This window comes from Xenopus laevis, chromosome 1L (assembly GCF_017654675.1).
Source record: "Xenopus laevis strain J_2021 chromosome 1L, Xenopus_laevis_v10.1, whole genome shotgun sequence".
NCBI lineage: Eukaryota > Metazoa > Chordata > Amphibia > Anura > Pipidae > Xenopus > Xenopus laevis.
In genome coordinates this window covers 232,628,740-232,700,828 of record NC_054371.1, presented here as the reverse complement: position 1 = coordinate 232,700,828, position 72,089 = coordinate 232,628,740, and the positions used below count along the sequence as shown (strand labels likewise).

The 72,089-nt window shown below is 46.6% G+C and overlaps 1 protein-coding gene across 3 annotated transcripts; it reads right to left on the bottom strand.

The window, feature by feature from the left end:
* Positions 1-11,793: 11,793 nt before the first annotated feature.
* Positions 11,794-67,930, bottom strand: LOC108719209 (AT-rich interactive domain-containing protein 3A). Of its 3 annotated transcripts, none has more exons than XM_018267929.2 (8): positions 67,616-67,930; positions 59,990-60,682; positions 33,137-33,209; positions 17,599-17,782; positions 17,028-17,272; positions 16,457-16,726; positions 16,043-16,132; positions 11,794-15,215 (listed from the first exon to the last, which is right to left on the bottom strand). In XM_018267929.2, the coding sequence occupies exons 1-8, from the start codon at positions 67,652-67,654 to the stop codon at positions 15,067-15,069; spliced, it is 1,743 nt and encodes a 580-aa protein (XP_018123418.1). In that variant the 5' UTR covers positions 67,655-67,930; the 3' UTR covers positions 11,794-15,066. The 3 variants fall into 3 exon arrangements, with proteins under 3 accessions (XP_018123418.1, XP_018123427.1, XP_018123410.1); XM_018267938.2 differs by having other exon boundaries at positions 59,990-60,642; XM_018267921.2 differs by having other exon boundaries at positions 59,990-60,685; positions 67,616-67,929.
* Positions 67,931-72,089: the final 4,159 nt, after the last annotated feature.

Sequence of the window (72,089 nt, the reverse complement as noted above, 5' to 3'; positions counted from 1 at the left end):
TGACACAGCGCTATCTCCCCCACAAATCTTCTCTCCCACTAATTAAGCTGCTCTCTGGCTTTTAATTAAGTCATTTGTTCAGCTTTCCCTTCGTGCCCCTTAATGGTGCCGGAGCTCCCACCTCTATAATGAGCCTCATTGATGGAACGTTTCCTTATTAAAAGCAGAGTTTGTCCTGATTCCCCTTAACCCTCTCAATGCCAAAGTGATATGGGGGGATCATTTCTCAGCCCCGGGGCACTGACTTTAACCTCCTCACTGGGGCCACACACAGCCTATTCCTCTGTGTATATAGGGCCAATGGATTACTCTGTGCTACTCTAGTCTGGATCCTCCAGTGGCTTTACTTTGGGGTTGTATTTCCCCCACAGAATCCCATCAGCCATGACTCTTCCTCAGCTGAAGGTCTTTTTCCACCTCTCAAGGGCCAAGCCTTCACGTTGTCTCCACCCTCTGTCTCTACCAGGGCAGTTATATTCTTTTTTACCTCATCTGTCATACTGGATTGGATTTGCCCCAATCAGAGCCAGAGCAATGGGTGGTAGAGCTGTATATATATATATATATATATATATATATATATATATATATATATATATATATATATATAAGCTGTGCTGGGGTTACTTGCCTCTAGAGCTGGGGCAGAAAGACTATAGGGCAGAATTACAATGCCCCGCACAGGGGGTATTGTGCCATTTTGGGGTACAGTGACCCACAGACTAAATCTGGTGGGTTGTGCATTAGGCCATGCTGCATCCAAAAGTGTCAGGGGAGGTAAATAAGTAAATAGACACCCACCTCCTGCCCCCCTACCATTCTGAGGTGCAAATTGGAGTAGCACAACGACTACATCACCTTCTCTAGGGAGCTCTGGTGCCCCTTAGTCCCCCCCCAGACACATAAATGACCCCTCACAACTGGGAACAGTACACATTGCAGATGTGAATCTGATTGGAGGAGGCTCCTGCATAAGTAATTAGCTGCTGGCCCATTAGCGCCAGGCATAGGGAACTTAGTAAATACAATATAAACAGGGGCGATCCTGGCCCCTCCGCCGCCTGAGGCAGCAGCAGTTGCTGACGCCCCCCTCCCCCGTGCGCTTACCTTTTTGTGCCGGAGAGGGTCCAGGACGGCAGAGAGGGCCCGTACGCCTAACTGCGCTCTCTGCGGTAGAAGAACCCAATTTCCAGTTTGAAAACTGGAAATTCGGCTCTTAAAGTAACAAGAGCGGCACTTTAGCCGCCCCTGGTTCCTAGTGGGGCGCTCAGCTCGCCTCATTTACAAAGCGGCCCTGAGTATAAATGATATATAATGTTATTTGTAATTATAAGAATAGTGTGGGTTTAATATTTGCCATGGGTAGAAGTGAAGGTCCCCGGGGTCCCAGCTGTCCCTATAAATCTACCATTTGTCTGTTTTCTCTTCCTCACTTATTAGTTCCGCTATGGAATGAGCCCAGGGAGCAATAGGTGTAAAGTGCCCAGTGTGCTAATCACACAGCTGCCTGCTCTCCTCCCGCATCCTAATCATATCCTTATAAACACATATCGACCCCGGGGCCCCACTCAATAGCAGGATTTATCAGCCTAAGAGCTTTCTATTGAGCGCCAGTCCTGCTTTGGTTAATCACAAGCCATCCTCGTCAATACCAGGCCTGATATTGACTCACTAACAGAAATTAGCTGCGGATTACAGGCCTAGTCTGTGTCGGCCCTCAACTCCGGCGTCCAAAGTGGAATTTAAGGGTCGAAATGTAGTTGTTACAGGGATGGGAGGGAGGGAGGGAGGGGGCTTTAACCTCTTCTCTTCATACAGCCAATATGGATCACATCACTAATTCTACCTCTAACCAGACAGCTGGGGTATGGCTCATGGCTGCAATGTGTACCCCAAAACTTCCCAGCTGGAATTGTTGTCCTGCATCTGGACTGTTCCCAATCACCAACTAAAATGCTCAGATTCTTGGGTGGAAGGTGAAAAAAAATGAATGATTTTAGCATCCAATCTTTACAGAGTCCTTGGATTAATAGAGTTACCAGTAACCCTGTATTTTATTCTTCGCTAAATAGGCATACGACTCTTCCTTGTACCCGTCTACTGTATCTGCCAGTACAACTGATTCAGGGAGAGAATCCCACAGCTTCCCAGCTCTCACTGTAACACCTTTTCTGAATCGGGTTTAAGAGACAGTAGGGCAACATGGAGACAGTAGGAACAGATGGAAACAGTAGGACAAGATGGAGACAGCAGGGCAAGATGGAGACAGTAGAAAAAGATGGAAACGGTAGAACAAGATGGAGACAGAAGGACAAGATACAGACAATAGAATAAGATGGAGGCAGTAGGACAAGATAGAGACAGTAGGGCAAGATGGAGTCAATAGAATTAGATGGAGCCAGTAGGACAAGATGGAGACAGCAGAGCAACATGGAGACGGCAAGACAAGATGGAGACAGTAGGACAAGATGTAGACAGTAGGACAAGATAGAGACAGTAAGACAAGATGGAGGCAGTAGGACAAGATGGAGACATTAGGACAAGATGGGAGACAGTAGGGTAAAATGGAGACAGTAGGACAGGATGGAAACAGCAGAGCAAGATGGAGACGGCAAGACAAGATGGAGACAGTAGGACAGGATGGAGACAGTAGGAGAAGGTGGAGACAGTAGGACAAGATGGAGACAGTAGAGCAAGATAGAGACAGTAGGACAAGATGGAGACAGTAGGACAAGATGGAGACAGTAGGACAAGATGGAGACAGTAGGACAAGATGGAGACAGTAGGACAAGATGGAGGCAGTAGGACAAGATGGAGACAGTAGGACAGGATGGAGACAGTAGGAGAAGGTGAAGACAGTAGGAGAAGGTGGAGACAGTAGGACAGGATGGAGACATTAGGACAAGATGAAGATAATGGGTCCATATTTAGTCATTGGGGGATCAGGAATTGTGGACAGACAAATTCTCCATTAACGGTCTGGTGAAGTTCTCCACTAGGAGTTGTTCCCATTCCCTACTGTGGGGGGAGGAGATACAAGGTTAGATGTTTGTATTGATACTGGTACTGTAACAGTTGGTACCAGGTAATACCCCAGTCACTTGCAGTGAGTACTTTTTTGTGGTAAATAAACAATCAGGAGATGAACATCAGCTTAATGATGAACCAATCAGATTGATTATTTCAGTTCCCTGACCCCATGTGACACAATCTGCCCCTGCATAGGGAGCAGCCTTAGAAAGTGCAAGGCCAGAATGATGATGATGATGATGAAGAATTGGTCTGTATACTTTGTAGCTTATCTCTTGCTCACAGAATGCAGAAAGTAGCAGTTCCACTACAACAGGCATTGTAGCCTTTGGCCAAATGGGTAAATATAAATAAATCTGAATAACTGAATGAACTTAATAGAAAGATGAGGACATTGTTCTGCTCCAGACAGTGATTTGGGCTGAGTTATACTGATGGGCACACGGGGGCCAACATTCCAATTGGAATCCAGTCTGAATTGAACAAGGGGCAACTTCTGTACAGTTATACCTCCAGGCCTCCTTAATAAATGGGCAAATAGGGCATCTACCCAGGACCCATTGTGCCATGGTTTATTAACCTTTTCACTCCCTCATCCTGTCTCCACTGATTCTCTCCACTGTGCTCCATGCTTGCCCATGATCTTAGTGAGTTAATGGAGCACTTATTGGACATTTCTGTAGTGATTATACTGGCACAGCTGGGGTTAGTAATCTGATTATCCATTTTATGTAGTAAGTATACTGGTACATGTAGGATTAATATGTGTTATCTATTATTTTAAATAATAAAAATGTATTGGCATGTCTGGAGTTAATATGCTCATTTTCCATAGTAATTATAATGGCATGTGTGGGGTTAAAGGAGAACTAAAGCCTAACTAAAGAAGTAGGTAGAAATGTTGTACATGATGTTTTGTGCTTCTGTGCCAGCCCAAGGCAACCACAGCCCTTTAGCAGTAAAGATCTGTGTCTCCAAAGATGCCCCAGTAGCTCCCCATCTTCTTTTCTGCTGATTCACATGCTCTGTGCTGCTGTCACTTACTGAGCTTAGGGAGCCACTCACAATATACAGTACACATAGAATAGAAATGTCACAATATAAGGCTGATTAGTAATTAATACACATAATTACTACATGGCAGCACAGAAACCAGTGCAATTAGCATCAGAATTGAATAATCAGCAAACCTGTAGCATCAGCTTATATTACAGCCAGGGAAGCTCATTTTCTGCTGGATAATTAGTGACGAGCCCTAAGCTTAGCTTCTCAACAGCCAATCAGAGCCCACTGAGCATGTGAGTGTCACAGACACTTTCCAAGATGGTGACCCCCTGTGACAAGTTTGAAGTCCTGGATCATTGCTGCTATTGACAAGCTCAAACTTTAGCCTCGTGCAATGAGTTCACTATATAAAATAGAACATTTTTAGCCACATTCATTTTAGGGTTTAGTTTTCCTTTAATATGTTCATTATTCATTTTTTTGTAGTGATTACACTGGCATGTCTGGGTTAATATGCTCATTTTCCATTTCTGTAGTAATTATAATGGCACATTTGTGGTTAACATGCTTAGTATCCATTGTAAGTACACTGGCATGTCTGGGGTTAATATGCTCATTATTTTATTTTCTGTAGTAATTATACTGGCATGTCTGGGTAATGTTTTGGGTGTGTATTTAGTAGTGCGGCTTAAAAGTGAACATGGTCAAAAATGTTTGGATAAATGGGGTCCACCAATTGGATCTTTACTCAGGGCCCATCAAGATCCTAAAGTGGCTCTGTATACCTCCCAGTCTGGGGTCCTAGAGCTGCAGTTCTATCATATTGTACCAGGGGACCGACTATATCCCAATATATCTGCCTGTATGTTCTCCCTGTTATATTGGGGTCCATCTGCATTGAGTCTGTATCTGCTGCCTGTGTGGGGGGCTTGTGGTTCATTGTGCCCAGTAGAGAGCGGGGGGAATAGATGCCATACAGAAGCCCCAGCAGTAGGTACAGTGGGGAGCTGCTGAATACCAGGGGGGACTACTGGGGGTGCAGGGGGTGTGTCCCTCAGGGCCCGTCAGTCACTTGTGCAAAGCTGCTAGAAAAATAGAGAGACACGGGGTGCAGGAATGTCTCACACAATGGGGTTCCCAGAAAGTACAGCGATTTGTTTTCATTCTGACTCACCAACACATCCCCATTGTTTGTTTATTGTGTGAAATGGGCAGGTGAGTGTAACAGAATCTCCCTCCCCACCAATCTGTCTCTGATCTCCAGTACATACCTGCTGCAGGTGAGAGTAACAGAATCTCCCTCCCCACCCATCTCTCTCTCTCTCTGATCTCCAGTACATACCTGCTGCAGGTGAGTGTAACAGAATCTCCCTCCCCACCCATCTCTCTCTGATCTCCAGTACATACCTGCTGCAGGTGAGTGTAACAGAATCTCCCTCCCCACCCATCTGTCTCTGATCTCCAGTTCATACCTGCTGCAGGTGAGTGTAACAGAATCTCCCTCCCCACCCATCTCTCTCTCTCTGATCTCCAGTACATACCTGCTGCAGGTGAGTGTAACAGAATCTCCCTCCCCACCCATCTGTCTCTGATCTCCAGTACATACCTGCTGCAGGTGAGAGTAACAGAATCTCCCTCCCCACCAATCTGTCTCTGATCTCCAGTACATACCTGCTGCAGGTGAGTGTAACAGAATTTCCCTCCCCACCCATCTCTCTCTGATCTCCAGTACATACCTGCTGCAGGTGAGTGTAACAGAATTTCCCTCCCCACCCATCTGTCTCTGATCTCCAGTACATACCTGCTGCAGGTGAGAGTAACAGAATCTCCCTCCTCACCCATCTGTCTTTGATCTCCAGTTCATACCTGCTGCAGGTGAGTGTAACAGAATTTCCTTCCCCACCCATCTCTCTCTCTCTCTGATCTCCAGTTCATGCCTGCTGCAGGTGAGTGTAACAGAATCTCCCTCCCCACCCATCTCTCTCTGATCTCCAGTTCATACCTGCTGCAGGTGAGTCTAACAGACTCTCCCTCTGATCTCCAGTACATACCTGCTGCAGGTGAGTCTAACAGAATCTCCCTCTGATCTCCAGTACATACCTGCTGCAGGTGAGTGTAACAGAATCTCCCTCCCCACCCATCTCTCTCTCTCCACCCATCTCTCTCTCTGATCTCCAGTTCATGCCTGCTGCAGGTGAGTGTAACAGAATCGCCCTCCCCACCCATCTCTCTCTGATCTCCAGTTCATACCTGCTGCAGGTGAGTCTAACAGAATCTCCCTCTGATCTCCAGTACATACCTGCTGCAGGTGAGTGTAACAGAATCTCCCTCCCCACCCATCTCTCTCTCTCTCTGATCTCCAGTACATACCTGCTGCAGGTGAGTGTAACAGAATCTCCCTCCCCACCCATCTCTCTCTGATCTCCAGTACATACCTGCTGCAGGTGAGTGTAACAGAATCTCCCTCCCCACCCATCTGTCTCTGATCTCCAGTTCATACCTGCTGCAGGTGAGTGTAACAGAATCTCCCTCCCCACCCATCTCTCTCTCTCTGATCTCCAGTACATACCTGCTGCAGGTGAGAGTAACAGAATCTCCCTCCCCACCAATCTGTCTCTGATCTCCAGTACATACCTGCTGCAGGTGAGTGTAACAGAATTTCCCTCCCCACCCATCTCTCTCTGATCTCCAGTACATACCTGCTGCAGGTGAGTGTAACAGAATTTCCCTCCCCACCCATCTGTCTCTGATCTCCAGTACATACCTGCTGCAGGTGAGAGTAACAGAATCTCCCTCCTCACCCATCTGTCTTTGATCTCCAGTTCATACCTGCTGCAGGTGAGTGTAACAGAATTTCCTTCCCCACCCATCTCTCTCTCTCTCTGATCTCCAGTTCATGCCTGCTGCAGGTGAGTGTAACAGAATCTCCCTCCCCACCCATCTCTCTCTGATCTCCAGTTCATACCTGCTGCAGGTGAGTCTAACAGACTCTCCCTCTGATCTCCAGTACATACCTGCTGCAGGTGAGTCTAACAGAATCTCCCTCTGATCTCCAGTACATACCTGCTGCAGGTGAGTGTAACAGAATCTCCCTCCCCACCCATCTCTCTCTCTCCACCCATCTCTCTCTCTGATCTCCAGTTCATGCCTGCTGCAGGTGAGTGTAACAGAATCGCCCTCCCCACCCATCTCTCTCTGATCTCCAGTTCATACCTGCTGCAGGTGAGTCTAACAGACTCTCCCTCTGATCTCCAGTACATACCTGCTGCAGGTGAGTGTAACAGAATCTCCCTCCCCACCCATCTGTCTCTGATCTCCAGTACATACCTGCTGCAGGTGAGTGTAACAGAATCTCCCTCCCCACCCATCTGTCTCTGATCTCCAGTACATACCTGCTGCAGGTGAGAGTAACATAATCTCTCTCCCCACCCATCTGTCTCTGATCTCCAGTACATACCTGCTGCAGGTGAGTGTAACAGAATCTCCCTCCCCACCCATCTGTCCTCTGATCTCCAGTACATACCTGCTGCAGGTGAGAGTAACATAATCTCTCTCCCCACCCATCTGTCTGTGATCTCCAGTACATACCTGATGCAGGTGAGTGTAACAGAATCTCCCTCCCCACCCATCTGTCTCTGATCTCCAGTACATACCTGCTGCAGGTGAGTGTAACAGAATCTCCCTCCCCACCCATCTGTCTCTGATCTCCAGTACATACCTGCTGCAGGTGAGAGTAACATAATCTCTCTCCCCACCCATCTGTCTCTGATCTCCAGTACATACCTGCTGCAGGTGAGTGTAACAGAATCTCCCTCCCCACCCATCTGTCTCTGATCTCCAGTACATACCTGCTGCAGGTGAGAGTAACAGAATCTCTCTCCCCACCCATCTGTCTCTGATCTCCAGTACAAACCTGATGCAGGTGAGTGTAACAATCTCTCTCCGATCTCCAGTACATACCTGCTGCAGGTGAGTGTAACAGAATCTCCCTCCCCACCCATCTCTCTCTCTCTACCCATCTCTCTCTCTCTCTGATCTCCAGTACATACCTGCTGCAGGTGAGTGTAACAGAATCTCTCTCCACACCTATCTGTCTCTGATCTGCAGTTCATACCTGCTGCAGGTGAGTGTAAAATAATCCCCCTCCGATCTCCAGTACATACCTGCTACAGGTGAGTATAACAGAATCTCCCTCCCCACCCATCTCTCTCTGATCTCCAGTACATACCTGCTGCAGGTGAGAGTAACAGAATCTCCCTCCCCACCCATCTCTCTCTGATCTCCAGTACATACCTGCTGCAGGTGAGAGTAACATAATCTCTCTCCCCACCCATCTGTCTCTGATCTCCAGTACATACCTGCTGCAGGTGAGAGTAACAGAATCTCTCTCCCCACCCATCTGTCTCTGATCTCCAGTACAAACCTGATGCAGGTGAGTGTAACAATCTCTCTCCGATCTCCAGTACATACCTGATGCAGGTGAGTGTAACAGAATCTCCCTCCCCACCCATCTCTCTCTCTGATCTCCAGTTCATGCCTGCTGCAGGTGAGTGTAACAGAATCTCCCTCCCCACCCATCTCTCTCTGATCTCCAGTACATACCTGCTGCAGGTGAGTCTAACAGAATCTCCCTCTGATCTCCAGTACATACCTGCTGCAGGTGAGTGTAACAGAATCTCCCTCCCCACCCATCTCTCTCTCTCCACCCATCTCTCTCTCTGATCTCCAGTTCATGCCTGCTGCAGGTGAGTGTAACAGAATCGCCCTCCCCACCCATCTCTCTCTGATCTCCAGTTCATACCTGCTGCAGGTGAGTCTAACAGACTCTCCCTCTGATCTCCAGTACATACCTGCTGCAGGTGAGTGTAACATAATCTCCCTCCCCACCCATCTCTCTCTGATCTCCAGTACATACCTGCTGCAGGTGAGAGTAACATAATCTCTCTCCCCACCCATCTGTCTCTGATCTCCAGTACATACCTGCTGCAGGTGAGTGTAACAGAATCTCCCTCCCCACCCATCTGTCTCTGATCTCCAGTACATACCTGCTGCAGGTGAGAGTAACATAATCTCTCTCCCCACCCATCTGTCTCTGATCTCCAGTACATACCTGATGCAGGTGAGTGTAACAGAATCTCCCTCCCCACCCATCTGTCTCTGATCTCCAGTACATACCTGCTGCAGGTGAGTGTAACAGAATCTCCCTCCCCACCCATCTGTCTCTGATCTCCAGTACATACCTGCTGCAGGTGAGAGTAACATAATCTCTCTCCCCACCCATCTGTCTCTGATCTCCAGTACATACCTGCTGCAGGTGAGTGTAACAGAATCTCCCTCCCCACCCATCTGTCTCTGATCTCCAGTACATACCTGCTGCAGGTGAGAGTAACAGAATCTCTCTCCCCACCCATCTGTCTCTGATCTCCAGTACAAACCTGATGCAGGTGAGTGTAACAATCTCTCTCCGATCTCCAGTACATACCTGCTGCAGGTGAGTGTAACAGAATCTCCCTCCCCACCCATCTCTCTCTCTCTACCCATCTCTCTCTCTCTCTGATCTCCAGTACATACCTGCTGCAGGTGAGTGTAACAGAATCTCTCTCCACACCTATCTGTCTCTGATCTGCAGTTCATACCTGCTGCAGGTGAGTGTAAAATAATCCCCCTCCGATCTCCAGTACATACCTGCTACAGGTGAGTATAACAGAATCTCCCTCCCCACCCATCTCTCTCTGATCTCCAGTACATACCTGCTGCAGGTGAGTGTAACAGAATCTCTCTCTCCACCCATCTCTCTCTGATCTGCAGGTCATAACTGCTGCAGGTGAGTGTAATAGAATCTCCCTCCCCACCCATCTGTCTCTGATCTCTAATACATACCTGCTGCAGGTGAGTTTTACAGAATCTCCCTCCCCACCCATCTCTCTCTGATTGCTTGTTCATATCTGCTGCAGGTGAGTGTAACAGAATCTCCTTCCCCCCCCATCTATCTCTGATCTCCAGTTCATACCTGCTGCAGGTGAGTGTTACAGAATCTCCCTCCCCACCCATCTCTGTCTGATCTTCAGTTCATACCTGCTGCAGGTGAGCATAACAGAATCTCCCTCCCCACCCATCTCTGTCTGATCTTCAGTTCATACATGCTGCAGGTGAGTGTAACAGAATCTCCCTCCCCACCCATCTAACCACCCCACCCATCTTTCACTGATCTCGTTCATACCTGCTGCAGGTGAATCTAACACTTTGCATCATGCTGGCGAGAGGATAAATGAGTCTTTATTCGAATTGCTGCATCCGGCACAACCTACGGGGGGCAACTATCAACTGTACCCCTGCCCGTGCCTACTGGTCCCACATGGGAAGAGTTCTGGTGAGGCAAATTCTACTGGTCCCACATGGGAAGAGTTCTGATGGGCAAATTCTACTGGTCCCACATGGGAAGAGTTCTGATGGGCAAATTCTACCGGTTCCACATGGGAAGAATTGTGATGGGCAAATTCTACCGGTTCCACATGGGAAGAGTTCTGATGGGCAAATTCTACCGGTTCCACATGGGAAGAGTTCTGATGGGTAAATTCTACCGGTTCCACATGGGAAAAGTTCTGATGGGCAAATTCTACTGGTCCCACATGGGAAGAATTCTGATCGGTAAATTCTACTGGTCCCACATGGGAAGAGTTCTGATGGGCAAATTCTACTGGTCTCACATGTGAAGAGTACTGATGGGCACATTCAACTGGTCCCACATGGGAAGCGTTCTGATGAGGCAAATTCTACTGGTCCCACATGGGAAGAGTTCTGATGAGACAAATTCTACTGGTTCCACATGGGAAGAGTTCTGATGGGCAAATTCTACCAGTTCCACATGGGAAGAGTTCTGATGGGAAAATTCTACCGGTTCCACATGGGAAGACTTCTGATGGGTAAATTCTAACGGTTCCACATGGCAAAAGTTCTGATGGGCAAATTCTACTGGTCCCACATGGGAAGAGTTCTGATGAGGCAAATTCTACTGGTCCCACATGGGAAGAGTTCTGATGAGGCAAATTCTAATGGTACCACATGGGAAAAGTTGTGATGGGCAAATTCTACTGGTCCCACATGGGAAGAATTCTGATCGGTAAATTCTACTGGTCCCACATGGGAAGAGTTCTGATGGGCAAATTCTACTGGTTCTACATGGGAAGAGTTCTGATGAGGCAAATTCTATTGGTCCCACATGGGAAGAGTTCTGATGAGACAAATTCTACTGGTTCCACATGGGAAGAGTTCTGATGGGCAAATTCTACTGGTCTCACATGGGAAGAGTACTGATGGGCACATTCAACTGGTCCCACATGGGAAGCGTTCTGATGAGGCAAATTCTACTGGTCCCACATGGGAAGAGTTCTGATGAGACAAATTCTACTGGTTCCACATGGGAAGCGTTCTGATGGGCAAATTCTACTGGTCCCACATGGGAAGAGTTATGATGGGCAAATTCTACTGGTCCCACATGGGAAGAGTTCTGATGAGGCAAATTCTACTGGTCCGACATGGGAAGAGTTATGATGGGCAAATTCTACTGGTCCCACATGGGAAGAGTTCTGATGAGGCAAATTCTACTGGTCCCACATGGGAAGAGTTCTGATGGGCAAATTATGGGTTTGAGTGTGCAAGAAAATCCCACTCAGCATTGCTAGTAACCCACACAATTGTGCTCATCATGATAGCTGGCACTGCCCATGATGCCCCCACAACTCACACACACAACAATCATAGACACAAGTGTTTCACCATTTTTATTCTTAATTTCTCTCTTTGGTTTGGATTCCCCTGAGCACCACGTCCAGCGCCGGCACCAAAAGCACTGGATTCATTGGAAAGGTTAAAGGAAAAAGGGTGGGACCACATTGCAGGTTTTCTCTTAATATTCTGAACTTTAGGAAAATCCTCTTACTGCCAGACCTACTAATTATTGGGAGGAGCCTGATGTACCTGGAAGTCTCCACCAAACAGGAGGCCAATAGGAATCAGCTGTAGGGGGAGGATCTATCTTGTGCCATACAGGGAGGAGACATGTTGTGCCATAGAGGGAGGATCTATCTTGTGCCATACAGGGAGGAGCTATGTTGTTCCATACATGGAGGAGACATGTCATGCCATACAGGGAAGAGATATGTTTTGCCATAGAGGAAGGAGCCTGATGTTCAAGATAGAGTCTTCAGAAGAAACCATTAAGATTAGATGGGGGCATCACATATATTTTTATCTCTAGCGGGAGCAGGGGGGAAATATTTGGGATTGATGGTGAAACCTGCAATGCGGTTGGACTAGAAGCTTCTACAGATACGGAGCAAAGCCAAGAAGGACAGTAAAGGCTACAAGCAAAGTCGGGCCAACGGAACAGCCCAATACACAGTAAAAAAAATAATACAAATAATAATTAATTACATCATTTGTTAAGTCTTTCCCCCCAAAACTGGATGTGGAACCAAGTGAGAATGAGCAGCGTTGTTCTTTGGTAGAAAGCACGTCCCTCTTAGTGAGCCCAGCCTGGTGGCACCATTTTGCCCGGCTGGTCCCAGAGTTCTGCCACTAGAGGATGAAGAGCTGTGATAGGCTGGCTTCAAGTTCTTGTGAACAAGTGAAGGTTCAGGAGGAGGTACTAAAGAATTACACTGGCTTGGGCACACACTCACTGGTCCCCGGCATGGGCAAGAGCTGGCACTGCAAAGACCTGTACGGGCACAACCACCAAAGCCCAGAAAAGATTCTGAGAGACAAAAGTCCATAAGGGAGAATCAGAAACCTCAGCCTGTCTGATACACTTACTGTACATAGGAGGAACTGGACCCTAACAGATACTTTTTGGGCACCCCATTATACACACGTGTGTCTCCCTAACAGAATCCGTGTGCTGATCTGTACAAAACCAGGAACCAACAATGGCTTTGGTCAATCTTGATCCAACTCATCTCTTATTCTGTGACATGAGCCTGGAAGATTAGGACCCCCCTTACACCAGACTGGAAACCTTAGATTCCCTGTAGGACTTTATATAATAGCCCCTAGTAGCAATGCTGACTTGGAGAGGCGGATTTGGTGACTGTAACTGCTAAATATGAGCCACTCACTATAAAGGCAACATTAACCAAAGCCATAGAAACTCACTGTATATTAAGGCCTAAAAGCCAGTGAAATGAATGGGAAGCCAAAGTAGGTGCCAGTCAGTGCCAGTACCCTGGGATTCCCTTTGGCTGTGGAAATAAAGGGGAAATAACTGAATTTAGGACCCAGTTCTTCTCAGAACACGAGGCCTTGGCTATGGGGAGGGTTCCCAATGATTCATATGGATTTCCCACTGGTCAGACCCCAAATTCCCCCTTGTTCTTATACCAACCTCCCCTTATTCATGAAACATTGTTCCCATTGGGAGGAGAGACATTCCTAGGAGCCCCTCGGGCCCCGGATATATTACATCTGTGTATATATACTGCATCCGACTATAAATAGATACACGCATGAGGTAGACATGACTCCCCAATTCCCTTCTTTGGTACAATGAGAAATCCAGTGACTCCTGTAACGAGAGCGTCGGAAGGAGAGGGAACCAATCGGGTGAGGTACGAGGAGCCAATCCTAAGGCTGAAATTGCAAGGGTTGGGGGCAAGATCCGCTGGGAGGGAAGAATTAGAAAATGAACTGATCTGTGGGGGGCACACGCGTGACTGGATCGTAGCCCTATCAGTGCCCTACTGCCTGGCTAGTAACCTGGGCAGACTCACTTACACCTATGTCTCACCATTGTCCCATTGGTCAGTGACTGGCAGCACTTGTTACAAGCAGAAATATACGAGGGGGAGGGGTTAGCAAGATAAGCCACGCCCGTCTCCTTTTCTCTCCAGTTATTAAGGGCTGGAGACCAGGCACATTGTCAGGAGCATTGATTTTCCCTTTATAGGGCAGTGACAGGTCAGTAGCCACAAGCCAGACCCCCCAGGCTGTTCTAAAGGGAATGAACTGGTTAATGTTGTTTCCTTTAACCCTTCCCATCTGGTCATTCATTACTGGGGGGATTCAGGGGTGTAACTTGCAGCCCCAGTAGTTGAATGAGAGCAGGTTGGTGGTCCCTGACTCTATATACTGACACACTACAATGAATTCTATGGGTGAGACTGAGGTTGTGGCATTTTCTGGCCAATCGAAGGGCACGGATCTTTCCCAGATAAACTGACACAACCTCTTTAACAAGTTGTGTTGCCCATTTCACCCAGTCTAGTCCCATGATTGGCATTAGTCTGAAAGATCTGTCTCGCTCTGTTATTGTCATGGAGACTGTCGCTAAGCAACACTGGGATGTATTTCTGCATCGCCCCCCACAGGAGAAGAAGCCCCAGTGGAATAGGATCAGCTGGTACCTTAGTGCCCCCTCCCAGGGCATCTGCTCCCAAGCAAAGCAACGTCTCTGCCCAGACCCCTCGTGTATAAACTCCAGCTCCTTCCAACGATACATTTCATTTGCAGCTACAGATTGTGACACAACAACAACACAACACACGTCTAATCTACTCCATATGTCACCACTGAATAAATTAACTCTTTGGTAGAAGCTACAGGTCAGTTCCATCTCTGCTGTGTGTGGGGGTAGAACAAGGAACCTCAAGTCTTCTCCATGGTCCCCCACAGCTGCAGATGATTGATGTGTGACCCCCACATCTGGCGAGGAGAATTGGGCACAATATTCAGCTGGAGGTCTCATGCCAGGTGGGTTAGAGGTAGGGAAGTCCATGAGGGTGATATGAACCTGTGAATGATGGGCATCTGGGCACATCTTTGGGTACAAGCAGGTGGCTCAGCCTCATCCTGGGCAAGATTGATCCCTCTTTCCCAAATATTGTGCCACAACAGAAGAAGTTCTATTACCAGTCTCACCGGGTTTCTACTTGTCCAATGAAAAGCCACCAGAAAGGGTGCCCAGTCCAACTGCTGAGAATCCTCAAGCACCAGGGTGCAATGTGTTGGCTTTAGGGTGATGGAGGCAGGTGGAGGTCAAGGGGAAGGGCCGGGTGGTGTGTGGCCTTGAGATGAAGATGGGGGTGGCTGGATTAGGACTGGGGTTGGACTGGAGTGGCCTTGGTTGCTGCTGGCGCCTGCATTAGTCACTGCTGGTGCCACTGGTCTGCGGGCAAATAGCACCCCTGTGAATAAGATAACACAACAGTGAGACCATGGCACATGCATAGTACAACCCCAACACTGTCAGACCCAAGCCAAGGGGAATACCACGTGCCAATGAAAATGCCAGTTCTCATTGTACAGGGCAAACTGCCCAAAATACCTAATATAGAACCTTTCATTCTGCAAACCCCTCATTGTCATGCACCTTATTCTCAAAAACAACCCAGACCTGAGGCAGGTTGAACATCCCACACCCATTCCACTCACCCGCACCCATTCCACTCTCACCCTACACCCATTCCACTCCCACCCTACACCCATTCCACTCACCCTACACCCATTCCACTCACCCCACACCCATTCCACTAACACCCGCACCCATTCCACTCACCCTACACCCATTCCACTCACCCCCACACATTCCATCTGAATTCTTAGTTCCTCCAATTTCTCTCTAGATTCCCGACTTCCTGAATGCTGGAAATTGCAGTTCAACTGCCAAAAAGGCCACTGATTGGATCTGAACATAAATGTGCCCCTGAGAGGAAAGTGTCTGGAGGGTAAGAACTCAGTTTATTACCCAGGTGCCCCAGCTGCCCCCCATGGCCTCCCGGGCAGTACTACAGGGAAATGTTGTTATCACTGTGGGGGGAACAAAGCATGCGGCCGAGCAATAGTGTCAGCAGTAAAAGGGTTAATGCTCATCTAGTGCTATTCCTCCCTCACTTCATTACAATGGATTTTCAAGTAAAGCCGTCAAAGCAGGGGAAGTGCGTCCACTTGGGCCTGACTGTAATTTATTGGATTCCCTGCAATGAGCGGCCGAGAGAGCGACTCTCCTATCTACCTGCGTAGACAACTCCATTAATTTCAATCGACATGTTGATGCTGCTAATGCTTGTGGCAGACACGTTCATCTGAGCCTCTTGTCTGTCATCTGCAAGAGAGAAAGTCTTGTAAATATCAACAACTTACCTGCTCAACTACATCTCTCTCTCTCTTTCAGGACACACAGGCACATTTGGCGAGATTAGTTGCCTGGCGACAGATTCTTCGGGCGACTAATCTCCCCATACTGCCTCCCCTGCCTTTCCGCTGACTAAAATGTAAATTGCCGGCGGGATGGCGAGATTCGTTTTCTGAAGTTGCCTCATGAGGAAACTTTGGGCGACTTCGGAAAACGAATCTATTTATGTACTGAAAGATCTCCGACTTATTCCCCCCACCCCCGGGCACTGGTCCAGTTGGGGCAGGTCGGTACCTGGGCTGTTGATTTTGATGTTCATGGGTAACTGGGCGGCCATGGCTAGTAAGTTCTGCTGAATGGCACGCTGCATAATCCTTTGTTGCTCCTCCGCCATCAGCGCCATCTTTTTTTCGGGGGGTTCTCCAGACTCGAGTTTTTCGCGCAGTTGCTCCAGGGCCGCCGCCTGCATAACCTGCACAGCTTGGGCTGCTGCTCCGTGATGACTGGGCAAAGTAATGGGGATCCCTAGACGATGAGGGGCCCCCGGAGTGTGGACTCCATCTTCTGTAATGGCAGAGAAGAGACAAGAATCAAGGATCCGTCTCAGGGACCCCCAACCTGTGTGTTTCATGCTACTCAACTGCACCCCCAGCACCCCAACTAAGGTTGCCACCTACCTGGTATTTTACTGGCCTGGCTGGTAAAAATGATGCCAATGTTATTAATAGGGAAAAAACTGCAACAATATGAGACCCCAACATGTCTATATTCAGTCATGGTCTTGAGTTCTCTGACCCCCCCACCCAAATGTCTCTCCTACTGAATTATGGGTAAGTATATGCCCCCTGCATTACATGGAACTTACCCTTTTTGATTGGGGTGAGATGGCTGATGTGGCCCCCATTGTGGGCTGAGACAGACAGAGAGGTCATGTTGATCTTCGGGGAGGTCAAGACATTGGGGGTTCCCGCTGGGGAGTAGCTGAAGAGTCCTGAGCCAAAGCTCTGCCTGCGCCCCTCTCTCCTATTGCTGTCGATGGCCACTTGTAACTCCCCCGGGGAACTGAGCCCCCTCTTGTCACATTCGTAGGGGTACAGGTACTTCATGTATCTGACAGAAAGGGACAATTAATGGATCAACACAATGACTTTAACCCTTTGCTAAATGCCTACTCCCTATTGGCCTCGGGGGGGGGGGGAATAAGAATATCTGTGTTACCCCTATGTTACCCCCATCCCTGCCAATGTGGGGTCCAACACAAGCCAACTGGGAGGTACAACTGAGGCACTTGAGGGGCACAAGCTTTGCACCAGGAGGGGCAATAGGATAATGTTGTGCCCAGAAACCTTTCCTCAAGGCCAAGTTAAAAAAAGAAGTTGTTGGAGATAATGTGCCCCACGGGGGGGGGGGTATTTGGTGCAGCCCGGGGGACTCACTGGGTTCGGAGGGTGAAGGCGGCGCTGGTGATGGAGGTGGGGAGACTCAGGCCTTTAGTGATCTCCCTCCAGATCTTCTTGTTTATCACTTCCACCAGCCCCCCCTTGTCGGTGACCAGTCTGTAGAGCGAGTAGAGGTCCAGCACCTGTTTGGCCATGATGGGAATGCGATTCACTGGGGTCCCTGCAACACAACGGGGGGGGTTAGTAACGGGACAGCTATTCCCCCAATTGCCACTTACCCCCATATACAGCTTTATTTATACTTTATATTCTGAGACACCCAAACTCATTGTCAGCCCAGTCATGTGGCCCCAAGGAGATGTGTGGCCCCCGAGAATGTGAGGAGCCCCCGTGTCTGACCCAACGTCATTAACCCATTATGTCGGGGGCTTTTATGTTCCGTCTGCTCAATATCTGCAACATTTACTCTGCTGGGGGCTCATCCATCTCCCGGCCCCCAGGAGCTGACAGCTACAATTGGCCGTTACTGCTATTTATTGACCTTCTGCTGCTGTAGCCTGATGAGCCCCCCCCAGACACTCGGGGGTCCCTGACACCAACAGAGTGAGGGGGGGAACTCATTCATGCAGCAGCCCCCCAGCTTGTTATTTGGGGAGTGTAAGGCAAAGTTAACCTTGAAATGAAACATGGGTCTATAATCCTGTACAATAGAGAGGTGGGGGTGCACTGACTGATATGGGGGGACAGGGGCCCCTGCTCTTGTTCTACAGAACCACGAGCCTTCCAGGGCCTCAGTGCCAGTCTGGGGGGGCATAAGATGATACTGGGGGGCAGGCAGACCCCCACCCCAAGCCAAGGATCTAATAAGCAGATAAGGGGGGATTTCACAAGTGAGAAATGTCGCAGGTCCCGTCTAAGTCCCAATAAACTGGGGGGGGCACATTCCCAGGGAGCAGGGAGTTGTTATGAGCTCATGGGAGTCGCACACTTTCTTTTCCCGTCTAACGTGACTGCGGTTACTTGTCTGCGAGTGATGTCACGGGGGGGGGGGACTAATAAAGCCCCCAGTCTATAGGCAGCTGTCCTATTATCCTGTTTACTGGAAGACGGCCCATAGTATCCCAGTGAGTCAGACGTGGGGGGGGATTCTCAGAAATAGTAAAACATTCCGGGGGCCCCGTGGCTGTGCTACTGGGGGGCAGGAATGTTACAGACTTTAGGCACATCCTGCAATAGAGACACTGGGGGCAGTTAAAGTCACACACACACTATATATTTATATAATGGGCCCCAGGGACAGTTACGGGTTCCAGTCAGTGAGCAGAGGGGCCCCTGGGGCCCAGTTGGTACAAAGAGATTTAAGGTGGAAACAACCTGTTCTCTCTATCTTACAGGGACACCAGGGGGCCACACGCAGCATGGGGGGGGGGGTGCAAAGTACAACAATAGGGCAATGTCACATTTATCCTGCACTTTACACCCTCACTTGATCATTTGACACAGGAACTTGCACTCTGTATCGGAACATCTGCGTATGGAAGGAGGTGTGGACAGGGCTGGCATTTACCTGCTAGTGTATATGAGTATGAATGAGGGAACAGTATATATGAGTATGAATGAGGGAACAGTATATAAGAGTATGAATGAGGGAGAAGTATTTATGAGTATGAATGAGGGAACAGTGTATACGAGTATGAATGAGGGAACAGTGTATATGAGTATGAATGAGGGAGCAGTATATATGAGTATGAATGAGGGAACAGTATATATGAGTATGAATGAGGGAACAGTATATATGAGTATGAATGAGGGAGCAGTATATATGAGTATGAATGAGGGAACAGTATATAAGAGTATGAATGAGGGAGAAGTATTTATGAGTATGAATGAGGGAACAGTGTATACGAGTATGAATGAGGGAACAGTGTATATGAGTATGAATGAGGGAACAGTATATATGAGTATGAATGAGGGAGATGTGTATATGAGTATGAATGAGGGAACAGTATATATGAGTATGAATGAGGGAGATGTGTATATGAGTATGAATGAGGGAACAGTATATATGAGTATGAATGAGGAGTAGTATATATGAGTATGAATGAGGGAACAGTATATATGAGTATGAATGAGGGAACAGTGTATATGAGTATGAATGAGGGAGATGTGTATATGAGTATGAATGAGGGAACAGTATATATGAGTATGAATGAGGGAACAGTATATATGAGTATGAATGAGGGAGATGTGTATATGAGTATGAATGAGGGAACAGTATATACGAGTATGAATGAGGGAACAGTATATACGAGTATGAATGAGGGAACAGTATATACGAGTATGAATGAGGGAACAGTATATACGAGTATGAATGAGGGAACAGTATATATGAGTATGAATGAGGGAACAGTATATACGAGTATGAATGAGGGAACAGTATATATGAGTATGAATGAGGGAGATGTGTATATGAATGAGTTACAGTTAGTGTCAGGGTTTATAGGGGTCAGTGATGGAGAGAAGGGGATTATGTGAGAGAAGAAGGGGTTAAAAGGTGCACATTACACACACGGGGTATTGAGGATAAATCCTTAGTATTTGTACAGTTGGCTCAGACCCCATTGTTCCCTTATATATTTATTCTCCTGAGGGGGCCACACTCTGTCCTGACTTGTTCCCTCACATTGGGGCCCATTACTGCAGAGACTTCCCATGATGCTCAGAGACAACACGGGCCCAGTCAGGACATTGGGGGGAGCCCAGATCCCTAATATTGTGTCTCTATAAATCAGGAGGAGAATGGGGGTCCTGATGTGTCTGACCCTTTGCCCCTGTGTTTGTCCCTCTTGTTCTCTGTGACCCACAACAGCCCCCGGGTGCCACCAGTGTAAGATTAATGTGCCCCTCATACAAAGGGCCGGGGTCTTATCTTTACTTAATCTACTGATTGGGCTCCATTAATCCTGCCCCCCCCCGGGTAGGAAAGTGTCAGGCAGTGAGGGGGGACAATAGAGACTGTCGGGCCCCAAGAGTAACGACACCAGAGTCTCCTCCTCACTAATCTCCCCAAATCTCTATTCAGACAAATGCCCATTGTCTCCTCTCAATTAGTCTGATTAATGAGGGGCCCTTATCTCTCCCCATTACTCCCCCCCCCACCGATCCATTAGCCCCTAATCCTATAGGAATCAATTCCACGATAAACCCAGTGAGAAAGAGGAATGAATGGATATTGGGAAGTTGTATCAGGAGTCAGAAGCAGCAGTGCAGAGAAGAGAAAGGGACAGACACAATGACAGTTACACAGAACTATAAACCCAGTGAGAATGAGGAATGAATGGATATTGGGAAGTTGTATCAGGAGTCAGAAGCAGCAGTGCAGAGAAGAGAAAGGGACAGACACAATGACAGTTACACAGAACTATAAACCCAGTGAGAATGAGGAATGAATGGATATTGGGAAGTTGTATCAGGAGTCAGAAGCAGCAGTGCAGAGAAAGGGACAGACACAATGACAGTTACACAGAACTATAAACCCAGTGAGAATGAGGAATGAATGGATATTGGGAAGTTGTATCAGGAGTCAGAAGCAGCAGTGCAGAGAAAGGGACAGACACAATGACAGTTACACAGAACTATAAACCCAGTGAGAATGAGGAATGAATGGATATTGGGAAGTTGTATCAGGAGTCAGAAGCAGCAGTGCAGAGAAGAGAAAGGGACAGACACAATGACAGTTACACAGAACTATAAACCCAGTGAGAATGAGGAATGAATGGATATTGGGAAGTTGTATCAGGAGTCAGAAGCAGCAGTGCAGAGAAGAGAAAGGGACAGACACAATGACAGTTACACAGAACTATAAACCCAGTGAGAATGAGTAATTAATGGATATTGGGAAGTTGTATCAGGAGTCAGAGGCAGCAGTGCAGAGAAAGGGACAGACACAATGACAGTTACACAGAACTATAAACCCAGTGAGAATGAGGAATGAATGGATATTGGGAAGTTGTATCAGGAGTCAGAAGCAGCAGTGCAGAGAAGAGAAAGGGACAGACACAATGACAGTTACACAGAACTATAAACCCAGTGAGAATGAGGAATGAATGGATATTGGGAAGTTGTATCAGGAGTCAGAGGCAGCAGTGCAGAGAAGAGAAAGGGACAGACACAATGACAGTTACACAGAACTATAAACCCAGTGAGAATGAGGAATGAATGGATATTGGGAAGTTGTATCAGGAGTCAGAAGCAGCAGTGCAGAGAAAGGGACAGACACAATGACAGTTACACAGAACTATAAACCCAGTGAGAATGAGGAATGAATGGATATTGGGAAGTTGTATCAGGAGTCAGAAGCAGCAGTGCAGAGAACGAGAATGTTCTGTAACCAATCACAGGCTCCCACAGGTCTCGGCTCCTCCAATAAAATCCTGAATGAGAATCATATGAAAAAGGCGAGTGTGAGCCGAAGGTTCTGTCCCTGACAACTTGTGATTAATGAGGCCAGAGGTCGGGGGTCAGGGCTTGGGTGTCTGACCCCTTCTCTCCTTCCAGTCCCTGTTGGGCTCCTGTGGCTCCGGGGCACCGATCCATTTACACAAACACTTCCCTTCCTGGAACAGAAGTTCATTGGCTATTTAACCCCTCATAAGCAGGAATGTGTCATTTGGTCCTGTGGCCCCTGATAGTACCACTGCTCTGGGAACAGGGACTTATTGGCTAAATGCAGAGCAGGCCCTGAACTCACAATATAATCGTATTCTATGACAAAGAACAGCAAGCAACATGGCAGCACAGGCCCTGGTACAATTCAGTGAGATGGGGCGTGGCATTGGGCAGACAGATGGGGCGGGGCATTGGGCAGACAGATGGGGCGGGGCATTGGGCAGACAGATGGGGCGGGGCATTGGGCAGACAGATGGGGCGGAGCATTGGGCAGACAGATGGGGCGGAGCATTGGGCAGACAGATGGGGCGGAGCATTGGGCAGACAGATGGGGCGTGGCATTGGGCAGACAGATGGGGCGGAGCATTGGGCAGACAGATGGGGCGGGGCATTGGGCAGACAGATGGGGAGGGGCATTGGGCAGACACATGGGGCGGGGCATTGGGCAGACAGAGGGAGAGTTCTGGCAGTTGTGACTCTAATACAAACTGTCGGTTCCAGAAGGAACAGCAACACAAGTACAAAAGGTCCTTTATATGGCGAGTTCCAGCTTTGACATAATGTAGGAAATAGAATGATGTATTTGGCCCTATCATATACACTGGGGCCAGACCCTAAACCACTAAACCACATTGTCCCCCCTTTGCGCTGAGGCCCTGATTGGTCGCGGTTGTGCCCCCCCTCACCAGGGATTCTCGCTACGTGGCATGTGATGTGTGCACCATCTGTTCCCACTGCATCTCCCCGAGTGAGACAAGACAAGTCTGTTGTTATACGGGACCCTTGGGCTTATAGGAATGTATCACTCAGGTGCAGCCTAAGCCGGAATACAGTAAAGCCATGCAGACATAATGCCCATAATGAGCCTCCACCTCTGCTGCTTCCTGAGAGGAAACTGCTGCTGACACTCACACATTCCTGGGGTCTCGGGGGGCTGTACAACTGCAATAATAATGGGGAGTCAGTAAGAACAAGTCTATTGTGTGGCCAGTGCCAGTCGTATGGATCAGGGGCCAACCTGTGGCTAATGCCCCAACCTCATTAATGGACCACCCAACAATCATTGGCCATTTTGTTCCCAGTGTCTCCCTAATGCCCCCCAGTATGCCCCCCGGCCGGGCAACATCATATTAGTGCAAATGGCTGCCATGCGCTGGCGCTGTGTAATGATGATGATGACTAGGGCCCACAATTGTGATATGGTGATATAGTTACTGGCAGGAGCAATGCAACAACCAATAAGGAAGCAGAGAAGGTTCCCAGGGGCTCGTTCTACCCACGGCACAAGCTGCTGCACCCCTAACTGGCACCCTCCCCTGGCACAGTATGGCAGCACCCGACTGCAACAAGATACACTATTAGTAAACTGGATTTATTGGCACCCGCTCCAGTTTGGTGCATTAGAGCAATAGTGTCTCCCATCCCGAATAACATGCACCTAATGCACCATCTTCCCAAATTCACACACTTACCCTAAATGTGCCACCTCCTCCTAATGTGACATCCCCTCCCAATGAGACATCCACTCCCAATGAGACATCCACTCCCAATGTGACATCCACTCCCAATGAGACATCCACTCCCAATGTGACATCCACTCCCAATGAGACATCCACTCCCAATGTGACATCCACTCCCAATGAGACATCCACTTCCAATGTGACATCCACTCCCAATGAGACATCCACTTCCAATGTGACATCCCCTCCCAATGTGACATCCACTCCCAATGAGACATCCACTCCCAATGTGACATCCACTCCCAATGAGACATCCACTCCCAATGTGACATCCACTCCCAATGAGACATCCACTCCCAATGTGACATCCACTCCCAATGTGACATCCCCTCCCAATGACACTTCCACTCCCAATGTGACATCCCCTCGAAATGACACATCCACTCCCAATGAGACATCCACTCCCAATGTGACATCCACTCCCAATGAGACATCCACTTCCAATGTGACATCCACTCCCAATGAGACATCCACTTCCAATGTGACATCCCCTCCCAATGTGACATCCACTCCCAATGAGACATCCACTCCCAATGTGACATCCACTCCCAATGAGACATCCACTCCCAATGTGACATCCACTCCCAATGAGACATCCACTCCCAATGTGACATCCACTCCCAATGTGACATCCCCTCCCAATGACATTTCCACTCCCAATGTGACATCCCCTCGAAATGACACATCCACTCCCAATGAGACATCCACTCCCAATGTGACATCCACTCCCAATGAGACATCCACTCCCAATGTGACATCCACTCCCAATGAGACATCCACTTCCAATGTGACATCCACTCCCAATGTGACATCCACTTCCAATGAGACATCCACTCCCAATGTGACATCCACTCCCAATGTGACATCCCCTCCCAATGACACTTCCACTCCCAATGTGACATCCCCTCGAAATGACACATCCACTCCCAATGAGACATCCACTCCCAATGTGACATCCACTCCCAATGAGACATCCACTTCCAATGTGACATCCACTCCCAATGAGACATCCACTTCCAATGTGACATCCCCTCCCAATGTGACATCCACTCCCAATGAGACATCCACTCCCAATGTGACATCCACTCCCAATGAGACATCCACTCCCAATGTGACATCCACTCCCAATGAGACATCCACTCCCAATGTGACATCCACTCCCAATGAGACATCCACTTCCAATGTGACATCCACTCCCAATGAGACATCCACTTCCAATGTGACATCCCCTCCCAATGTGACATCCACTCCCAATGAGACATCCACTCCCAATGTGACATCCACTCCCAATGAGACATCCACTCCCAATGTGACATCCACTACCAATGAGACATCCACTCCCAATGTGACATCCACTCCCAATGTGACATCCCCTCCCAATGACACTTCCACTCCCAATGTGACATCCCCTCGAAATGACACATCCACTCCCAATGAGACATCCACTCCCAATGTGACATCCACTCCCAATGAGACAACCCCTCGAAATGACACATCCCTTCCCAATGTGACATCCACTCCCAATGAGACATCCACTCCCAATGTGACATCCACTCCCAATGAGACATCCACTCCCAATGTGACATCCACTCCCAATGTGACATCCACTCCCAATGAGACAACCCCTCCCAATGACACATCCACTCCCAATGAGACATCCACTCCCAATGTGACATCCACTCCCAATGAGACATCCACTCCCAATGTGACATCCACTCCCAATGAGACATCCACTCCCAATGTGACATCCACTCCCAATGTGACATCCACTCCCAATGAGACAACCCCTCCCAATGACACATCCACTCCCAATGACACATCCACTCCCAATGAGACATCCACTCCCAATGAGACAACCCCTCGTAATGACACATCCACTCCCAATGAGACATCCACTCCCAATGAGACAACCCCTCGAAATGACACATCCCTTCCCAATGTGACATCCACTCCCAATGAGACATCCACTCCCAATGTGACATCCACTCCCAATGAGACATCCACTCCCAATGTGACATCCACTCCCAATGTGACATCCACTCCCAATGAGACAACCCCTCCCAATGACACATCCACTCCCAATGAGACATCCACTCCCAATGTGACATCCCCTCCCAATCTGACATCCCCTCCCAATGTGACATCCCCTCCCAATGACACATCCACTCCCAATGAGACATCCACTCCCAATGTGACATCCACTCCCAATGAGACAACCCCTCAAAATGAGACATCCACTCCCAATGAGACAGCATCTCCCATTGAGACATCCCCTCCCAATGAGACACCCCCTCCCAAGGTGACATGCCCTCCCAATGAGACATCCACTTCCAATGAGACATCCCCTCCCAATGAGACATCACCTCCCAACGAGACAACCCCTCCAAATGAGACATCTACTGCCAATTAGACATCCACCCCCAATAAGACATCCACTCCCAATGTGACATCCCCTCCCAATGACACATCCACTCCCAATGAGACATCCACTCCCAATGTGACATCCACTCCCAATGAGACAACCCCTCAAAATGAGACATCCACTCCCAATGAGACAGCATCTCCCATTGAGACATCCCCTCCCAATGAGACACCCCCTCCCAATGTGACATCCCCTCCCAATGAGACATCCCCTCCCAACAAGACAACCCCTCCAAATGAGACATCTACTACCAATGAGACATCCACTCCCAACGAGACAGCCTCTCCCAATGAGACATCCACTCCCAATGAGACCTCCCCTCCCAATGAGACATCCCCTCACAGACATCCACTTCCAATGAGACATCCCCTCCCAACGAGACAACCCCTCCAAATGAGACATCTACTGCCAATTAGACATCCACTCCCAATGAGACAGCCTCTCCCATTGAGACATCCCCTCCCAATGTGACATCCCCTCCCAATGAGACATCCACTCCCAATGAGACATCCCCTCCCAATGAGACATCCCCTCCCAACAAGACAACCCCTCCAAATGAGACATCTACTACCAATGAGACATCCACTCCCAACGAGACAGCCTCTCCCAATGAGACATCCACTCCCAATGAGACCTCCCCTCCCAATGAGACATCCCCTCACAGACATCCCCTCCCAATGAGACATCCCCTCCCAATGTCACACCCCCTTCCCAATTTGACATCCCACCCCTTTAATATGACACTCTACTCTGAATGTAACACCCCACTGCCAATAAGACGCCAACCTCCCAATGTGACATCCACTCCCAATGTGACATCCACTCCCAATGTGACATCCCCTCCCAATGAGACATCCCACCCCTTTAATATGACTGCCTTTAATGTGACACCCCACTGCCAATAAGACACCCACCTCCCAATGTGACACCCCATTGCCAATGAGACAGCTTTTTTGGCTCTATTGTTCTGAACTTTGGAAACTTAGGTTGATGAACTGAATATTTGTGGGAAGCGGGTGTCAGCTCATGGGTCTCACCTTTTGTCACAGTTTGGCAGATAGGAGACAGGATGAAGGGGATCCGTGTGAGGGGGTGGCAGACTCCCACCCTACTAATGGGGGACATGGAGTAGAGGAGCTGAATAAGGGGAGCAGCTTTATTTTGTTTCTTGTGAATTCATTTTTTATGTATTTTATTTGTTAAAGGGGGTTTTCATCTTAAAATGAGCTTGATGTAGAGAGGGATATTCTGAGACAATTTACAATTGGTTTTCATTTTTTATTATTTGTGGTTTTTGACTTATTTAGTTTTTTATTCAGCAGCTCTCCAGTTTGTAATTTCAGCCATCTGGTTGCTAGGGTCCAAATTCCCCTAGCAACCAGGCATTGTTATAAATAAGAGACTGGAATATGAATAGGAGAGACTGAATAGAAAGAGGAGGAATAGAAAGTAACAATAACAATATATTTGTAGCCTTACAGAGCATTTGTTTTTTAGATGAGGTCAGTGACCCCCATTTGAAAAACTGGAAAGAGTCAGAAGAAGAAGGCAAATAATTCACAAACTACAAGGAACAATGAAGGCCCATTGAAGTTGCTTAGAATGAGCCATTATATAAGATACTAAATGTTAACTTAAAGGTGAACCAACCCTTTAACTTTATAATAAACAACACCCCCTCCCAATGTGCCCGGGAAACAATTCCGGAGGCTTTTAATGGTCTCGCAAGGAGCTGTCACTTTATTCATCTTTAATTCATCCTCCTCCTCCTCCTCCTGCTGGTTTTATGGGGCATGAAGCACATGGACTAGTGGCCACTCACTCACACAAAGGGGCCACTGTCCTACAGCAGCAGCCGCCCTTCCTTATTTATAGCCACGTCCTGGGCGGAGCTACAGCACTAGGGCCACTTCTGCTAAAGGGAAAGTAAACCCTAGAATTATATGTGTATAGTGCAACTGTAACTCCCAGCACCCTTGCACAATGCAGACTGTTCCACCTCAGGCCCAGATCAATGTTATCAGCACAAAGACTGGGTGAATGTGGCCCTATCATTATCTGCTGCTGCCATCGACTCCCTGGGGCCCGGGCTGGGGGAGCTGAGATTTATTTGGTGCAGTGGAGAAAAATGAGACTGTTTGCTTTAATTAGTGCCCTTATCTGCTTGTGCGTGAATGGAGATTGAGTTAATTAGCTCTGGAGAGAGAGAGATAATGAAGTGATCACAAGCGACTCATGAATCCTTCTTCTGCCACACTCTTCCTCCCCCTCCTCCTCTGAGCATTAACCCTCCATTTAGTTCTATCTGTCACCCAACAGCCAGATTTGGGGTACAGTGGGGCGAGGAGGAGAACAATTGTGTCATGTCAATTCTGAGCCATAGAACTAGCACTCTTATATCTACTGTCCTGTATACAGAGGGGAAGAATGAAAGGAAACATAAGGAAGTGATACTTTACAGAAAGGGGGATAGATACAGGGAACAGACTCCCAGCAGGGGTGGTAGGACTAATACAGTAAAGGAATAGGAGGGAGAGTGAAAGGGAACATAAGGAAGTGATACTTTACAGAAAGGGGGATAGATACAGGGAACAGACTCCCAGCAGGGGTGGTGGGACTAATATAGTAAAGGAATAGGAGGAGAGTGAAAGGGGGATAGATACAGGGAACAGACTCCCAGCAGGGGTGGTGAGACTAATACAGTAAAGGAATAGGAGGAGAGTGAAAGGGGGATAGATACAGGGAACAGACTCCCAGCAGGGGCGGTAGGACTAATACAGTAAAGGAATAGGAGGGAGAGTGAAAGGGAACATAAGGAAGTGATACTTTACAGAAAGGGGGATAGATACAGGGAACAGACTCCCAGCAGGGGTGGTGAGACTAATACAGTAAAGGAATAGGAGGAGAGTGAAAGGGGGATAGATACAGGGAACAGACTCTCAGCAGGGGTGGTGGGGTGTAAGTATAGTGCAAATACAGAAGCAAGGTGCTAGTCCTGGAGTAGTGGTCAAACTATAGCAGTAACATGTGACCCCCAGTGCTGTTATGTAAGTGATGTATCTGGGTCTCCCCCTCTCTCACCAGTAAATTGCGGGGGGCACAGGTCCAGACGCAGAGGAGGGAAACAAATAACAGGAGAGATTGGAAATCAATTGGCCATTGATCTTCTTGCAGATGTGATGCAACTGTCACAGGGAAATGATTCCTCTGCCAATCTGTTTCCTACAGCTCAGGTGCCCCTCACACGTGTAACACCGACACCCACGTGACTAATCCGGGCAACTATGTGCCCACTCCCAGCTGCCTGTCTGGTATAAGTCCAAGCACAGTGTCTGGCTACAAGTCATTGTATGAGGGGTGAGAATGTCACCCCTGAGTCACAACATCTGCTGCAGAATCTCACGTCTGTGTCATATAATGTACAGCAACGTCTTAATTACTGTATATCCTTATAATACACAAAAGCCATGAATATCCTGTAAATTATATCCTTATAAACGGTGAGTTCTGATGTCATCAGTTATAAACAGTGAGTTCTGATGTCATTTCTGTCACATGACTCACTGAAATTTGTGTATTATAATAAATAATGTACCCCCAGTTGTAAATAAGAGGATATTAGGATATTGGGATATTAGACGTTACCATTGATATTAGAGGTTCCATGACCTGTATAAAAGCACCCAGCCTTCAGCCTCGTACTTTTATATGGTCATGAAACTCCATATTTTACAAGAGGGGGTACTTTATTCACTATATAATACACAAAAGCCATAAATATCGTATAAACGGTGAGTAGTGATGTCATTTCTGTCACATGACTCACTGAAACTTGTGTATTATAATAAATAAAGTATCCCCTGTTGCATAATATGAGGATATTAGAAGTTACCTCGGAGTTCCATGACTTCGGCCTCATGTTTTTATATGGTCATGAAACTCCTCGGTAACTTATAATATCCTTATATTTTACAAGAGGGGGTACTTTATTCACTATATAAATGCCTTCCAGTGATGTCATCAGCTATAAACACTGCTCAGTGATGTCACTGGTGTATTATATAAAACATGCACCCTTATTCTAAAATATGAGGATACTGTATAACTCAGCCTGCAGCCTTGTGCCTTTATATGGTCACAGAACAACCCCTCAGTGACTTCTAATATCCTTATCATTTACAGTAGGGGGTACATTATCCTTATAATACATGAGTGATACTCAGAGTTCCCTGTATAACTCAGCCTGCAGCCTTGTGCCTTTATATGGTCACAGAACAACCCCTCAGTGACTTCTAATATCCTTATCATTTACAGTAGGGGGTACATTATCCCTTATAATACATGAGTCATACTCAGAGTTCCCTGTATAACTCAGCCTGCAGCCTTGTGCCTTTATATGGTCACAGAACAACCCCTCAGTGACTTCTAATATCCTTATCATTTACAGTAGGGGGTACATTATCCCTTATAATACATGAGTGATACTCAGAGTTCCCTGTATAACTCAGCCTGCAGCCTTGTGCCTTTATATGGTCACAGAACAACCCCTCAGTGACTTCTAATATCCTTATCATTTACAGTAGGGGGTACATTATCCCTTATAATACATGAGTGATACTCAGAGTTCCCTGTATAACTCAGCCTGCAGCCTTGTGTCTTTATATGGTCACAGAACAACCCCTCAGTGACTTCTAATATCCTTATCATTTACAGTAGGGGGTACATTATCCCTTATAATATATGAGTGATACTCAGAGTTCCCTGTATAATGGTCACTTCTAATATCCTTATAATTGTCAGTAGGGGGTACAGTGGCATTTCCATTTTACTGTTAATTAGCAGAACATTAACCCCTGCCTGATATGGTTATCGAGCTGCATGTTCATTAATTCAGACACGGCCGTTAATAAATGGGTGAGCGCATCTCCCGTCTCTCTAATTGTTCCAGGCGGGGGTGGGGGGGAAGCGGAGGCATCGGGGGATGAGGGAGGTCACAGGTTAAATCTTTTATTGACGAGTCTATGGCGCTAATTATTCACCTCGAGCTCGTTACAAAAAGCTGCAGTTGATTTCTGGTCAATAAGTGGCACTGGGAGTATTTCTCATTGGAGCAGCAGCAGATTAAAGGCAAAGCTAATTATCAGGGAGGAAGCGGAGTATTTCTAACAGTGATGTGGAATAAAGATTAGTGTGTTGGGCCCCTGTCTGAGGTAGGGGCCACTATACAGTCACTGACATACACAGCGGAAAGCTCTCTCTCTCTCTATATAGTATATAAGCTCTGCCCTCACACTGCAGTTTTGGGTTTATCTTGGGGTCACCCAATACCTGCCAGACAAACCAGTAAGTGCCATAATTGTGATTGTGTAACCTGGGCAGAAACCATAGCAACCAAGTCCTGGGTTGTGTCCCAGTGCCCAATAAGTCGCCACACTGTACAGACAATAAACACTCTCCTAATAGGCAGGTCCTCTGGCCCCACCCCTCGTATTTGATTGACAGAGAAGCAATTGGCATTCCCCAATGCACGGCATGTGCACCCCAATCTCCCACTCTGCCCTTTACATTGGCACAAATTGGAATATTCTGACACACACACTGGCATATACTGGCACATACAGACACACCATGGAAAAACATGAATAGTTGTACTGACTCTTGCACACAACAAACTGGATTTACTTACACCAACACACTGTGCTTATAACAAGGTTACACATATATAGAAACTTATCACCCTGCTATAGTTCCAGGGGTACCCAGGGTACAAATAATCACTCACCCCAAATCTCCCCCTAACTGACCTTCAGACTGGGCCCCTTAGCTCATAACAAGGTTACAGATATATAGAAACATTGGGGTGTCACCCTGCTATAGTTCCAGGGGTACCCAGGGTACAAATAAGCACTCACCCCAAATCTCCCCCTAATTGACCTTCAGACTGGGCCCCCTTAGCTCATAACAAGGTTACAGATATATAGAAACATTGGGGTAACAGTCACCCTGCTATAGTTCCAGGGGTACCCAGGGCACAAATAAACACTCACCCCAAATCTCCCCCTAACTGGCCTTCAGACTGGGCCCCCTTAGCTCATAACAAGGTTACAGATATATAGAAACATTGGGGTGTCACCCTGCTATAGTTCCAGGGGTACCCAGGGTACAAATAAGCACTTACCCCAAATCTCCCCCTAACTGACCTTTAGACTGGGCCCCCTTAGCTCATAACAAGGTTACAGATATATAGAAACATTGGGGTACAGTCACCCTGCTATAGTTCCAGGGGTACCCAGGGTACAAAAAAGGACTTACCCCAAATCTCCCCCTAACTGACCTTCAGACTGGGCCCCTTAGCTCATAACAAGGTTACAGATATATAGAAACATTGGGGTGTTACCCTGCTATAGTTCCAGGGGTACCCAGGGCACAAATAAACACTCACCCCAAATCTCCCCCTAACTGACCTTCAGACTGGGCCCCCTTAGCTCATAACAAGGTTACAGATATATAGAAACATTGGGGTAACAGTCATATGGTAAATATTGGGTGATGTTACCCCAAGTTCACACCAGGTAAATTCTGACATCATTCCCATGGGTTTGGTACCAGGAGACCCCTAGAAATCCCATTATTATGATGATACAATTGTGCAAGTGCAGAAGAAAATAAATGATACGGCTGCGCCTCACTTAGGAAGGATGTTGGGGTCACAGGCAATCAGTGAGGGGCGACACATGGGGGAGAGGACTGAATAAAATTATTGGTGGGATATTTCCCCTTTTATATCACACAGACACAGTATTGGGGTTCCTATCAATGTGAGGAATGAGCTGTGTGTAACAATAATACAAGTATATTTATATCTGGCAGGTCAAACAGTGGGGGGGGGGGATTAGGAAGTGTCAGACATTCTCAAAGGGCCACAATGAGTCCGTTGGCTCTTTCCCAGGGGCCCGGCACGTACCTCTCTTTTGCATGAAGCTGAACAAATCGTCCAAGAATTCCTTGCGCTTGGGGTCCTCGTCGAGCTCGTAGAGCTGCAGAATAAAGCACACGAGGGGTTAAATGGGTTATTTCCCAGGGGCACCATTAAAACATAATAAAGAAGTGTAATTGTCGCTCCAGCAGTTCAGCGAGGGCTTCAGGGTGGAATAAAGGGGAGCAAAGCGGCATTAGAGGGGCAGGGTATCACCCCAATACTGTAAATAACAACTGTCACATTATGTCTCAGGGAGCCCCTCTTGTGCCAGTGATAGAGACGACACTATATGGGGGTTCTGATTGACTGGCATGGGACATCCACATCACTGGCACATTCACTAAAGGCCACATTAACCCATTGACTGATCTATAGAAGGAGTCTAGTCATGTGTCACAGCTGCAGAAGTGGCCAAATACCCTGCCTGGGAGCAAGTTCTCATTAATACTACTACTACTACTACTACTACTACTAATAATAATAATAATAATAATAATAAGGTTATAAAAGTTTGAACATATTTCTGTGGTTTTTTTCAGTTCTTACAGTTTTGCTAATGAAGGTCAGTTGCCCTTTAAGCTGTGAGTCTCTCTTTTCCCACGGGACCTCCTTATCTAAATTGTTACAATTACTTATTTGCTTATCTAGATACATTTGAATTGTTACAAAAGTATCTTTTCTTCTGTTGTGGCTGTTCTGGTCTCTCTGCCAAAAGCCAATTAAGTTAGAAACGTTGTTTCTTTTTCTGGCTGTTCAGCGCAGAGAAAAACTGGACTTTCCAGTACAAACGAGGGACTGCGGGTTGAGCTGTCAAAAGTGGGACTGACCTGAAAACGGGACAGTTGGGAGGAATTGTGCAGCAGCAGAACCCCTAAATGCCTCATTATCTGACATCCCCGGGGGAGACCATATCCCTAGTGTGTGGGGGGGAGAGCTGTGATGGCAGCAGCACTCGCAGTGCAAATGTCTGTGTAATCCCCGGCTACACCAGCTCTGGCCACTGGGGGCACTGCAAGACCAGAGTGGGATCAGCAAGAAGCAACATGGCAGCCCCACACTGACACATCCTTGAGACTTTAGATAATTAATATACACTAATTAACCATTTCATTACTGTGACAATTCTCTGAGGACCTGCATTGCCCCTGGGTTTCAGCATTAAAGGGCAACTTAGCCGACATTAATGTTCTGTACCACCTCAATAGGGCAAAGTCCCAGCAGGCGGGAGAGACGTTGGGGCCCCCCTACCAACCAAAACAACTGCCCAAGGGCCACACTGGAGGCGGAGTCAATAATCACTTGCCAGTCATTAGCCACGTGCCCAACACACAGAAACAGAGGGGCCAATGGCACGAGGGGCTTCATTAGACAAATAATCACTAATGAGGGGCTCCTGGGGAGGATTGGGGGCCCAGGACATCATATGTGGCCATTGCTTGAGACTGTTCTTTGAATCTCAAAGTGAAATGATGGGAAGTGCCCCCCCCCAGAGAATCAGGTTTATTGGCCCCTCCCCCGCGCCAGGCTCCTAAATGACTAAATGACTGCTCTTATTTAGGGAAATAAAAGAGAATATTTACTGACACTCCTTCCAGCCTTGTTGGGACAGCTGTTAAATTCCTTCCTGGTCTCTCCCCCCCTTCTGTCTCCTGTTCATCCCCCCCCCATCACTGAGACACGTTCCTCTGCCACATTAACCTCACTACATCCATATGATTGGCTGAGAGGGGATGCTGGGAGCTGTAGTTCAGCAACATAAGGGGTGTGTCACCAAGTCTGCCCCTCCCCCCCTGTAAAGCCCCAAAACTCTGGGAAGATGACCCGTACCCCAAACTTATACTGGGCACCCCCAAATCATTTAGAAACCCCTTAAACGGTGGCAATAAGACATATTTACTATATAGTAAAGATCAAGGGGTTATTTATCAAACCTTCAATGTTTCTAGTTGGGCTTTTTGGGGCAAAAACTCACATTTTTCAAGACTCAAAACCCTGATACCCTGTGATGGTCCAGTATTAGTCAATGGGAGAGACACCAATCTCAATGCAAAGTTATCGTCAAGTAGCCCAAAAATCCAACCTTTTTGGACAAAAAACCCCCCTTTCCCTCAATTTTATCGAGTTTTTTTCGCGATCCGATTAAATTGAGTTTTTTTCATTAATAAATAAGATAAATTAGGCATGGGAGTTTCGTAGAGATTTTTTATTAATATTATGAGATAAATTCGGATTTTATTAAATAACCCCCCTCTACATCCTGCGACCCCCCTCTCCAGCGTGTAATAATAACTAGCCAAACAGTAAGAGATGTTTAACCCCTTGTAGGGTGTGGGGAAATCTCACAGCAAAGAGGAAATCTATTGTCTGACTGTGACTGACCTGCACTGCTCAAACACTTCTTCTAGTACTGATAATATGTAGCAGTGAGCAGTGCGGGTGTCACACAGTGAATTCTGTAGGTTCATATTGTGGGTGCCCAAACCTCACACTGGGATGGTGCCCATAAACCCCGAGACACTGGAGAGTGGCACATACCAACACTCTGGTGCCAATTCCACTCCAACCCCAGAAACTCACATGTTCCATTGGCCTCAGTGAGGAATCATCAGATTTATCATTTACAACTGGCACCGGCCTCACTATGTCACTATGTGGGTCAATTCTCTACATGTGACTCGCTGGCCCAGTGGCCCTTCACTGCTTATAACTGTCACCCAATCACAGAGCCCACAGGGTCTTTTCCAATTTCTTCCTCCTGAAGCAGACGTATCGACCAGCACAGAATAGGTTAATCCAAACACAATTCATAATTTATTTGCCTTTGTTATTTTAACAGTCCCCTCCGGCACAAACTCCCCCGGTCTGGCACCAACTACTCCACAAATTGCACCTACTAATTATTTACCCATAGCCGGGAAGTGACTATATGAGAAAGCTCAATGGGATTCCATGTTACACGAATGATTGGCAGGAGAGAGTAGGGATAGTCGCAGAGAAGAAGATGGGATTCCTTGTTACATGTATGGTTGGGGATAGAGAAGAAGTAGAGATAATTGTAGAGAAGATGGTCGGATTCCATGTTACACGTATCATTGGCAGGAGAAGAAATAAAGATAGTCAGAGAGAAGATGGTGGGATTCCATGTAACATGTATGGTTGGCAGGAGAAGAAGTAGGGATAGTTGGAGAGAAGATGGTGGGATTCCATGTAACATGTATGGTTGGCAGGAGAAGAAGTAGGGATAGTTTGAGAGAAGATGGTGGGATTCCATGTTACATGTATGGTTGGCAGGAAAGAGTAGGGATAGTCAGAGAGATGATGGTGGGATTCCATATTACACGTATGGTTGACCGGAGAGGAAATAGAGATAGTCAGAGAGAAGATGGTGGGATTCCATGTAACATGTATGGTTGGCAGGAGAAGAAGTAGGGATAGTTGGAGAGAAGATGGTGGGATTCCATGTTACATGTATGGTTGGCAGGAGAAGAAGTAAGTATAGTTGGAGAGAAGATGGTGGGATTCCATCTTACATGTATGGTTGGCAGGAGAGGGTAGGGATAGTTGTAGAGAAGAAGGTGGGATTCCATGTTACACGTATGGTTGGCAGGAGAAGAAGTAGAGATAGTCGGAGCAGAGAACACTCCGTTATTCCGTGTTATGTAAGAATGACGGAGTGGCTGCCCCAGGACATGGATGTCCCCAGCATGAACCTTGGACGGGCTCCAGAGCTGCTTCTACAAGGTCTTCCCTCCCGTGTTATGGAGAAGATCCAAGAACCACAGACTTGGCAGGTCTCCCTCATACAACAGACACGGAAATGTCTCACAGTGTCGTTGCCTCACAACCAGATCTGTTTCACACCAAGCGGAAACCCCAACTTCATGATTCTGATTAATATGTGGCTTTTATGGTGGTCATGTGACCAGTGAAGTCTGTAATGAATAACAATACAAGACTTATACCCCGCCCCCACGCTCTTCTCTTGCTTCTGATTGGCTGAGATCTTCATTCATTCATTATTTGTGTAGTTCCATTGTGTAACCATTCAGTGTTCCATGTCAACTTCCCCTACTGGGCTCAGTATCACATAATTGCCCCCAAAATTACTTACCCCCACCCCACAGTCATTCTCTTGGTGCCCACAACTCCCACACACCCCGTCCCTTGCAATGTCCCACCTCTAAACATCAACCACCAAACTTCCAGTTTCACTTGGCCCCACCAACTCCCTGTGTATCGTCATCCCCCCCAGGTCCCCCAGAATGACAGTTGCAGGGTGACTTAGACGTATCACATGGTGAGAAAAGAAAGGGGGATAAGTTGTGCCAATAGCCCTATGTTATGCCACAGATAATTGTGCCAGCCAGGAAACCTACCCAGAATTCCTGGAGTGGCACCACCAAACTGTCATTTCCCCCCATCCAACCAACTTGCTTAATAATTATAAATATCAGCTGATGCCTTGTGCCATTGCTTCTGCATCTTTGTGCCAACACCAGCGGGCATCACTTCACCCACTAGTAAAATGCCCACTTGTGTCACCATTGCAGAAATGACATTGTTAATCTGACAGTTGGTACAGAGGAGCCAAGAGATTGATCTGAACTGGTCGTACCCAATCTGAACTGGGCATTGTGTCATATCCTTGGCTGTGCCCACTCCAGGCTGCAGAACCCTGACCTTCTGGGTCCCCAACAAATAGAAAGGTATGTTACATGTTTGATGCCAGTGTAAGTAAGTGAGAAGGCGCCAGCAGGGCTGTTACCCTTAGTTATAATAAGCTGCCCCCAGATACACACACAGGCTGCAGGACTGTGTCACTATACATATCAGCTTTTAGGGACCCCTGCCCCCCTGGTGAGAGGGGGGGAGAGAGACTCCAATGGCTTCTGTGAGAGCGGGGCCACATGTCAAGGGCCCCTCAGAGCAAGTGTTCCATGTAGAGGGGACCCCACTGATTTATCCTGTAATTCTGTGAGTGGCACCCAGCAAGCTCCCGCCTGTTTATCAGGGGACGAGGGGCACCCCGACTTGCAGAGCAGTTCCAGGAATGAGAAGCTACTGGGACTGACAGCTCCATAGACCCAAATCCCACCCAAACCAGAATTCTGCTGCAGTAGGAGCTGACATTCTAAAGGGCAAGTATATAAACTCAGCATGCCATACAAAGTCAGACAACTTTTTGGAGTTTCTTGGCCTATATTTAATCTGGTTGCTAAACCACAGCAACTATAAAACAAATTGATTGTTGGACTAGATGTATTATTTTTATCCTACGGATTTAGCATTTTTTTTTGCCATTATTTAGATGTGACCCCATTTTCTTTGTCATTTGGACTATGGTGTGGTTGCTAGGGTAGGTAGCAACCAGACAGAAGGGACAGGGTGTCTCCCTTTTTCAGCCTGAGCTGCTGCGCAACTACAAATACATGCAGGTCACAGTCTGAATGACACGGTGTTGCTGAACTTGCTCCTCGTCATACTGCACATGAACTGTAGGGTTAACTTCCCCTTTAGAAATGACACAGAGACAGGATCATTCTGCATATCTGTCCCAGGTAATAAACATATAATTATCTCCCTTTAATCTCATGTACGTGGGAGAGTCCTGGGGGCACATTGGCCAATCCTGTCCTCCATCTGCCCCCCCCCCTGTTATTACACGACCTGCTTCTCCTTAATAATTTACTACTTCTACTGCCCCAATTACAATTACAGCCAGTCTGTGCCTTTGTTTGCTGACACTTTATGACTGGGCCCCGAGGCACAGGAGGGGCCACACTGAATGAAAAGGAGTCACATGTCAGGGACAATTCCGGGAGATGAGACTCTGGTGTAAAGGCCGGGGGGGGGTTTATAGCACTTCTAATTGCTACCCCCATATCGAACAACATGAAATCCTTCCTGACTATCAACAATCTGACCAGTATCTTGATCAGTACTGAGTATGACTTGTTATAAAGCATCCGACCCTTCCTTGTATCTCATTGGCTCCCTCCTGTCTGCTGGGAGGAGCTACTGGTGAATAAAGCATCCGACCCTTCCTTGTACCTATCTAATGTATCAGCCTGTACCACTGATTCACTTCCCAGCTCTCCCTGTAACACCCCTTTCCCTCCTCTAATCTCATTGGCTCCCTCCTGTCTGCTGGGAGGAGCTACTGGTGAATAAAGCATCCGACCCTTCCTTGTACCTATCTAATGTATCAGCCTGTACCACTGATTCACTTCCCAGCTCTCCCTGTAACACCCCTTTCCCTCCTCATTGGCTCCCTCCTGTCTGCTGGGAGGAGCTACTGGTGAATAAAGCATCCGACCCTTCCTTATACCTATCTAATGTATCAGCCTGTACCCCTGATTCACTTCCCAGCTCTCCCTGTAACACCCCTTTCCCTCCTCTAATCTCATTGGCTCCCTCCTGTCTGCTGGGAGGAGCTACTGGTGAATAAAGCATCCGACTCTTCCTTGTACCTATCTAATGTATCAGCCTGTACCCCTGATTCACTTCCCAGCTCTCCCTGTAACACCCCTTTCCCTCCTCTAATCTCATTGGCTCCCTCCTGTCTGCTGGGAGGAGCTACTGGTGAATAAAGCATCCGGCCCTTCCTTATACCTATCTAATGTATCAGCCAGTACAGATGCTTCACAGAGCCCATACACTGGCCAATTAAATATCAACTCGGTGTGGAGGGATCAGGTGAGAGGGGCTGCTGTTAGTTGCCAGTCCTGCCCTGAGAATTGAGCTTGGGTTCTCTGTGGGCATCAGAGAAGTGCCAGGTCCTATTTAAATCCCAGTCAGGACATGGCTATTGCCCTGGTGCTTGTGCCCAGCATGAGTGGGTTTGGGCTGAGGAATACGGAAGGGGCACAGCTGGTTCCAACGGACTCAGTTTCTGGTGTAAGAAATATAAAACCGAGTCATTTCCTTCTCTGATTTGTCGTGCGTTGCACAATCGTTTCCTCATCCTCGTGTGTAACACACTGTGACACTGGATCATAAATCATTGGAGACACTGAATTTTGTATGATAGTGGCGCGGGCACGTTGGCTCCAGGGCATCAGTTCAACCGGGTATCAGGTGACATCCCATGGGGAAAGCTGAAACTCACACCTGTGTCGCCCACATTGAGCTTGGGTTTCACCAAAATAACCCCCTGCTTTGGTAAAGATGCACTGTGCAACCCCCTGAGGTGCCCCCTATCCCAAACTGATATACCTGTGCTTGCCCAAACACCTGAGGTGCTCCCCTATCCCAAACTGATATACCTGTGCTTGCCCAAACACCTGTGCCCCCCTATCCCAAACTGATATACCTGTGCTTGCCCAAACACCTGTGCCCCCCTATCCCAAACTGATATACCTGTGCTTGCCCAAACACCTGTGCCCACCCTATACCAAACTGATATACCTGTGCTTGCCCAAACACCTGAGGTGCCCCCCTATCCCAAACCATTAGGGCCATTGAGTGTAACTGCTCACTCTGATGCCCCACTCTGTGCCGGGGGTTAATCCCACTCAAAGAATTAGAGGGATGGCAGGGGTGGGTTTATGGGGTGCCAGTCCTCTTTGGGGTCACTCCTGGGGCCACTCGTGCTTCTTCCTCTTAATGGAGATGAGTCTGTGACTCGTGGCCTTCAGGAGTCTCCTGTGTCCTTGTTAATAAACTGCAGGAAGCGCAGGATCAATAACTTGCGAGTGCTGACGTGTGATATTCATATGGCATCTCCCGCTATTAATGCAACCGCACACTCCCGGGACCCCAGAGACACCCTCCCGTGGATCATTGCACCTCAGCTATAGGCTTTTACTTGTACTTAGCCCACCACAACCTCAACTCCCAGTGTTCCATCAACTCCCAGCATCCCTCAGCTCTGAGTATCACACTACTACTACACTACTACTATATTGTCTATGAGCCGAGTATCTCACTACTCCTCCCATCCTTCAGCTCTGAGTATTGTATTACTGCCAACATTTCTCAACTCCCAATATCCTTCAGCTCTGAGTATTGTACTACTGCCAACATTTCTCAACTCCCAGCATCCTTCAGCTCTGAGTATTGTACTACTGCCAACATTTCTCAACTCCCAATATCCTTCAGCTCTAAATATTGTACTACTGTCAACATTTCTCAACTCCCAGCATCCTTCAGCTCTAAATATTGTACTACTGTCAACATTTCTCAACTCCCAGCATCCTTCAGCTCTGAGTATTGTACTACTGTCAACATTTCTCAACTCCCAGCATCCTTCAGCTCTGAGTATTGTATTACTGCCAACATTTCTCAACTCCCAATATCCTTCAGCTCTAAGTATTGTACTACTTTCAACATTTCTCAACTCCCAGCATCCTTGAGCTCTGAGTATTGTATTACTGCCAACATTTGTCAACTCCCAATATCCTTCAGCTCTAAATATTGTACTACTGTCAACATTTCTCAACTCCCAATATCCTTCAGCTCTGAGTATTGTACTACTGCCAACATTTCTCAACTCCCAGCATCCTTCAGCTCTGAGTATTGTACTACTGCCAACATTTCTCAACTCCCAATATCCTTCAGCTCTAAATATTGTACTACTGTCAACATTTCTCAACTCCCAGCATCCTTCAGCTCTAAATATTGTACTACTGTCAACATTTCTCAACTCCCAGCATCCTTCAGCTCTGAGTATTGTACTACTGTCAACATTTCTCAACTCCCAGCATCCTTCAGCTCTGAGTATTGTACTACTGTCAACATTTCTCAACTCCCAGCATCCTTCAGCTCTGAGTATTGTATTACTGCCAACATTTGTCAACTCCCAATATCCTTCAGCTCTAAATATTGTACTACTGTCAACATTTCTCAACTCTCAGCATCCTTCAGCTCTGAGTATTGTACTACTGTCAACATTTCTCAACTCCCAGCATCCTTCAGCTCTGAGTATTGTACTACTGTCAACATTTCTCAACTCTCAGCATCCTTCAGCTCTAAATATTGTACTACTGTCAACATTTCTCAACTCCCAGCATCCTTCAGCTCTGAGTATTGTACTACTGTCAACATTTCTCAACTCCCAGCATCCTTCAGCTCTGAGTATTGTATTACTGCCAACATTTCTCAACTCCCAGCATCCTTCAGCTCTAAGTATTGTACTACTGTCAACATTTCTCAACTCCCAACATCCTTCAGCTCTGAGTATTGTACTACTGCCAACATTTCTCAACTCCCAACGTCCTTTGGATCTGAGTATTGTACTACTGCCAACATTTCTCAACTCCCAACGTCCTTTGGATCTGAGTATTGTACTACTGCCAACATTTCTCAACTCCCAACATCCTTCAGCTCTGAGTATTGTACTACTGCCAACATTTCTCAACTCCCAACGTCCTTTGGATCTGAGTATTGTACTACTGCCAACATTTCTCAACTCCCAACATCCTTCAGCTCTGAGTATTGTATTACTGCCAACATTTCTCAACTCCCAATATCCTTCAGCTCTAAGTATTGTACTACTTTCAACATTTCTCAACTCCCAGCATCCTTGAGCTCTGAGTATTGTATTACTGCCAACATTTGTCAACTCCCAATATCCTTCAGCTCTAAATATTGTACTACTGTCAACATTTCTCAACTCCCAATATCCTTCAGCTCTGAGTATTGTACTACTGCCAACATTTCTCAACTCCCAGCATCCTTCAGCTCTAAATATTGTACTACTGTCAACATTTCTCAACTCCCAGCATCCTTCAGCTCTAAATATTGTACTACTGTCAACATTTCTCAACTCCCAGCATCCTTCAGCTCTGAGTATTGTACTACTGTCAACATTTCTCAACTCCCAGCATCCTTCAGCTCTGAGTATTGTATTACTGCCAACATTTCTCAACTCCCAGCATCCTTCAGCTCTAAGTATTGTACTACTGTCAACATTTGTCAACTCCCAACATCCTTCAGCTCTGAGTATTGTATTACTGCCAACATTTCTCAACTCCCAGCATCCTTCAGCTCTAAGTATTGTACTACTGTCAACATTTCTCAACTCCCAACATCCTTCAGCTCTGAGTATTGTACTACTGCCAACATTTCTCAACTCCCAACGTCCTTTGGATCTGAGTATTGTACTACAGCCAATACTTCTCAACTCCCTGCATCCTTCGGAGTATCTCAGAAGCAGAATATTTGCTAGATGTTCCCCAGAAGAGGTTGGTACAATACTGGCAGTTGGTCATACAAACAGTCAAACACCCCCTGTCACATACAGAGAAGTCCTGAGTCAGTCAGGCCCCGGGGCCAGTTCACGTTCTGTGACTCTCAGCTACTGGGACCAGTAACAGTCACACAGGCTCAGGGTGCAGGATAATAGGGGGGGGGGGGGGGTGCAGGCTTGACGCATCTGTTTTTGACATTCTTTGACCCCCCCCAGGCTCTGTTCTATTTCTCTCCTATAAACCCAGGAATGTCCCGTTCTCTGGTCTGGAATTAACCCCTGCTTGCCCGGGGCCGCCTCCTTAGCTCAGGGATCTGAGGAACTCTCCACCTTCCAGCACAGAACAGGTTAAAACGCTGATTTTCATTTTGGGGGTGTGGACTGAATGAAACACAAACAGGTGAGAAGGTAAAACTGTGACCCCCCCATTAACCCCTGACCTTACCTACGTGCAGACAGGGTTAAAGGTCACCTTTCAAGTGGGAGACTATGGGGTTGTCTCTTTCTTTTCCCTTGGATCTTCCCACCTACCAGCCCCCCCCCCCCCCCGGGACCCACCTTCTCATTGATCTAAACAGTATCAGGGAATAAATATGTTACTTAGTATTTTGGGCAGAATGAGTGCGGGGGGGGGGCCTCAGTAGAAGCCCCCAGGACTAGACTGCTCTGTGGCCTTTATTCTGGGGGGGCCGTGCTGCAGCCTGTAGTGCAATAAGTATGTGCCAGTGCTACGCTGAGGGAAGGCAACTAAGGGGTTATCCCTGGGGAGGGGTTAAATTGATTGAATGAGTCTCAGACACTTGTCCTCATATCAGCACAGTCAGTGTCCCACCCACGGGTGCCCCCAGCACAATACAGAACAAACAGCAGAGATAAGATTGGGACAGAGAATTCCTTAAAGGGCCAGCAGCAGGTAGAGCAGAATAAAGTCACTGCTAGTAATGTTCCCGTGGCATTAGTATTTGCCCCCCCACCAGTCACACAGCGCCAATAGCCCTGGCACCCCAGGCTAGCACCTGCAAGGGTTAATAATGTCCTATCAATAAATCAATGGGGATTAGTCGAGGTATCTGTCACACATACAAAGGATTAGCACAGTGGCTAGATTGTAAGCTCACTGGGGCAGGGGCTGATGTGTACATGCCAGTGCTATATAATAATAATAATACTCAGGATACAAGGATTGCTGTTGGCACTAACACCCACAGAATAACTAAGTGGGGGGCACTTGCACCCAATCACCCTGTTTGTACCCCGTCATCTGATCAGCAGTGAATGTTTATTCTGGAACATGTGAGGCTCTAGGGCCCAGGGCCACACACTGCGTTGCCTCCTATTATCTTGCTTATAATTTCATTACCTCCCTGGCACCCGTCCCCCTCACCCACATCAGCCCATTGCCACAAGCTGGCGCTGCCCCGGGAGGCAGATTTGGGTCAGTAATGGAGCGAGTGCTGCGGGGAGAAGGGCAAAGTCACCGCTCATATCTGCACCAATTACTAATTCTCACTTTATACAGAACACTATGTACCAGCCCAGGGGCAAAGTCCAACCCCCCAACTGTAATCAGTTCATCAGCTCTATATATATATATATATATATATATATATATATATATATATATATATATATATATATATATATATACTGCATCAACTCCCTGCCTCCACTAACCCTTGCACTGCCACCAACTCCCTGTACCCATGCACTGCCACCAACTCCCTGCACCCATGCACTTACCCTTGCACTGACACCAACTCCCAGTACCCATGCACTAACCCTTGCACTGCCACCAACTCCCTGTACCCATGCACTAACCCTTGCACTGACACCAACTCCCAGTACCCATGCACTAACCCTTGCACTGCCACCAACTCCCTGTACCCATGCACTAACCCTTGCACTGCCACCAACTCCCTGTACCCATGCAATAACCCTTGCACTGACACCAACTCCCTGTACCCATGCACTAACCCTTGCACTGCCACCAACTCCCTGTACCCATGCACTAACCCTTGCACTGCCACCAACTCCCTGTACCCATGCACTAACCCTTGCACTGCCACCAACTCCCTGTACCCATGCACTAACCCTTGCACTGCCACCAACTCCCTGTACCCATGCACTAACCCTTGCACTGCCACCAACTCCCTGTACCCATGCACTTACCCTTGCACTGCCACCAACTCCCTCTACCCATGCACTAACCCTTGCACTGCCACCAACTCCCTGTACCCATGCACTAACCCTTGCACTGCCACCAACTCCCTGTACCCATGCACTTACCCTTGCACTGCCACCAACTCCCTCTACCCATGCACTAACCCTTGCACTGCCACCAACTCCCTGTACCCATGCACTAACCCTTGCACTGCCACCAACTCCCTGTACCCATGCACTAACCCTTGCACTGCCACCAACTCCCTGTACCCATGCACTTACCCTTGCACTGCCACCAACTCCCTCTACCCATGCACTAACCCTTGCACTGCCACCAACTCCCTGTACCCATGCACTAACCCTTGCACTGCCACCAACTCCCTGTACCCATGCACTAACCCTTGCACTGCCACCAACTCCCTGTACCCATGCACTAACCCTTGCACTGCCACCAACTCCCTGTACCCATGCACTTACCCTTGCACTGCCACCAACTCCCTGTACCCATGCACTAACCCTTGCACTGCCACCAACTCCCTGTACCCATGCACTAACCCTTGCACTGCCACCAACTCCCTGTACCCATGCACTAACCCTTGCACTACAGTATATCCACACATCCAGTTTTTATGCCACTAGGCCTGGGTATGTTCATTCCATCCTGCAGTGCAAGGGTTACAGCTCATTAAAATCCTCCTGGGAAAGAATGGCAGGTATCTGGCCCCACCCCCATTGGGGTGACGAGGATCTGACGACCTTGTGTTCTTGTCCTGTAACGTGAGTGTCAGAATTCAGCCCAAACCCATAAACATTTAATGACTGGGAAACCTGATTCTCTAGTTAATAAGTTAATGTTTACATTATCCGCCAGCGCTATTAACTGTCATATAATGAACCCAAAGCCTCCATGAAGGACACGGGCACATGAAGGGCACTGGCTCCTTCCCCAAGGGGGAGTGCAATGGATTGCAAGCTCTGCTGCCAACTACTCCTGCACAGAGGATCACTTTGGCACCATCAGTTTTTGTGGCTTTTGAGTGGGACCCCCAGCTAATTCTACGAGGGGTTCATTGGGTTGGGGAAGTCGCTACTCATTCACTCCCCTGAACTCCTTGTGCCAACGTCTAGCAATCATCAAATTGCCCACAGTGGGTGTGTCTGTGGGCACAGGGTACCTCATTGTAATGGGTAGAAGTGTGTCTGTGGGCACAGTGCTTGTAGCAGGGAGCACCCCTTTCATTATAAAGCAAATTGGTAATTACTAAAAGTCTCCCTAATAATGGCAATGTGGGTGCAAGTGATTATTGGAAGGAGGGGCCCATTTGTTCCCTCAAAACATTCGCTACTAAATAAAACTCCTCCCCCATCTCTGCACATAAATTCTGCACAAGGTTTAATATTTAACCCAATTCTATAGGTTTTCCTGCAGATTATTACCCTCCAGACATGGCAGAAGGGCCGGGCAAGGGGGGACTCATCTCATCTGCCTCTGGGTCACATGATTAGGAGCCCCGGGAGAATGGCAGGGTCCCCTCGCCCCACGACACCCCTGTACCCCCCTATGAATGAGATGCAAGTGGCACTAATGATTGGCATCTCAGTGGCAGACTCGGGGGCGCTCTACACCACAGGGCTCATTACTATAGGGGTGACCAGTCATAAAGCAGTGAGATGTGCCCGGGCCATTGGGCTAGTGACATATATGGGCCGTTAATGTGGGTGTCACAGTTGGGCTTTCCCAGACCCGTCCGACTACAAATCTTTTGTGCTGCCAGAAAGTCTGTATTGTGCTCAGAGCGTGGCCCCCATCAGACTCCAGCTCAGCAGGAGGGGGCAGCACAATGGGGGGATTAGGGCCCTATTTATGCTGCACCCGTCAGGCTGGGGCCCTATTCATGCTGCACCCGTCAGACTGGGGCCCTATTCATGCTGCACCCATCAGGCTGGGGCCCTATTCATGCTGCACCCGTCAGACTGGGGCCCTATTCATGCTGCACCCGTCAGGCTGGGGCCCTATTCATGCTGCACCCGTCAGGCTGGGGCCCTATTCATGCTGCACCCGTCAGACTGGGGCCCTATTTATGCTGCACCCGTCAGGCTGGGGCCCTATTTATGCTGCACCCGTCAGGCTGGGGCCCTATTTATGCTGCACCCATTAGCAGCTCCTGGTTACAGTTACTGTGTTGGTGCTGAGTGCGGCACAAAGCCGATGCCCTCGAGGCTACAACAGACTGCAGGGCTGCTCATTACATGTAGAGCTACACGCGTGTTCCCTGAGCAAACAGACATCTGCCCCCAGGGACACACAGACCTCAGTGCAGAGCAAACAGCAGGGAGCCGACCCCCCATAATTATTGGGGAAATCCCTCCCAATTCATCCCCATGCCCATGACCTGCACTGCCAATACTAAGGGGCAAATCCAGCAGAATTCTCCCCACACTGATTTGGCACAGCAGCCTTTGTTATTACGTTTTGTTTCTTCTCTCTGTGTCTCCCCACGGGCAATAACATGTTCCAATCTCAGTGCCACAATAATCTCAGGCCAAACGTGCCAAATGATCAGTCCCCAATCTCCATCACTGGGAACTCACAATCCGGTTGGGCAGGTTCCACTCTGTGGCTTTTGGCTGCTGATTCACAAGTTGGCTAATGTTCAGTCTGTCTGGCACCGGCCCAAATGGCTTTGCTTTCTAAGGAATCCCTTTCCTCTGCCAATGACACCCGTGAGCCTGGGAACCTCTGTCTCTGCCAACCTGCAATATCCTTACACTCCCACACCTAACTTACACACATCATGCACTATAAGGGATAATGTACCCCCTACTGTAAATGATAAGGATATTAGAAGTCACTGAGGGGTTGTTCTGTGACCATATAAAGACACAAGGCTGCAGGCTGAGTTATACAGGGAACTCTGAGTATCACTCATGTATTATAAGGGATAATGTACCCCCTACTGTAAATGATAAGGATATTAGAAGTCACTGAGGGGTTGTTCTGTGACCATATAAAGGCACAAGGCTGCAGGCTGAGTTATACAGGGAACTCTGAGTATCACTCATGTATTATAAGGGATAATGTACCCCCTACTGTAAATGATAAGGATATTAGAAGTCACTGAGGGGTTGTTCTGTGACCATATAAAGGCACAAGGCTGCAGGCTGAGTTATACAGGGAACTCTGAGTATCACTCATGTATTATAAGGGATAATGTACCCCCTACTGTAAATGATAAGGATATTAGAAGTCACTGAGGGGTTGTTCTGTGACCATATAAAGGCACAAGGCTGCAGGCTGAGTTATACAGGGAACTCTGAGTATCACTGATGTATTATAAGGGATAATGTACCCCCTACTGTAAATGATAAGGATATTAGAAGTCACTGAGGGGTTGTTCTGTGACCATATAAAGGCACAAGGCTGCAGGCTGAGTTATACAGGGAACTCTGAGTATCACTCATGTATTATAAGGGATAATGTACCCCCTACTGTAAATGATAAGGATATTAGAAGTCACTGAGGGGTTGTTCTGTGACCATATAAAGGCACAAGGCTGCAGGCTGAGTTATACAGGGAACTCTGAGTATCACTCATGTATTATAAGGGATAATGTACCCCCTACTGTAAATGATAAGGATATTAGAAGTCACTGAGGGGTTGTTCTGTGACCATATAAAGACACAAGGCTGCAGGCTGAGTTATACAGGGAACTCTGAGTATCACTCATGTATTATAAGGGATAATGTACCCCCTACTGTAAATGATAAGGATATTAGACATTAGGGGTGGCTGGGTGGGTACATTACAAATCCCCAGACTGAAACCCAGAATAATTTAGTAACATTCCATGTCACTCAGAGTCTGACCCTTTCAATAGCCTGAGTGAGTGGGTGGGTCGCCTCTCTGCCCCCTGACCCTTCTCATTGTTTTAGCTCTAAAAATCAGGTCAGTGAGACAGTGACCCGCACACCCACCTGCTAGAATTTGCTGTGGGACAGAAGGACAGGAGTCGTGATGCCTGTTACAGGTACAGAATTGTACATTCACAGTATGAGTCCTGTATATAGATACCAGCTCTGTATATAGATACCAGCCCTGTATATAGATACCAGCTCTGTATATAGATACCAGCCCTGTATATAGATACCAGCTCTGTATATAGATACCAGCTCTGTATATAGATACCAGCTCTGTATATAGATACCAGCTCTGTATATAGATACCAGCTCTGTATATAGATACCAGCTCTGTATATAGATACCAGCCCTGTATATAGATACCAGCCAGGTCCGGACTGAGAATTAAAATAGGCCCTGGCATTTCAGTTACACAGAGGCCCAAAAAGCCCCCACCAGCCCACTAAATACTGACTTTCTATGGGACCTTATAGCAGCCCCTCTGGCATTTGCCACAACCCACAGATTGCCAGTCCGGGCCTGATACCAGCCCTGTATATAGATACCAGCCCTGTATATAGATACCAGCCCTGTATATAGATACCAGCCCTGTATATAGATACCAGCCCTGTATATAGATACCAGCCCTGTATATAGATACCAGCCCTGTATATAGATACCAGCCCTGTATATAGATACCAGCCCTGTATATAGATATCAGTCTCTTGTCTGCACATTGTACTCTGTGCTACTCTAATAGTGATGCAACTCCCCGTGCAACTCCCTGTCTCTACAGAATGTTACTGGTACATCCATGCCAGGGATGCAGGGAGTACTTAATGGCACGAGCAATAAATACACAACTAACCCTTCTGTGTCCAGCTAAACATCAATAGAGACAAAAGTTGAATCTTTGTCCCCAGGAGCTCGCAATCTAGCTGTGGTGATGGTGAATTACTTCTATTAAAAGCATGGAAAGATAATGGGCATTTTACCCCGTGATTTTTATCTGCTGTGGGCATTAACCCATTGCATGCAGGCACACATAAAACAATGTTGGCCTTAGTCCTGGGCACATCCCTTACATGCCAGTATAGCTAATTGTTCTGTAGGAGGGAGACCCACAAGGGCACCCAGTATTCCTAGGACTGGGACAGTAAGGGTTAATGAGCAGTGGTGCGGGGGCACAGGGGGGCAGATAAGGTGCAGTTATACACTGAGCTCTCTCAGGGATTCCCTCTCATTGGCTACGTCAGCTGGCTCTCTGCCCAATGGGAAGGGAATTCCCTCCGACTTCCTCTGGTTCTGGTCACGCGCCAGATGCAGCACAGTTTGTACCGGTGCAAATGTCTCGTGCAACCACATACACTACACACATGAGTGTGAGCTCTTGTGCAAGTCTGAGGCACTGAGTGTGAGCAAAGCATTAGCAGACAGTGGCCCTAGGGCCCTGGACAACATGTATAATATGAGTGTAGAGCGCTGCACAACATATGAGTAAAAGCATGATGGTGATGATGGTGAGCTGAATGGAAACCAAGGAGTGTGTGCAAATTAGTGCAAGGAACAGCTGCAGATTACACAGACAGAGAAGCTGCCCAATATCCACCAGCAGGGCCTGATCAGAAACATAAGGAATAAAAATCCAGCCCCCCAAATAATCTGGTTTTGGTTGCCAGGGTTCCTGGCCCTAGCAACAAGACATCAGTTTAGTTCATTTAGATCCACATTCTTTTGAGCTACACGAGTAAGGAGAGAGGCGTGCTTCCCCTTTAAACAGAGAAAGTGCTGTGCGTGCAAGGGCTGTGGCCAGAGACCAGTTTATCAGTGAGTGTGAGTGGGGGGAACACCCACCCTGCGGCCAAGGATAATGCACAGGAAAACTTGCCTTATTGTCCTCACTCACCCCCCCATCATCATTCACATTCTCCTGCCCAGCTCAGCTAAACATTTACACCTGGAGGGGCTGCTGGGAGTTGTAGTTTAACAAGAGCTGGAAGGTTCCCTACACGGCCAGTCCGGCCGACTCCATACAAGATCCAATGAGTAGTGACGGGCACTGCCCACATGCACCTCTGTCCAACACTGCTCACTTTACTGCCCATTTGGCCCTAGAGCTGACAATCCAAGAAAAGAAAATCATATTGGTGCCTCTGCCCCTCTGCAGACCTGTATAGGGCCCGGGGCAATAGATCTGCTCCAGTGACCCCAGGAATCTGCCCAATATAAAGGCCCCTCCCCCTGGGAACTAATGAGGATAATGGGGGTGACAGACCGGGGGGGTGATTCTACCCACTGGGGCAACTTGTGAGGCATCTGGTCACAGGAAGCAGCAATAGGGGGTCTCCTGGGGCAGTGAGGGGGACTATTTAGCTCCCCCCATGTCCTACAACTGAAACTGCCCCACAGGCAACAACACAACTGTCTGTCTGGACACTAGTGTGGAATTGGGGTCTCGCACCCACCACATCCACTGCTCACTGAATATTTGTTACATGGGTGGGTTTGTAGCACAGGATGAGATTAGACTGTCTGCTCTGTGGGCTAGATCTGTAACAAAAGAGTGAATATCAGTGGGGTTGCGTGAGTGATTATTCACTGGGGTGGGGTAGAGTGCAAGCTCTGAGACAAAAGCCTCTAGTCTATAATGAGTAACTGACTGAGTGTTAATGTGGTGAACCTGGAGGAGGGGGATAAGAAGAGCTGGGTGCAGAGAAAAGAGTGCAAGCTCTGCAGACCAGAGCCCCCAGCCAGGTAGGAGGCAAGAAGGGGGCTAAAGAGAACCATGTGCAAAAGTAGAGTGCAAGCTCTGAAGATTAGAGCCCCCTGCTGTGTGTAGAGAGGGAGGACAGGAAATGGATAAGGAGAGCTGGACACAGGGTAGAGTGCCAGCTCTGCAGACTAGAACTCCTAGCCATGAGGGAGGGAGGGCAGGAAGGGGTTAAGGAGAGGTGGGGGGGTAGCGTGACAGCTCATTTAATAGGCAGTGAGGGTGGGGGAGGGAGAATGTGGCTCATCTGGTTTCTCTATTTAATAGCCCCGGCCTTTCTGCTCCTTTGCTGGGAATTATTTATGGTTCAGCTGATACTTGTCACATTCCTCACATTGCACCACCCCAGGAGGGACACATCGGGTGGGGGCTTTTATGGGGGCCACTGCCATGTAATGTACGGGGGGGGGGGGCCCGAGGGGAGAGCAGCCAATCACAATCCACTGCCCCAAGGGAAGAGGCTCTCGGGGTGTAATTGGCCCCTGTATCCAGATCCAGGTGGGAGGTACCTGGGGCCGCTCTACACCCCAAACACACGGACACTGGGCACCCCAATATACCACTCACTGAACATTTACTGGTGGGGGCACAGCAATCCCCTCCTCACCCCCCTAAACTCCCAACTGTCACTACCAGTTCTAGGGGGACACTGGGAGTTGCACATTAGAGCTACAGGGGCAAATAATAAGCTTCTCAGCCCTCAGAGGGTTAAACTGACAGTTCCTTATCTAGGAGAGAACTGGGCAACTGCCACATTGGTGAGAACGAGAAGTGAGACTCCCAGGATTCCCAGCTGCCAGTCCAGTCTATTCGCTGGTGATTGGTCAGTAACTGCCATATTGCCATGGAACTCTTTCCCCCCATCCCACAGAGATGGCAATGCCCGTCTGGGGGCCCCATAAGCAGGCCAATGAGCTGCTGACCTGGTCCGGAAGGTATAGGCACCTTAACCCTTAGTGACAACTGCAACAGACCAACTGCAAACTGTCTGGTATGACCTGCTGTTATAGAGGGACAATGCTGGGGCAGCTGCAGGAATGCTGGGAATTGTAGTTCAGTAACAGGTGGCTCCCTCCCAGGGCCCAACAATGAGTCTCACTGTGAGTGGCACAGGAAGAAAACAATCTGCTTGTATGGGGCCCCAACAGGATACAAGTGAGGGAGGGGCCCCATGAATAGTTCTGTTTGTTTGGGAATCTGACTGGCTTGGGGCCCTGTGATTGGGAGCCATTAATAGATCCCCAACCCTAGTCACTCGATCCTTCCCCTCACATGTCCGGATCAATCACCCGCCCCCCGGCAGTCTAAATTGGGCTCATCGGCACAGCCGGTACCACCTCAATATACTCACATACTCCCAACCCCTTCTAATATGTACCCCAACCCTTCCCACAATCCCTTGTAATATGTACCCCAACTCCTTCCCACAATCCCTTGTAATATGAACCCCAACTCCTTCCCACAATCCCTTGTAATATGAACCCCAACCCCTTGTAATATGTACCAAAGCCCTTTCCCAGAATCCTTTGCTGTAGACAGTCCTGATCTGAGATGACTGTGACAGAAGTGGAAGTTCCAGTACAAATGATCACACAACAGGAAGAAAAGGAAGAGGCACTTTTTTATCATCAAAACCAAAATAACACAAGTACTTCCTCCTATGTCTCCTGTGCACAACTTAACCCTTTGCCTCACACATGGTCTTCTCTTACTCACTGACAGAAAATATATCAGCCAACTAAAGGACTGACCAACCTGTACCCCTTGGCTAGTGGGGTGTGCAGCTATATAGTGATACTGTCTCCATCTTGTCCTACTGTCTCCATCTTGTCCTACTGTCTCCATCTTGTCCTACTGTCTCAATCTTATCCTACTTTCTCCATCTTGTCCTACTGTCTCAATCTTATCCTACTTTCTCCATCTTGTCCTACTGTCTCCATCTCTTCCTGGTGTCTCCATCTCATCCTACTGTCTCCATATTATCCTACTTTCTTCATCTTGTCCTACTGTCTCCATCTTGTCCTACTGTCTCCATCTTGTCCTACTGTTTCCATCTTGTTCTACTGTCTCCATCTTGTCCTACTGTCTCCGTCTCATTCTACTGTCTCCATCTTGTCCTACTGTCTTCATCTCATCCTTGTGTCTCCATCTGTTGAAATTGTCTCCATCTTGTCCTACTGTCTCCATCTTGTCCTACTGTCTCCATCTTGTTCTACTGTCTCCATCTTGTCCTACTGTCTCCGTCTCATTCTACTGTCTCCATCTTGTCCTACTGTCTTCATCTCATCCTTGTGTCTCCATCTGTTGAAATTGTCTCCATCTTGTCCTACTGTCTCCATCTCATTGTACTGTCTCCATCTTGTCCTACTGTCTCCATCTTGTCCTACTGTCTCCATCTTGTCCTACTGTCTCCATCTTGTTCTACTGTCTCCATCTTGCCCTACTGTCTCCATCTTGTCCTACTGTCTTCATCTCATCCTTGTGTCTCCATCTGTTGAAATTGTCTCCATCTTGTCCTACTGTCTCCATCTCATTGTACTGTCTCCATCTCATTGTACTGTCTTCATCTTGTCTTACTGTCTCCATCTTGTTCTTCTGTCGCCATCTTGCCCTACTGTCTCCATCTTGTCCTACTGTCTCCATCTTGTGCTACTGTCTCCATCTTGTCCTACTGTCTCCATCTTGTCCTACTGTCTCCAATCTTGTCCTACTGTCTTCATCTCATCCTTGTGTCTCCATCTGTTGAAATTGTCTCCATCTTGTCCTACTGTCTCCATCTCATTGTACTGTCTCCATCTTGTCCTACTGTCTCCATCTTGTGCTACTGTCTCCATCTTGTCCTACTGTCTCCATCTTGTCCTACTGTCTCTATCTTGTTCTTCTGTCGCCATCTTGCCCTACTATCTCCATCTTGTCCTACTGTCTCCATCTTGTGCAACTGTCTCCATCTTGTCCTAATGTCTCCATCTTGTCCTAATGTCTCCATCTTGTCCTAATGTTTCCATCTTGTCCTACTGTCTCCATCTTGTCCTACTGTCTCCATCTCATTGTACTGTCTTCATCTTGTCCTACTGTCTCCATCTTGTTCTTCTGTCGCCATCTTGCCCTACTATCTCCATCTTGTCCTACTGTCTCCATCTTGTGCTACTGTCTCCATCTTGTCCTAATGTCTCCATCTTGTCCTAATGTCTCCATCTTGTCCTAATGTCTCCATCTTGTCCTACTGTCTCCATCTTGTCCTACTGTCTCCATCTCATTGTACTGTCTTCATCTTGTCCTACTGTCTCCATCTTGTTCTACTGTCGCCATCTTGCCCTACTATCTCCATCTTGTCCTACTGTCTCCATCTTGTCCTAATGTCTTCATCTCATCCTTGTGTCTCCATCTTGTCGTAATTGTCTCCATCTTGATTCAGAATAGAGGGGAAGTCACAATAGTTATTGGAGGAGGGAACAAATATACTGCTGTGGCGCATGGGGGAGAGGAACCTCCATGTGTTTATTTGGCATCTCTTTCCTTTATGGGGTTTACAGGCGGCACCTGTTGTGTCTCTCACCTGAAACAACACAAATACCTGCGGCAGCACAAACACGACACCAACAAAGGGCAAAAGCCACAAACACAGAGAGACAACACAATGCGCACACGCCCCACACGGGCCCCCAGAACTGGTTCTACTGGTGTCACAACACTACTCCCTGCAACCCCCAGTAACACTAATATCTCATACTGAGCAGTCTCACAGGAGCTATATGGCAGCTCCCACCCTTGTGTATCACTATAGAGAGTGGAACCCCCAGAGCTCTCACTCTATAAGCCTGTCCCCACTTCCACTTGCTCAGGGCCAATCACTTACTGACATTTTGGCAGTTATGAGCCGCCCAATGGAATGTAGCCGAGTTGCCCCAGTTAGTGGCCAATGGTGGCAGCTGATAAACTTCTGCAAACACAGGGAAACTCCTGTTATCTGCAACTCGCAATAAAAGTGCAACTCCCCGCACACAGCATCACACTCATAACCCCCGGGGAGGTGTTTCCAACTGTTCACTCCAGTAATACAGAGCCCTCCCCCCAGGTGCTCCTGAACTACAACTCCCAGAATCCCCTGACAGGAGCCTACAGACTAGGGGAATCACATATGTCTTTTTGCACTATAATGAGCCCATGTGCCACCAGGTTGCTAGGGTCAGTGATGTATAGTAACTCCATATCCCACAGGGCTCCAGACTTATATGCCGCACTGGTTTCTCTGCAGCCGCACAGACTCCAAGTCCAGTCATTCAGCATGTGGGGTTCAGATGTGTCTGGTCTCAGGGGGTGGGGGCAACTTTCTTTCATATAATGAAATATATTCTAATTAGTGTCACTGTGTTTTATTATATATGGGGCCCCGTGAGCCCCGGTGGTGCCAGTTCCAAGGCTCAGCACCCTGAGTCGGACGAAAGAGATGGTCACGCACCCTAAAGTATTGCAGTAATGGGGCGAGACCTGCCCAATAGATACCTACCCAAACTATTTATCTATAGGGGCATATCTAAACCGTAGAACAAAAGGACAGGCACCCAATGGAACAATCGTCCACACACTCGTGTAAATGAAAAGAGTTTATTAGGAATCCATGACACTGCCTTACGCGTTTCGTATCAACACAAATACTTAATCATAGGCACAACATACAAAAAACACACCAGCATATTTAAAGGAACAACCACCAATGGGCTAACTGGATTAATTAACTTCTACCAATGGAAGCGGTAATACACTGCGATGCAAATGACATCATAAGTCCAGCCACCATCTTGGTGCTCTCAAATGGTGGGAAAATTCAAAGCAAACAATAAAACTTTAAACATAAAACATAAAAGAATTTATTATGTATATTCATAATATTTATATATATTTTTTTATTATTTTTATAATTTGTAGATTTTTTCCACATACTGGCAGGAATCAAGATTCTGTTCTGGGATTGGCCAAATCCCCATGGCAGGAGTTAAATGCAGCAGATTCTGAATTCCCCAATAACACTGGGGGCCCCCCATTTTAGGGGTGAGGTGCTTCTCTAGCGCTAAAGACTCAGGCAGAATGAGAATGGCTTCTGGCTCTGGGAAGTGGCTCCCACGGGGCCCATTTACTTTTACTGCAAATACAGTCAATTTGGGAGAAGTCTACCCCCCCAGCAGAAGGAGCCTGTGTACACTGGGTGGGTGTATAAAGATTAGGCCTCCCCTCCCCCACCAGCCTCTAATCTGCACCCTGTTATCTCCTTATCTGTGTGTTAGTGTTTCGGGCAGAGAAACCCAGTCCCCACTATAGAGCTCACTCAACATCTGGGCACCATTGTGCTAATAAGTGGGGGGACCTACTCAGCAAACACTCAGCAACCCCCCAAACTTTCATCCTCTTCCCCATCAAAACCTCCTCACCTTCCCCCTCTCATTCCCTTCTCATCACTGCCCCAATGCCCCGACATATGGCTGCAACGTAGAACACTCCATGAGCTCTGGGCAACTCTGCAACAGATCCCTATGGGCCCCAAATGTGACTGAAACCAAAGCTCTGCCTTTTCTGGGGGTCTCTATTGTACCGCACCACAGAATATGTTGCTTTTTTTATATTATTTTATCTTATTAACTCTGACGCCTTGTAGCAACGCTGCTCCAATACAATGTCACCCAAAGGCTTCACCAGAACAGCACCAACAAAGGCTGCACCAGAACAGCACCAACAAAGGCTGCAGATCTGTGTACTGTGATATTCCCAGATTATTCACACACCCCGGGAGACTGAGAGATTTGGGTCGCAGGCGCTGCACTGGTGCCATTACATTGACTCCATCCCCTCAGTAACCTGCATTTATTATAGACGCCTCCCTGATTCCTCCAGCGCTCTGGCAGCTCCTACATTTCATACCCTAATAAGGAACAACTACCCCCCCCCATACAGACACAGGGTGGGATTCACTCTTAACCAATGACCTGTCACCTTGAGACAAAGCAGGGTCTTAATCCCTGGAATGTGGGGAATGGGGTTTGCTCTTCCCTTTACCTGTCCCGTAAGTGCAGCTGATTGGTGAGGAGTCGGGCGCAGGGGGTGCAGGGGCCCCCGCTACTTATGGGACACACAGGATACACCATCTCAGGTGGGATCTTATAAATGACTCACTAAAACTTGTGTATTATAATAAATATGTACCCCAACTGTAAAATATAAAGATATTATAAATTGCTTCAGAGTTCCATGACCTGTATAAAAGTCCTCAGCCTTCTGCAATATACCTTTATATAGTCACAGAACAACCCCTCAGTGACTTCTAATATCCTTATCATTTACAGTAGGGGGTACATTATCCTTATAATACATGAGTGATACTCAGAGTTCCCTGTATAACTCAGCCTGCAGCCTTGTGTCTTTATATGGTCACAGAACAACCCCTCAGTGACTTCTAATATCCTTATCATTTACAGTAGGGGGTACATTATCCCTTATAATACATGAGTGATACTCAGAGTTCCCTGTATAACTCAGCCTGCAGCCTTGTGTCTTTATATGGTCACAGAACAACCCCTCAGTGACTTCTAATATCCTTATCATTTACAGTAGGGGGTACATTATCCCTTATAATACATGAGTGATACTCAGAGTTCCCTGTATAACTCAGCCTGCAGCCTTGTGTCTTTATATGGTCACAGAACAACCCCTCAGTGACTTCTAATATCCTTATCATTTACAGTAGGGGCTACATTATCCCTTATAATACATGAGTGATACTCAGAGTTCCCTGTATAACTCAGCCTGCAGCCTTGTGCCTTTATATGGTCACAGAACAACCCCTCAGTGACTTCTAATATCCTTATCATTTACAGTAGGGGGTACATTATCCCTTATAATACATGAGTGATACTCAGAGTTCCCTGTATAACTCAGCCTGCAGCCTTGTGTCTTTATATGGTCACAGAACAACCCCTCAGTGACTTCTAATATCCTTATCATTTACAGTAGGGGGTACATTATCCCTTATAATACATGAGTGATACTCAGAGTTCCCTGTATAACTCAGCCTGCAGCCTTGTGCCTTTATATGGTCACAGAACAACCCCTCAGTGACTTCTAATATCCTTATCATTTACAGTAGGGGGTACATTATCCCTTATAATACATGAGTGATACTCAGAGTTCCCTGTATAACTCAGCCTGCAGCCTTGTGCCTTTATATGGTCACAGAACAACCCCTCGGTGACTTCTAATATCCTTATCATTTACAGTAGGGGGTACATTATCCCTTATAATACATGAGTGATACTCAGAGTTCCCTGTATAACTCAGCCTGCAGCCTTGTGCCTTTATATGGTCACAGAACAACCCCACAGTGACTTCTAATATCCTAATATTTTACAATAGGGGGTACATCATTAACTACATATACAGAGGCTGTGGCACAAACACACTGAAGTGAATGGAACAAATGAATTGTTCCAGCGCAACAGTGCGCTCATTACACTGATTTATAAATACATTCGGGTTTTCAGGAACCCCTTGTTCCGACTGCGTGCCTAAGACTTTACCACGAGAACTACAACAATATGCACTGGCAGTAACAACATTAGGAATGGGTATATACATCTTTATACAGCACAACCAGCATGCTCAGCACTCTACATTTATCATAAGGGTCAACTGCTGGTGCAGAAGTTTTCTCTGCTTTAACAGCCAATCAGTAGTGAGCTTCCACTGCTCTACTAGGATTATAATAATGAAAGTCAATGTCTGATTGGCTGTCATAATACAGGGAATAAAGGAGACAGAACCAATGAGCTCTAACCTGTTTAAACTGCTCCTCGTACGTCCATTCATGGTGTCCCGTCTGTCCGCCTGGTGAGAGAGCCTGTGATTGGCCGGGGTTACTGGTGTTTGGCACCTGGGAGTGGCCAACTCTGAGCCCCCCTTTGCTAGGAGATCCTTGCTGCTGGATACTAGAGGATGTCTCCCCATCTTCATCCTCCTCCTCCCTTTCCTCATCATCCAAGTCCTCCTCCTCCTCATAATCCATCTCCTCCTCCCCCTCACTTTTCTGCTTTTGCTCCTCTTCCTCCGACCTTTTACCTTGTGTCCCGGGAAATATAATTGGGGGGCGGTTGTGGGAGAGGGCGGGGCTGGGGCTGTTAGTAGAGTTCATAGAGGAAGGGGAAGTTGTCACTGCAGCGGCTGCCGCTGCCCTCACTGCCGCCTGATACTGGCGTATGGCAATTGCCTGCTGCTGAATCCTGGACTCCACCATACAGCGCAGCTCCCGCTCCTTCTCCTGCCTCAGCTTCTCCTCAATGGCCAAACGGGCCGTCTGCTGCCGCTGCAGGTTCTCCATAACTGCCTCCAGCCTCATCCCACTGCCCCCGACACCACCAGAAGTACCTGTCTGAGACGCTGGCACAGGCCGGGCAATGGCAAATGGAGATCCATGGTGGGAGGAAGAAGAGACTAAAAGAGACGGAAGAGAAGGGGATGAGGGGAAAGCAGTCTGCTGGGGGGAGGATAGGAAAAAAGATGGAAGGAAGAGAAGAACAAGAATGTAAAGGGAAAGGAAATGGAAGGAAGGGAGGGAGGGAGGGAGGGAGGGAGGGAGGGATGAAGGAAGGAAGGAAGGAAGGAAGGAAGGAAGGAAGGAAGGAAGGAAGGAAGGAAGGAAGGAAGGAAGGAAGGAAGGAAGGAAGGAAAGGAAGGAAGGAAGGAAGGAAGGAAAATAAGAACAACAAAGTAAAGGAAAAGGAAGGAAGGAAGGAAGGAAGGAAGGAAGGAAGGAAGGAAGGAAGGAAGGAAGGAAGGAAGGAAGGAAGGAAGGAAGGAAGGAAGGAAGGAAGGAAAAGAAGAACAAGAATGTAAAGGGGAAAGAAAAGGAAGGAAGGAGCAAGAATGTAAAGGGAAAGGAAACGGAAGGAAGGAAAGAAGGAAGGAAGGAAGGAAGGAAGGAAGGAAGGAAGGAAGGAAGGAAGGAAGGAAGGAAGGAAGAGAAGAAAAGAATGTATAGGGAAAAGAAATGGAAGGAAGGAAGGGAGGGAGGGAGGGAGAGAGGGAAAGGGTGGAAGAAAGGGGAAAAGGAAGAAAATAAAGGAGCAGACGGAAGGGAAAGGAGAGGCAAGGAAATGAAGAGAAGAAGGAGAGAAGGGACAGGTATTTAGAGAGAAGAAAGATAAAAAGAAATATAGAAATGAAAGAGTTGAAAGGGAACAGTAGATGAAAACCAGAAATAGAAATAGGAGAGGGGGCCGCAGAGAGAGAGAGAGAGGGAGGGAGCAGAAGGGAGAGGAAGGAAGAGAAAAAGGGGAAGTTAAGTGAAGGGAGAAGGGGAAGTTAAGGAGTTAGTGAGGGTTACAGTATAAATAGTTTAAGCAGAGGGATAGAGAGAAATGAGGGGGAGGAGAAGAGGGGTGCGGTAGAAAACAAAATGAGGGAGAGATGGAGATGGAGAAGAGAGGGAGAGAAATACATGTTAGTAAATGTTGCACATGACAGGGCACATATATAATTGTATTTACAATGTCAGGTGCATCTGTAATACTAGAACTTTCCTCCCCCCCCATCCCCTGGAGTCAGAACCATCTGTTACTAAAGTTCCAAACTGGGGCAGAATAAGAAACGTAATTATATTGTGGTGCCGACGTCCTGCCCCAGTGTAAGAGACTGACCCCCATGGGACACTCACTGGCCGGGGACATTCTGGGGGATACAGTGTCCTCACCCCGTAACCTAAACACTGATACAGGGAAGTACGTTATGTTATATACAGAGGTACCCCCTCATTCACATGATACCCCCATATGTGTAACCCCCTGTGTATGTATGTGGGGGGGGGGGGTAAATACAGTATATATATATATTTAGGATATAGGATTTTTTACACATTATTGGTTTCTATAAATTTACTGAGCGTAAATCTGGCCAATAGGAAGCCTCATTAGGCATGCGTATGTATTTGGCCAATCAGCACAATGTACAATCCAGGAAATCAAACTCCCAGAAATATCATGGAAAAGAATCTTCAATAATGAACCCCAACTTCAAAGAGACACAGAAGCTCCTCCCTGCGGATTTATTTGTTCTGCTCCTCTTGGTTCGTGTCTGTGGGGCCCAAGTAACATGTCGGTGGGACAGACCCCCTGTGTAATAGAAAGGGTCCCCTACATGTGACATTTCATACACATATATAATGGGGTGCTGTTTACTTGATTGAATAACCCAGAAGCTCCCACTTACTGTAGCCAAATCCCCCCCATATTGGGAGTTGAATTCTAGTTGGTTCTGTTCCAACATAAAAGTAGTGACAATAATGTGTGTGTGGCCCCAGTGGCCCCGTATACAAGGGAGGCTCCTTATTGGCCACTTTGTTCATTATTAGACCAATGAGCCACAGGGATGATCCAATCAGATCAGATAAAGATCCCGGCCCCCCATTCCCTGTCTCTTCCCAGCGCTCCCCCCACTCTCCATGGGAAATTGCCAATTCTGCCCAGTGCTGAGCTCAGGCGCACGAGGTGTTAATCCGCACTATTGGCAACTTTCCCGGCACATGGGGTGTCATAGACACGGCTCTCAACTGATCCCCCCAATGTAAACACTGGGACCCCCACCCTATGCCCCCCCTCCTGCCACTGCCAGGGGCTACTTATTAACTGTGTCTCTGCCAGGAATAAACTCGTTGAACGTCGTGTCCCTCAGCTGATCCTGAGATTGTCAGCTCTTGTGAGCAGCCCTGGTCCCTCCCATTCCTTTAGTTATAACTTGGCAGCAACCACAGAAGTGAATTTATTTTGTGCCGGGATGTCCCCACCTGCCCCCCAGTAAATGTTGCCTCCACTACAGATGCCTGGGGGGACTCAGCACCCACAACATCATCATATCAGGGAGACACTGGGTCACAGGGGGGGGGGCCCGGCTGCTTTAAGACTTTAAGGAGGAACTTTCTGTTTTTCCATAGAATCCCCCCCCCCAGTCAGTTTGTTATTAAATCTGAGACTCGCGTCAGCACTGGGTTTATGGTTAACCCCCCCCCCCATTTAATCGTTACCCGTGTGGGTGTCACAGAGCTGACGTGTCCCGGGTACAAAGGCGACTCTGGCACACTGATGGTTAATAAATGAGATTTGTTGTTGGATAAATGCGTGGGGGGGTGATTAATATATCAGTTAATTAGATTAGTTTGTGCTGGGGGGGAATTAAGGGAAGAGCAAATTATTTAATGCCCCAACGCTCCGGAGCCTCTTACCCAAGTGACATAAGGAGGGCGAGTCTCAAAGTGACCCCACGGCACCAACATATTGGCCCAGATTTATCCCGGGAACAGACCCCCCACCTTTTCTTGGAGCCGAGATAAATTTAGTCCTGACCTGGGGGGCTTGTGTACGAGGGGGGCAGTTTATTTACTCCTGACTGGCCCCGATACTGGCACGTGCCAACCCCCGTACCCCAAAACTGGTACCAGCCACAGCTCTCATGTGTCAGCCCAGGGCAACAGGGGCTTGTGTTGTGCCCCCGGCATCCCCGAGAGGCAAGTGGGAAAATGCTGTATTTTATATTAAAGGCAAACTAACCCCATTAATGGGCCAGTTCCTTCAATTCCTCTCAGCACCCACAGGGTTAACTCGATTGTTTCCTCCAACTGTATCCAAGTGCCAGTAATAAGTCATTTCCCCTTTAAATAAGGACCCCAACTCTACTGGCACCCCAATGTGCTCATCTGATGCTGCTAAATACCCCCACTCCTCCCAACCTTAGAATCTGCTTTTACCCCAACCCTTCTTTTTATAAAAGGGTTAATCCTTCTGCACCACTGAAATACTAGGTCATTAATAATAATAATAATAGTGAGAATAATAATAGCAATGAGAATAAGAATGATAATAGTGAGAATAATAAGAATGATAATAAGAATGATAATAGTGAGAATAATAAAAATAATGATAATAAGAATGATAATAGTGATGGTAATAATAATAATTATAATAAGAATGATAATAGTGAGAATAATAATAATAATGATAATAAGAATGATAATAGTGATGGTAATAATAATAATTATAATAAGAATGATAATAGTGAGAATAATAATAATAATGATAATAAGTGAGAATAAAAATAATAGTAATGAGAATAAGAATGATAAGAAGAAGAAGAAGAAGAGTGATAATAGTGAGAATAATAATAATAATGATAATAAGAATGATAATAGTGAGAATAAGAAGAAGAAGAATAATAATAGTGAGAATAATAATAATAATAATAAGAAGAAGAAGAAGAAGAAGAAGAAGAAGAAGAATGATAATAGTGAGAATAATAATAATGATAATAAGAATGATAATAGTGAGAATAATAATAAGAATAATAATAATAGTGAGAATAATAATAATAATGATAATAAGTGAGAATAATAATAATAATAATAATTGTAATGAGAAAAAGAATGATGATAATAATAATAATAAGAAGAAGAAGAATGATAAGAATGATAATAGTGAGAATTATAATAATAATAGTGATGAGAATAAGAATGATAATAGTGATAATAATAATAATAAATAAGAATTAGAAGGAGAATAAGAATTATAATAGTGAGAATAATGATAATAATAACAATAGTAGTGAAAAGAATAGTGAGAATAATCCAAGTAATGCTAATAAGGAAAAAGACTTAAAACAAGCCATAAGAAAGAAACTAACGATACTAATGAATAAGAAGAATAGAAGTAGATATAATACCACTAATAATTAGAATAATAAAAATAAATACTAATAAGAGGAGAGTGAAGCAGTAGGACATTTATATTTGACTTTTTCATTTAACCCTTGAGCTGCCAGAGCACAGAGTGAGAGAGAACAGACTTTAGTAAAAAAAAAAAACAACGTGTAAATTGGATGGAATGTTCCCCATTGCCGTTCCTGGGGGTCCCTGATCATTATATTAAGGGGCCAAAGGGTTATTGTTCCATATTCTAATCATAATAATTGCCGCCAGACTATAAAGCAGAAAGGTCGTTCCCCCCTTATTTCCCTGGATTTACATGTTACACAGCGCAGGGATGTGAGTGTCACGTTTCCCCCAAATAATTAGATACAAAGTGTCATTTGCCCTGAATTTGGCTGCACTTGCCCCCGGGGGTCCAGACATTCATTTAAAGAGACAGTAACAACTGGAACATCTGTGGGTGCGACTGAGCGTCACACAAGAGGTTATTGTCCCTTCATACACTTCCCTGCACTTACTTACTGTCTGGCCCTCGGCAATTACTACACGACTGACCCGGGGTAACTAGCAGAGTATTATTACTGACCCGGGGGTTATAGCAGAGTATCAATAATGACCCGGGGGTTACTAGCAGAGTATTATTAGTGACACGGGGGTTATTAGCAGAGTATTATTACTGAACCGGGGGTTACTAGCAGAGTATTATTACTGACCCGGGGGTTACTAGCAGAGTATTATTACTGACCCGGGGGTTACTAGCAGAGTATCAATAATGACCCGGGGGTTACTAGCAGAGTATTATTAGTGACACGGGGGTTATTAGCAGAGTATTATTACTGAACCGGGGGTTACTAGCAGAGTATTATTACTGACCCGGGGGTTACTAGCAGAGTATTATTACTGACCCGGGGGTTACTAGCAGAGTATCAATAATGACCCGGGGGTTACTAGCAGAGTATTATTAGTGACACGGGGGTTATTAGCAGAGTATTATTACTGAACCGGGGGTTACTAGCAGAGTATTATTACTGACCCGGGGGTTACTAGCAGAGTATTATTACTGACCCGGGGGTTACTAGCAGAGTATCAATAATGACCCGGGGGTTACTAGCAGAGTATTATTAGTGACACTGGGGTTACTAGCAGAGTATCAGTACTGACCCGGGGGTTACTAGCAGAGTATCAGTACTGACCCGGGGGTTACTAGCAGAGTATCAGTACTCTGACAGGAGAATAGTCCTGCAGGGAATCCTTGTGTGGCAGCTGGTGGGCAGAGGGGGTGCAGAAGAAGCCCACGGAGGAGTAACAAGAGCCTGAGACAAATACTCGCACACCCTTGTCTGGCCAGAGAAGTGGCAGGGGGAGGGAGTAGAAGGTGTTGCCCCCCAATATGTCACTACAGTACAACTCCCAGACAGACTGGTGCTGCCATAAAGCAATGACTTGGGTGAGGAGAGGGACTGGTGCCTCCATGGAGAGACTCCCTGCACCTTCATAGTAAGTGTGTAACGACATAAATACTCACAGTCTCACACTCACACACTGGTGGATATAGGAAGTGCTGGTGCCAGGGTGCAGGGCAGTGCTAGTGGCATAAAAGTGAAAGAACTGAGTGTGTATATAATGTATCTGCCACTCACCCACTCACACTCACACTCACTAGTGGCACCAACAGCAACTGGGTCACTACCTCACTCTCCCTGTGACCCACTGCCTGACCCCCACTCACATACTACTCAGTAGCACCTGCTCTTTGGGAACAACAACAATCAGTATAACTACTACTACTACTACTACTACTACTACTAATCATAATATTACTACTAACAGTATCAGTACAAGTATTACTACTAATAATAATGATAATATCACTACTAATAGTATCAGTATAATTAATAATAATGATAATATCACTAGTAATTGTATCAGTAGAAGTACTACAAATAATAACTATAATATTACAACTAATATTATCAGTACAATTAATAATAATAACTATGATATTACAACTAATAGTATCAGTATCAGTACAATTAATAATAATGATAATATCACTAGTAATGGTATCATTACAAGTAATAATAACTATAATATCAATAGTAATAGTATCAGTAGAAGTACAATGAATTAACTAATAGTATCAGTGTTAGTACAAGTAATAATAACTATAATATTACAACTAATAGCATCAGTACAATTAATAATAATAACTCTAATATCACAACTAATAGTATCAGTAGAAGTACAATGAATTAACTAATAGTATCAGTAGAAGTACTACAAATAATAACTCTAATATTACAACTAATAGTATCAGTAGAAGTACAATGAATTAACTAATAGTATCAGTAGAAGTACTACAAATAATAACTCTAATATTACAACTAATAGTATCAGTAGAAGTACAATGAATTAACTAATAGTATCAGTAGAAGTACTACAAATAATAACTCTAATATTACAACTAATAGTATCAGTAGAAGTACAATGAATTAACTAATAGTATCAGTAGAAGTACTACAAATAATAACTCTAATATTACAACTAATAGTATCAGTAGAAGTACAATGAATAGTAGTATCATGAGTAGGAGAAAGTGTACGTGAGGTGGAGCCCAGTTGTCCCTATGGGAGAGAAGGGGGTTCCCAAGGAGAAGTCCAGTAGGAAGAGGTTTGGGGGGACAGGGGGGCAGTAAGACAGGGGGGGGACACTTACCAGGACAGATTTGGGGGCCACACTGGGGGTCTCAGCCATGTCGGTGCCCGGGGGACGGAGCGAGTAGATAAAACAATCGGGTTCCCTTTATAAATCCAGCAGAGAGAGACACCGGGCCGACCCCCCGCTCCGCATTCTCTCCCGGACTCTCCGCTCCTCCTGCCCGGGACTCACTGCTCCGGCTCCGCTCCCTCTGGCTCCTCCTCCTCCCGCGGCTCCTCCTCCTCCTCCCCAGGACTCTCCGCTCCTCTCCCCGCGCTGATTTCTCTTATTATTCGCGGCAACAAGTGGGAGAAGCTGAAGAGTCAGAACCCGAGTGAGACCTGAGCCCTGAGTCTCCCGTCAGCCCCCGGCGTGTCACACTCATAGGGGAGGGGCCCTTGTGTCTCACACTCATTCTATTCCATTACATATTATTATATATACTGTATTATATACTCACACTCATTCTATTATTATACTCCTTATATTATATATTATTATATACTCACACTCATTCTATTATATACTCCTTATATTATATATTATTATATACTCACACTCATTCTATTATATACTCCTTATATTATATATTATTATATACTCACACTCATTCTATTCCATTAGATTAGATTATATATTATTATATACTCACACTCATTCTATTCTATTCCATTCCATTAGATTATATATTATTATATACTGTATTATATACTCACACTCATTCTATTCTATACCCCTTATATTATATACACTGTATATATACTCACACTCATTCTATTATATACTCCTTATATTATATATTATTATATACTCACACTCATTCTATTCCATTAGATTAGATTATATATTATTATATACTCACACTCATTCTATGATATACTCCTTATATTATATATACTCACACTCATTCTATTCTATACCCCTTATATTATATACACTGTATATATACTCACACTCATTCTATTATATACTCCTTATATTATATATTATTATATACTCACACTCATTCTATTATATACTCATTCTATTATATATTATATATACTCACACTCATTCTATTCTATTCCATTCCATTAGATTATATATTATTATATACTGTATTATATACTCACACTCATTCTATTCTATACCCCTTATATTATATACACTGTATATATATACTCACACGCATTGTATTCTATCAGATTAAATTATTATATATACTGTATATACACTCACACTCATTATATTATATTATATACTCACACTCATATTATAAACTCATTATATTATATACACTGTATATACTCACATGTTACACACTCACAATCATTATATTATATATACTGTATATATACTCACTTACACATTATATTATACACTCATATATACTCACACTCATTATAGTATATCTATACTCACTTGTTATATATTCACACAATCATTAGATACATGACACTTCCATGTTATATTATATCTTCCCACTTACACACTCATTATATAATTACACACATGTTATACACACACATCTATAAACATACAGACTCACACATATAAATATTCACTAACACAGGCGTGGGGGGTATAACACACTCACACACATTGTCTTACACATATATAATATAAATAAACTCACATGCAAACTCAGCCTCACACAAATAAACACGCCATTATGTACATACAGATTGTAACCTCCTGCCATTAACCCCTTCCCTATATTGTACAAGGGACACTATGGCAGCTCCCACACTACGCTGAGTGAGACACTGGGGGTGCAGGACTTTACAATGTGACACAAGAGCTGACATAGGAGTTTCTATTGGAGATTAGACCCCAGAGTGACTGTGAGCTGGGGGGGTGAGAGACAGACACACTGACAGCTCCATGTAGTGTCGGGGGGGGGGATGATCACACACCCGGGGGTCTCACTCTCACTTGCCCTTTACACAAAGAATAATTGGGTTTATCTCCCAGTGATCTCCCCCCTCACTGACCCCACACTGCAACTCCCTGCACCCTGCTAGTCATGATCACTAGGGAGTTTGGATCCTGAGGGGGTGTCTGTGGACCTAAAGCTTTTTATAAATTAATCCCCCCACCCTTATTCATAGGGAATCACTGACACAGACAGACAGACAGAGGGGCTGAGACACAGACAGACAGACAGAGGATGAGAGACAGACAGACAGGGGCTGAGAGACAGACAGACAGGGGCTGAGAGACAGACAGACAGAGGGGCTGAGAGACAGACAGACAGAGGATGAGAGACAGACAGACAGGGGCTGAGACACAGACAGACAGACAGAGGATGAGAGACAGACAGACAGGGGCTGAGAGACAGACAGACAGGGGCTGAGAGACAGACAGACAGGGGCTGAGAGACAGACAGACAGAGGGGCTGAGAGACAGACAGACAGAGGGGCTGAGAGACAGACAGACAGGGGCTGAGAGACAGACAGACAGAGGATGAGAGACAGACAGACAGGGGCTGAGAGACAGACAGGGGCTGAGAGACAGACAGGGGCTGAGAGACAGACAGGGGCTGAGAGACAGACAGACAGGGGCTGAGAGACAGACAGACAGAGGATGAGAGACAGACAGATAGACAGAGGGTCTGATGGATCAGGAGTCAGTAAATGTCAGTAAATGTCAGTTCCAGGTGTCACATCCCTGAAGTGTAAATAGAAATAAAGGGTCAGACTGAGGGGCTGTTCCTGCTGGAGTCGCACTCACACATCTGTCTTTTTATGGCTCCCGAGTGTTTCATCTTTTTATCTCCCTCACTAAATAGGGGGCTTTAAAGTAGAACTAACACAGACCCCCAGGCAGCCTGGGAGAGAGACAGGACCCCCAGGTCTGGAGCAATGGCACCAACATATACTGATGCTCACTGGCCTCCCCTGCCCTTTAACTGGCCCATTGGCCCCCTGCTGACACCTGACACACACATATTACATCTGCCTGCAGAGCTAACAATTAACTGTGATCTGAACTAAAGAAAAGTTACACCACAAGCAGCTGCTCCTACTAGTACAGGATTAGATTGTAAGCTCCATTGGCCACAGAGGCTGCTGAGACTGGTTATACAGTTGTACAGTTAGCCCTATTCCTAAATCACATTATTATAGAGCACATTATTATAGGGCACATTATTATAGAGCACATTATTATAGGGCACATTATTATAGGGCACATTATTATAGGGCACATTATTATAGAGCACATTATTATAGGGCACATTATTATAGAGCACATTATTATAGGGCACATTATTATATGGCACATTATTATAGAGCACATTATTATAGAGCACATTATTTCGGGGCACATTATTAAAGGGCACATTATTATAGAGCACATTATTATAGGGCACATTATTATAGAGCACATTATTATAGGGCACATTATTATAGAGCACATTATTATAGGGCACATTATTATATGGCACATTATTATAGAGCACATTATTATAGAGCACACTATTATAGAACACATTATTATAGAGCACACTATTGTAGGGCACATTATTTTGGGGCACATTATTAAAGGGCACATTATTATAGAGCACATTATTATGGAGCACATTATTATAGAGCACGTTATTATAGAGCACGTTATTACAGAGCACATTTATTATAGAGCACATTATTATAGAGCACATTCATATTATGGGGCAGGTACTGGGGGGTATAAAGTGATTTCCCAGATCTGCCCCCCCCAGCAGCAGTTAAACAGGAGCAATGACTTCCTGAGTGACACTTAAGTGGGAGTCTGCTCAGCTCATTATCTCTGGGTGAGGAATGTCTCCCCACCCCCTCACCCGGCTACTGCAGCTCACAGTCTGATAGCCCTGGTTGCCACCTTACACTTTTCTCACTAACTGATCAGATGCCACTGAGATCCAGTGAAAGTCACAGGCTGCAAATAGTGCCCCCCAGCTGCTGCCTATTGAGAGAGGCGTTATCCTGCCATTACTCCAGTCCTTGTAGAACTAGAACTCTCAGTAGCAACTGTCGGGGGCTCCTGATCTAATACACAAGAAGTTGGATGAGAGGGGAAATTCATGTAACACCGACACTAAAGTGATGTTCCTGCAGCCTTTCCCATGAGCAGCGGGGCCCTACAGAATCCAGTGCAGAGGGGCCATTAATAAGCTCATGTCAGAGATCAACATTGTGTATTATTGAGTTAATTATCAGCTCCATGTCATTATTATCCCCCTCTGTCTGCCCTGGGCATATGGTGGGCTCTACTGACATCTAGTGGGCTAATGTCTCAGTGCAGGCAGATCCGAGTCAGGAGGGATTGTAACAGAGGCTGCTGGGAGATAATGAATATTATTACATTAACCACCAGGAACCATGAATAGAAACCGGCATATACATGATGAAATCAATAACCAATCAGAGTTCCCATCTATTCACCCAACATCCCACAATTAGGTCTGACCAGTCATATATGAAAAAACATTGAAATACTACAATTGTTATGCAATATTTAGTATTTCATCAAT

Excerpts from the sequence above, each read along its gene's own strand:
- LOC108719209 (XM_018267921.2), bottom strand. The coding sequence starts at position 67,654 with ATGGCTGAGACCCCCAGTGTGGCCCCCAAATCTGTCCTG. Across the intron at positions 17,783-33,136 it reads CAGCTTCATGCAAAAGAGAG|GGACCCCAGTGAATCGCATT; the intron begins GTACGTGCCGGG and ends GTTGTGTTGCAG. Across the intron at positions 15,216-16,042 it reads TAATGGAGTTGTCTACGCAG|GGGTGCTATTTGCCCGCAGA; the intron begins GTAGATAGGAGA and ends TCTTATTCACAG.